The sequence below is a fragment of the Bufo bufo genome, chromosome 10 (assembly GCF_905171765.1).
Source record: "Bufo bufo chromosome 10, aBufBuf1.1, whole genome shotgun sequence".
NCBI lineage: Eukaryota > Metazoa > Chordata > Amphibia > Anura > Bufonidae > Bufo > Bufo bufo.
In genome coordinates, this window is record NC_053398.1 from 127,713,039 (window position 1) to 127,773,986 (window position 60,948).

The 60,948-nt window shown below is 48.9% G+C and overlaps 2 protein-coding genes across 2 annotated transcripts; one reads left to right on the forward strand and one right to left on the reverse strand.

The window, feature by feature from the left end:
- The first annotated feature begins 20,065 nt into the window (after positions 1 to 20,065).
- Positions 20,066 to 35,233, forward strand: LOC120980686 (CKLF-like MARVEL transmembrane domain-containing protein 3). The gene is made up of 5 exons (XM_040409927.1): positions 20,066 to 20,220; positions 24,098 to 24,253; positions 27,505 to 27,600; positions 28,174 to 28,297; positions 34,662 to 35,233. The coding sequence occupies exons 1-5, from the start codon at positions 20,104 to 20,106 to the stop codon at positions 34,688 to 34,690; spliced, it is 522 nt and encodes a 173-aa protein (XP_040265861.1). The 5' UTR covers positions 20,066 to 20,103; the 3' UTR covers positions 34,691 to 35,233.
- A 5,911-nt stretch (positions 35,234 to 41,144) lies between these two features.
- CMTM4 (CKLF like MARVEL transmembrane domain containing 4) lies at positions 41,145 to 59,084 on the reverse strand. The gene is made up of 4 exons (XM_040409278.1): positions 58,612 to 59,084; positions 48,546 to 48,722; positions 46,238 to 46,336; positions 41,145 to 42,499 (listed from the first exon to the last, which is right to left on the reverse strand). The coding sequence occupies exons 1-4, from the start codon at positions 58,795 to 58,797 to the stop codon at positions 42,326 to 42,328; spliced, it is 636 nt and encodes a 211-aa protein (XP_040265212.1). The 5' UTR covers positions 58,798 to 59,084; the 3' UTR covers positions 41,145 to 42,325.
- Between the last annotated feature and the right edge of the window lie 1,864 nt (positions 59,085 to 60,948).

Here is a 60,948-nt window from a genome sequence, read left to right on the forward strand (position 1 = left end):
TTGTAAAACTTCACTTGGTTTTTGTTATTCCCACAAGGCGGGGGCTACAGGGGGATCTTGGCCACATTGAGCGACCCAACCAAAGCTGAGCCGTGACACAATGGAAATCACAACTTGCCACGACCTTAGAATCTCCAAAACTCCAGTAATATTGGATATTTTTGACAATCAGGGGTAGGGCTGAAACGATTACTCGATTGAATCGAGTAATTTGACACAAACAAAAATCCTGGATGCAAATTTTTTTGGCATCGAGGATTCGTTAGTGTCATGTGACCACGGAGCGGGAGTGAAGCGCTTGCTATTATTTACCGCTCAGTGGTCGCCCGCCAGCCCGCACTTTCCTCCTGACACATCGTCAGGACATAGTGCACGTAAGCGGGGAAGAAGATGGACTTGCTGTGGAGCGGCAAGTATTTTATTTTGCTGGTGCGGGGGAGGGCTGATGGCACGGGGGGGGGCTGATGAGTTTTTATAAAGTTAAATGTTCTTTAAATTAGTTTTTTCTTATTAGAGCACTCGATTAATTGTTGGATTAATCGATAGAATACTTGATTACAAAAATAGTCGATAGCTGCAGCCCTAATCAGGGGTCACATTCACAGCAACTTGCGCTGCGACCCCATTCAGGCTGCTGCACAGCGTTCTCGGCATCGCCACCTGTCACACGAGCCCCAGCAGGAGATTTGCTGATTGCCCCCAGGCCGTCTATTCGGCACAGTAATACGCATACAGGCGTGGCAGGTCTGGGGGTCATCGTTGGGCCCCGGCTGCAATGACAACCCATCAGTTCCCAGCATTAATGTCCGTGTCAAGAGGGACCAGAAAGTACAGAGACTGGCAGCGGATCAGGGCAGCGATGGAACAAGGCCAGTCAGGGATCGGTAACTTGAGTATTGCTCATTATTTTATGGTATTCAGAGCACCTTTTAAGCAGTTGGACGACCCCTTTAAGACTTCTGTCCTTATAAAGCTCTAACTACGGATCTTTTACATCGTTTATCTTACAAGAGGGCAGTTCCAGGCCTGGTCCGAGTTACAGGTAATTCCCACAGCTGCAGCTCCCTTATTTTAGGAATAGGTGGTGGACCCACAGAGCCCCCCCCCCCCCCCATCAATATCTGACCATCAGATGTCACATGCCTTTGTCTTTGTCTGATTGTAATTCACACTTCCACCACTAGATGTCCTAATAACCAAAAGAATAGTCACAAGTTTTGAAGTTCAGGAAATGCTGAATTGCGTTGTGGATTCCGTTACCATGGACCATAATGCAATTCCATGATGGAATCATGCATTCCGTCATAATAGAAGTCTGTGTATAGCTAGCAGGACCGCAGGTTGGCGCAATGCCACCTTACCAGGACACTTGGATGGAGAATAAAGGATCTTCTTTATTGAGTTTTCTTTTATGCCAATTTTTAAAACAAAGCGTTTTTGGGGGTCTAGAGCCCCCTTCATCAGGTTAAAAAGCCATTTTGACTTTTTTTTTTCGTTTGCCGTGTGGGAAAAATATTTTTATATTTTTATAGTACCGGCATTTAACCACGTGGCGATACCCATGATGTACCTTTTTTTTTTTTATTATTATTATTGTTTGCAATTTTTTTTTAAATAATTTTTTTTTATTTTATTTTTTAAAAACTTTCTTTTACACTGTTTTATAGTTCACATAGGGAACTACAACAAGCAATCAGAGCTCTTCTCTTACACTCCAATGCATTAACATTGGAGTGTATGAGAGTTTCAATGTATTCCTATGGAGCCCAGCCACGGGAACTAATATGCGCCAGCTTCAGTTCATTCTGGAGGACTGAAGCTGCCGCACAATGCATCCTGCTCCCTCGACCTCCGCCGGGGGAAGCCGGAGCACAATCAGAAGTGCGCGCTTCTGGGTTTTAGTTCAGATGCTGTGGTCACGTCTGACCACGGCATCTTAAGGGTTAAAAGTAATGCCGATCGTGGACTTTAGCCACGGGTATCTGCTGTATGAAACAGCAGGCACCTGGCAGCTATGGCGCCCGCTGCACATGTGAGCGGGCTCCATGTTTAAAGTCCCAGCCAGCGCTGTACATGTACAACATTGGTCGGGTAGGGGTTAAGCTGATTTATGAAGGGATCATAAATTTGAGGCATCTTAAAGACAGGCGTTTCAAATACGCCAGTCTCTATAAAGAGGACCTTTCATGGTTTTGTATTAACTGAGATTAATTCCTTTTTACTTGTGGGGTACCCCCGCTGATGCCCCCCCTGTATTTTTCGCGCTCAGTATGTTCATACTGAGGATCGGTACAGGGAGGAGGAGACGCCAGGGTTTCTCAATGGGCGTCTCCTTATCCCTGGCTGTAGAGCCGTCCAATCACAGCGGAGAGCATCACAGCCAGGGAGAGAAAAAAAACTCCCCTTCTTCCTGGCTGTGACACGCTCCGCTGTGATTGGACCGCGCTACAGCCAGGGATAAGGAGACGCCCATTGAGAAACCCTGGTGTCTCCTCCTCCCTGTACCGATCCTCAGTATTAACATACTGAGCGCAAAAAATACAGGGGGGCGCAGGAGCGATATTTTTAAAAAAATCAGGCAGGATGGCAGCATCAGAGGGGGGTACCCCACAAGTAAGGTTACTTTCACATTAGCGTCGCCGGATTCCGCAGGCAGTTCCATCGCCGGATTATTCTATTCTATTCTGGATGCGGATCAGTCTCACAAATGTATTGCAATAACGGATCCGTCTCTCCGGTTGTCATCTGGAAAAACGGATCCGATATTTATCTTTTTCACATTTTTAAAGGTATGCGCATGCGACCGGAATACCGGATCCGTCAATGCGGCAATTTTAATGGCGGATCCGGCACTAATATATTCCTATGGAAAAAAATGCCGGATCCAGCATTCAGGCAAGTGTTCAGTTTTTTTTTTTGGCTGGAGATAAAACCGCAGCATGCTGCGGTATTATCTCCGTCCTGAAAAGTCAAAAAGACTGAACTGAAGACATCCTGATGCATCCTGAACGGCTTGCTCTCCATTCAGAATGCATGGGGATAAAACTGATCAGTTCTTTTCCGGTATTAAGCCCTTTTGACGGAACTCAGTGCCGGAAAAAGAAAAACGCAAGGGTGTGAAAGTGCCCTAAGGCTGGGCTCACACGGGCGAGATTTCTGCGCGGGTGCAATGCGTGAGGTAAACGCATTGCACCCGCACTGAATCCGGACCCATTCACTTCAATGGGGCTGTTCAGATGAGCAGTGATTTTCACGCATCACTTGTGCGTTGCGTGAAAATCTCAGCAAGCTCTATATTGTACGTTTTTCACGCAACGCAGGCCCCATAGAAGTGAATGGGGCTGCGTGAAAATCGCAAAAGCAAGTGCGGATGCGGTGCGATTTTCACGCATGGTTGCTAAGCTGACAGTCTAGTCACTGTATTGTTTATAAGGGAAAATAATAGCATTCTTTAATACAGAATGCATAGTAGAAGGTCAATTGAGGGTTAAAAAATAAAATAAAAATTAACCTCCAATTGATCGCGTAGCTGCCGGTCTCCTGTTCTTTCTTCAGGACCTGTCAAAGGACCTGTGGTGACATCACTGAGCTCATCACATGGTCCATCACTGTGGTGATAATATGCGCCCCACTCACCTGACAATATGCGCCCCCCCCTCACCTGACACAGAAAACTCCACTCCAACCCTTTCTCTGGGTCAGATGAGACGCCACATTACAGATCACTCAGCAGATCTCTCGGGCAGGATATAGATATTCTGGGCGCTTCCTCGCTCGCTCTGTAAGTTCCTCTTTTGGTGTCGGAGACAAGATGAAGCATTTACTCCGCATAGATAAGTGAACACCAAATTTTCCTCCAAGATAGAAGTGCAATACACAGATATTACCGAAATGTCCCTGTTATTCTGCTATACGTCTCCTTTGGAGCAGGGAGTTCATGTGGATAGTGTCCCTATAGGGCTTGCTGATGGTTTCCACCACCCTGCAAGCTTTAGCTTTACAAGAGTATGCAAACTATAATTTATGTATTTAGATTAAAGAGGTAACCCATCTTACAATTTACACATGATTGGTGGTGGGGCTGACATCAGGGACCCGCCAAGTGATCCGAAGAATGAAGGCGCCACATCCCTTCTAAGTTTTTCCTGCAGAGCAGCGCTCCCAGACACCTGTTTGTGCAGGGAACGGCAGCCCAACCCCATTCACTAAATCAGCGCTGCAGCCCCTTCATTCTTGGAATCTTTGGGGTCCCTGATGTCAGTTGATGATATCTCCTAGCATTATAGTGTATCTTTCCTGTAAAAGATAGGAATACCCCTTTATGTGCTATCCCATCAGAACTGTTCAGACTTCATACACACAACCGGGTCTGTATCTCTGCCCGCAGAAAATGGCTCCCAAAAATCCGCATCTGCAGTATTCCCACTCCCATCAATACAAAGGACTATTGTCTGCAATACGGACCAGAGTAGTGTGCATGTCCCCATAGAAATGAATGGGTCAGTGTGCTATCCACAAAAAAAGTGTGCCGGCTGGGCAAATTATGGTCCGCAATGCACGGGCACTGACCATATGCCCGCCGTCTACAGACACAGACCCATTCACTTGGGGTACCCGATCTGCATCTGACGGTCCACACCACAAAAAAGTAGGGCATGCACAACTTTTTTTTTTTTTGTGGTGCGGAGGCACTCCATACTGCTTCCGTGGGCTTCCGATCAGTGCCTCCGTTCCGCACCGTATCATCGGGATTGCAGACCCATTCAAGTGAATTAGTCCACATCCGTGATATGATGTGTACATGGCCGGTACCCTTATATTGTGGACCCGCTGTTTTCAGGCTGCAATACGGGCCTGGCTGGGCAACAGCCGTGTGCATGAGCCCTAAGGAAGAAAAAGAATGGTCGTGTGCATGAGGCCTTAGGGTGCAGGCTGTGGTACAGAAATTCTGCACTGATTTTTTTCACACCAAATCTGCACACACAAAAAAAAAACGCCTGTGTTAAGGGTTCACATCTCCGTTTCATTTTTACGTTCTTCAGATCCATCAGAAAAACTTCTTTAAAAAAACAGGATCCTGTGAAAAAAAAATAGTTGCACATTGGACGGATTATGTAGTATTGATTGGGTTAGCGATGTTTGGTATCACTGTATGTTATTTATATAATATTTTTAGTATTTGTTCTAGGTATATATGATTTTATAGCACTGGGAGCATATTACTACTTATTAATATCAATCTTTTTTTTCCTTAGATCATCAATCACTAATTACTACCTCAGTGTAATTAAAATATATATATATTTATACACTCTCCTAAAGAATTATTAGGAACACCATACTAATACGGTGTTGGACCCCCTTTTGCCTTCAGAACTGCCTTAATTCTACGTGGCATTGATTCCACAAGGTGCTGATAGCATTCTTTAGAAATGTTGGCCCATATTGATAGGATAGCATCTTGCAGTTGATGGAGATTTGAGGGATGCACATCCCGGGCACGAAGCTCCCGTTCCACCACATCCCAAAGATGCTCTATTGGGTTGAGATCTGGTGACTGTGGGGCCATTTTAGTACAGTGAACTCATTGTCATGTTCAAGAAACCAATTTGAAATGATTGGAGCTTTGTGACATGATGCATTATCCTGCTGGAAGTAGCCATCAAAGGATGGATACATGTTCTCATTCTGTTTACGCCAAATTCGGACTCTACCATTTGAATGTCTCAACAGAAATTGAGACTCATCAGACCAGGCAACATTTTTCCAGTCTTCAACAGTCCAATTTTGGTGAGCTCGTGCAAATTGTAGCCTCTTTTTCCTATTTGTAGTGGAGATGAGTGGTACCCGGTGGGGTCTTCTGCTGTTGTAGCCCATCCGCCTCAAGGTTGTGCGTGTTGTGGCTTCACAAATGCTTTGCTGCAGACCTCAGCTGTAACGAGTGGTTATTTCAGTCCACGTTGCTCTTCTATCAGCTTGAATCAGTCGGCCCATTCTCCTCTGACCTCTAGCATCCACAAGGCATTTTTTCCCACAGGACGGCCGCATACTGGATGTTTTTCCCTTTTCACACCATTCTTTGTAAACCCTAGAAATGGTTGTGCGTGAAAATCCCAGTAACTGAGCAGATTGTGAAATACTCAGACCGGCCCGTCTGGCACCAACAACCATGCCACGCTCAAAATTGCTTAAATCACCTTTCTTTCCCATTCTGACATTCAGTTTGGAGTTCAGGAGATTGTCTTGACCAGGACCACCCCCCTAAATGCATTGAAGCAACTGCCATGTGATTGGTTGACTAGATAATCGCATTAATGAGAAATAGAACAGGTGTTCCTAATAATTCTTTAGGTGTGTGTGTGTGTATGTGTGTGTATATATATATATATATATATATATATACACTGCTCAAAAAAATAAAGGGAACACAAAAATAACACATCCTAGATCTGAGGTAATTAAATATTATTCTGAAATACAACAAAATCACATAAATAAAAAAATGGAAATCAAATTTTTCAACCCATGGAGGTCTGGATTTGGAGTCACACTCAAAATTAAAGTGGAAAAACACACTACAGGCTGATCCAACTTTGATGTAATGTCCTTAAAACAAGTCAAAATGAGGCTCAGTAGTGTGTGTGGCCACCACCTGTCTGTATGACCTCCCTACAACGCCTGTGCATGCTCCTGATGAGGTGGCGGACGGTCTCCTGAGGGATCTCCTCCCAGACCTGGACTAAAGCATCTGCCAACTCCTGGACAGTCTGTGGTGCAATGTGACGTTGGTGGATAGAGCGAGACATGATGTCCCAGATGTGCTCAATTGGATTCAGGTCTGAAGAACGGGCGTGCCAGTCCATAGCATCAATGCCTTCGTCTTGCAGGAACTGCTGACACACTCCAGCCACATGAGGTCTAGCATTGTCTTGCATTAGGAGGAACCCAGGGCCAACCGCACCAGCATATGGTCTCACAAGGGATCTGAGGATCTCATCTCGGTACCTAATGGCAGTCAGGCTACCTCTGGCGAGCAGATGGAGGGTTGTGCGGCCCTCCAAAGAAATGCCACCCCACACCATTACTGACCCAATGCCAAACTGGTCATGCTGGAGGATGTTGCAGGCAGCAGAACGTTCTTTACGGCGTCTCCAGACTCTGTCACGTCTGTCACATGTGCTCAGTGTGAACCTGCTTTCATCTGTGAAGAGCACAGGGCGCCAGTGGCGAATTTGCCAATCTTGGTGTTCTCTGGCAAATGCCAAACGTCCTGCACGGTGTTGGGCTGTAAGCACAACCCCCACCTGTGGACGTCGGGCCCTCATATCACCCTTATGGAGTCTGTTTCTGACCGTTTGAGCAGACACATGCACATTCGTGGCCTGCTGGAGGTCATTTTGCAGGGCTCTGGCAATGCTCCTCCTGTTCCTCCTTGCACAAATGCGGAGGTAGCGGTCCTGCTGCTGGGTTGTTGCCCTCCTATGGCCTCCTCCACGTCTCCTGATGTACTGGCCTGTCTCCTGGTAGCGCCTCCATGCTCTGGACACTACGCTGATAGACACAGCAAACCTTCTTGCCACAGCTCGCATTGATGTGCCATCCTGGATAAGCTGCACTACCTGAGCCACTTGTGTGGGTTGTAGACTCCGTCTCATGCTACCACTAGAGTGAAAGCACCGCCAGCATTCAAAAGTGACCAAAACATCAGCCAGGAAGCATAGGAACTGAGAAGTGTTCTGTGGTCACCACCTGCAGAACCACTCCTTTATTGGGGGTGTCTTGCTAATTGCCTATAATTTCCACCTGTTGTCTATCCCATTTGCACAACAGCATGTGAAATTGATTGTCACTCAGTGTTGCTTCCTAAGTGGACAGTTTGATTTCACAGAAGTGTGATTGACTTGGAGTTACATTGTGTTGTTTAAGTGTTCCCTTTATTTTTTTGAGCAGTATGTATGTATATATATATATATATATATATATATATATACGTCTTTTTATATATTTATTATCTATACGTGATGAATTTATAAGAAAAAATTGTTCGAGCACTTGTCACTTTATTTCTGCATGTGTTTTCACTTTGCACTCTGTAACGGAACGCCTAGCACCCCGACTGGGTACCTCCGTTGAATGGATGCTCCTAGTGCTTTCCGAGGACTCCAAGCACTCCACTTGACACCGTACGCACTGCAGACCCCACGAACCGCCGAAGCTTGGTTGAGGTCTCACCGTCTCCTACCCACCCTGGACCTACGACAAGGCTCCAGTGGGTGAACCTCTCCTAAAACCAGAGAGTAGGAACAGCTCTTAAAAGAGCTAGTAGTTATAGCCAGGGGAGTATAGCAAATATCCCAGCGTATAGCAATCCCCAGCGTCGATCAGTTACCCAAACATCAGCCTCAACATGATGAAGGATAAAACAGGAACACTTTATTGAGGGCTACCCGCCCGTATTTATGCAGGTCCCCATCTGGTGGACACGCCCCTAGGGGACCAGAATGAAGACTGTGACACAGGACAGATATGCAGCAATTCAAGATACACAGACACAAGACATCCCCACAATGCATCATGGTTTCCTCCTCTCTGCCCTGGAGACACCCGAGGAGCAATTCAATTATCTCTCAGGACAAAGGGAAATCACCAATACACATGTGGGAACAACAGGAATCGCCATTTAAACATACAATGTCACAACCCTTACAGTAAACACAGACATTTAACATATCCACAGATAGCTCAAGTCTGAGTGCATATTATTAGGTTAATGGCACTCAGACAACATGAATACAATAAAATGAGCTATCTGGGTATCCTCACATAACAAAATACAATTGCAAAGACAGATTTAAGCTGTGTGGCCGGTCTGTCTGCTCCTTTAAAGTTAGTATGGGCCATAATCCTGAGGCAAGAGGCTGGTAGCCAGGCCCCTCCGAAACCCAGTGGCGAGGTTGGTTTCGCCACATATCTCCCCCTCCCAGGGAAGACTAACCAGATACCTGACCTCATGCCGGTCGGTATCGGAGTTAGTCTGGCAGTCCACCCACAACCCAATACTGGACCTGTTGAATTTTGGGGCCTGGCTCTGTTCTGTATGTCCCCAGCTGTTGAGGGGGCATCTGCTACTCCTTGCTTCCTTGTTGCTCCCTAGCTTGGTACTTGGTGGGCAGAGGCCGACTGCGCTCTGCCCCGATGCCAGCGCTTCCGCTGAGGTAGCCTGTGGGATGTCCGGCTCTGAATAAGAGGATAGAGGAGGGCAGAGGCCAACTGCGCTCTGCCCAGATGCCAGCTCTTCCGCTGGGGTAGCCTGTGGGATGTCCGGCTCTGGAGAAGAGGATAGGGGAGGGCAGAGGCTGACTGCGCTCTGCCCAGATGCCAGCTCTTCTGCTGGGGAAGCCTGTGGGGAGTCAGGCTCTGGATAAGAGGATAGGGGAGGGCAGAGGCCAACTGCGCTCTGCCCAGATGCCAGCTCTTCCGCTGGGGTAGCCTGTGGGATGTCCGGCTCTGGAGAAGAGGATAGGGGAGGACAGAGCTTGACTGCGCTCTGCTCAGATACCAGCTCTTCTACTGGGATGTGGTCAGGGAATCCTATCCCCAGGACCTTGTTGCAGATCGGCTGTGGAGAGGAGGAATCGCTTACCTCCTCCTCCTGGCATTCCTGCAGGGTTGGTGGGGGATCTGAACCGGCCGTCCAGCATCTCTGTAGGGCCGGTGGAGAGACCTCGGTCCCATCTCCACCTGCCATCGGGAGGTCTTCCCAGAACCAGTCGATGAAGTTCCCTACTTTGGGAGTTGGTAGGGAAGCAGGGGGTATCGCCGGCAAGTCTTCCCAGTTGCAGGAGGGCAGATCTGGCTCTGCTTGTCGAGTAGGTTGGGGATGAATGGAGCTGAGCAGGTGTTGGTAGGTCTGCTCCAGCTCCCACTCCCTTGTTACCAGGTGGGTCATGTCTTTGCTCACCTCCCTTCCGTCAGCATAAACATGCATGCCCATCTGGTAGTCGTAGATATCCCAAAACCTAGACTCCTCCGTGCTGCTAAGATCAATGTCCTCCTCCAAGGCATCCCATAGTAACCCCGGTCCATCAAACTCCTCACCCTCGGGTCTGTCGTGCTCAGCCATCCAGGGGGAATGTTGAATGACATGCCACCTTAGGGCCTGGTAAGCGTCCTCTAGCCAAAGCTCCTTACATACCAGGTTCTGGAGCTCTGTTACCCAGTCATGCAGGGGCTGCTCTCCCAAGAGACCCATCCGCATCGCCACACGCTTCTGTAGCCGCTGCTCATAACTGGGGAGACTCTCACCTCGCCGCTGGGCATTTTCCAGGGCATCATACCAGACTTCCTTTCTGTCTGCATCCCTGTAGTCTGTGGCTGCCTCCTCCTTCTCGTCATAGAACTCTGTCCGAAGACTAGCCGATTCCATCCTGCTGTAGCCAGGGGCGCTGTACGGATACTAGCGTTGCCCTCAATTTAGTAAATCCACGAACGGTGTCTCCGAGCTGCTTCTCCTCACACTAGGACGCCATCCCACTGCTTGCCACCAAATGTAACGGAACGCCTAGCACCCCGACCGGGTACCTCCATTGAATGGATGCTCCTAGTGCTTTCCGAGGACTCCAAGCACTCCACTTGACACCGTACGCACTGCAGACCCCACGAACCGCCGAAGCTTGGTTGAGGTCTCACCGTCTCCTACCCACCCTGGACCTACGACAAGGCTCCAGTGGGTGAACCTCTCCTAAAACCAGAGAGTAGGAACAGCTCTTAAAAGAGCTAGTAGTTATAGCCAGGGGAGTATAGCAAATATCCCAGCGTATAGCAATCCCCAGCGTCGATCAGTTACCCAAACATCAGCCTCAACATGATGAAGGATAAAACAGGAACACTTTATTGAGGGCTACCCGCCCGTATTTATGCAGGTCCCCATCTGGTGGACACGCCCCTAGGGGACCAGAATGAAGACTGTGACACAGGACAGATATGCAGCAATTCAAGATACACAGACACAAGACATCCCCACAATGCATCATGGTTTCCTCCTCTCTGCCCTGGAGACACCCGAGGAGCAATTCAATTATCTCTCAGGACAAAGGGAAATCACCAATACACATGTGGGAACAACAGGAATCGCCATTTAAACATACAATGTCACAACCCTTACAGTAAACACAGACATTTAACATATCCACAGATAGCTCAAGTCTGAGTGCATATTATTAGGTTAATGGCACTCAGACAACATGAATACAATAAAATGAGCTATCTGGGTATCCTCACATAACAAAATACAATTGCAAAGACAGATTTAAGCTGTGTGGCCGGTCTGTCTGCTCCTTTAAAGTTAGTATGGGCCATAATCCTGAGGCAAGAGGCTGGTAGCCAGGCCCCTCCGAAACCCAGTGGCGAGGTTGGTTTCGCCACATATCTCCCCCTCCCAGGGAAGACTAACCAGATACCTGACCTCATGCCGGTCGGTATCGGAGTTAGTCTGGCAGTCCACCCACAACCCAATACTGGACCTGTTGAATTTTGGGGCCTGGCTCTGTTCTGTATGTCCCCAGCTGTTGAGGGGGCATCTGCTACTCCTTGCTTCCTTGTTGCTCCCTAGCTTGGTACTTGGTGGGCAGAGGCCGACTGCGCTCTGCCCCGATGCCAGCGCTTCCGCTGAGGTAGCCTGTGGGATGTCCGGCTCTGAATAAGAGGATAGAGGAGGGCAGAGGCCAACTGCGCTCTGCCCAGATGCCAGCTCTTCCGCTGGGGTAGCCTGTGGGATGTCCGGCTCTGGAGAAGAGGATAGGGGAGGGCAGAGGCTGACTGCGCTCTGCCCAGATGCCAGCTCTTCTGCTGGGGAAGCCTGTGGGGAGTCAGGCTCTGGATAAGAGGATAGGGGAGGGCAGAGGCCAACTGCGCTCTGCCCAGATGCCAGCTCTTCCGCTGGGGTAGCCTGTGGGATGTCCGGCTCTGGAGAAGAGGATAGGGGAGGACAGAGCTTGACTGCGCTCTGCTCAGATACCAGCTCTTCTACTGGGATGTGGTCAGGGAATCCTATCCCCAGGACCTTGTTGCAGATCGGCTGTGGAGAGGAGGAATCGCTTACCTCCTCCTCCTGGCATTCCTGCAGGGTTGGTGGGGGATCTGAACCGGCCGTCCAGCATCTCTGTAGGGCCGGTGGAGAGACCTCGGTCCCATCTCCACCTGCCATCGGGAGGTCTTCCCAGAACCAGTCGATGAAGTTCCCTACTTTGGGAGTTGGTAGGGAAGCAGGGGGTATCGCCGGCAAGTCTTCCCAGTTGCAGGAGGGCAGATCTGGCTCTGCTTGTCGAGTAGGTTGGGGATGAATGGAGCTGAGCAGGTGTTGGTAGGTCTGCTCCAGCTCCCACTCCCTTGTTACCAGGTGGGTCATGTCTTTGCTCACCTCCCTTCCGTCAGCATAAACATGCATGCCCATCTGGTAGTCGTAGATATCCCAAAACCTAGACTCCTCCGTGCTGCTAAGATCAATGTCCTCCTCCAAGGCATCCCATAGTAACCCCGGTCCATCAAACTCCTCACCCTCGGGTCTGTCGTGCTCAGCCATCCAGGGGGAATGTTGAATGACATGCCACCTTAGGGCCTGGTAAGCGTCCTCTAGCCAAAGCTCCTTACATACCAGGTTCTGGAGCTCTGTTACCCAGTCATGCAGGGGCTGCTCTCCCAAGAGACCCATCCGCATCGCCACACGCTTCTGTAGCCGCTGCTCATAACTGGGGAGACTCTCACCTCGCCGCTGGGCATTTTCCAGGGCATCATACCAGACTTCCTTTCTGTCTGCATCCCTGTAGTCTGCGGCTGCCTCCTCCTTCTCGTCATAGAACTCTGTCCGAAGACTAGCCGATTCCATCCTGCTGTAGCCAGGGGCGCTGTACGGATACTAGCGTTGCCCTCAATTTAGTAAATCCACGAACGGTGTCTCCGAGCTGCTTCTCCTCACACTAGGACGCCATCCCACTGCTTGCCACCAAATGTAACGGAACGCCTAGCACCCCGACCGGGTACCTCCATTGAATGGATGCTCCTAGTGCTTTCCGAGGACTCCAAGCACTCCACTTGACACCGTACGCACTGCAGACCCCACGAACCGCCGAAGCTTGGTTGAGGTCTCACCGTCTCCTACCCACCCTGGACCTACGACAAGGCTCCAGGCTCCAGTGGGTGAACCTCTCCTAAACCCAGAGAGCAGGAACAGCTCTTAAAAGAGCTAGTAGTTATAGCCAGGGGAGTATAGCAAATCTCCCAGCGTATAGCAATCCCCAGCGTCGATCAGTTACCCAAACATCAGCCTCAACATGATGAAGGATAAAACAGGAACACTTTATTGAGCGCTACCCGCCCGTATTTATGCAGGTCCCCATCTGGTGGACACGCCCCTAGGGGACCAGAATGAAGACTGTGACACAGGACAGATATGCAGCAATTCAAGATACACAGACACAAGACATCCCCACAATGCATCATGGTTTCCTCCTCTCTGCCCTGGAGACACCCGAGGAGCAATTCAATTATCTCTCAGGACAAAGGGAAATCACCAATACACATGTGGGAACAACAGGACAGGAATCACCATTTAAACATACAATGTCACAACCCTTACAGTAAACACAGACATTTAACATATCCACAGATAGCTCAAGTCTGAGTGCATATTATTAGGTTAATGGCACTCAGACAACATGAATACAATAAAATGAGCTATCTGGGTATCCTCACATAACAAAATACAATTGCAAAGACAGATTTAAGCTGTGCGGCCGGTCTGTCTGCTCCTTTAAAGTTAGTATGGGCCATAATCCTGAGGCAAGAGGCAGGTAGCCAGGCCCCTCCGAAACCCAGTGGCGAGGTTGGTTTCGCCACACACTCCTTCACGGTTTTTGCACTCTGTGCACTTAGCCATGTATCTGATTATTTTGGTATGCAACGGTATAACACTGCACGTGTGTGTATGTGTCCGAGAGTAATCGGAATGTCTCGCGATTCATCCGGTCTATCCAGAGGGGTTCCCTCCACCTAGTACATCGTACCTTGTCCTCTTATTTTAAAATAGATGGAACGGTCATTTCCAGTTCCGCTCTACATTGCGCATACTGCCCAGATTTCAAATGGAGGAACGGTTATTACTTCCGCAAGTGAGATGCCGCATCCCTATGGGAGCGCCTGGAATACACCGGATATGATAGGGGAGTATGCGCGGTTTGGAACATGAACACAGGTGATCCATGTATAATCTATGTGAATGGAGGATGGGAGGGGTTTTGGTAATCTGTAAGGTACGCACATGTGCGACATGCCCCCTGGAAGGAGCTGAAGGGCGAAACGCGTGTCGGGGAAGCGGTGGTGGCTCTGTAGTCCTGCGGTCTGTATTCATTCGAACTTTCTCGGCCGACGCATGCGCACTGCGATGCCCATTCCTTGTACGGCATCACAGTAATTAATGTGCATTAACGGCGGCTAACGGCGCATGCGCATTAATTACTGTGATGCAGTGCACATGCGTCAGCCGACGGACTCAGTGCGCAGGCGCGGGATCTTGGCGAAACAAGAAGTAAGTAGATGGGCGGTCAGAGGGAAAGAATTGGCGGGGGGAAGCGACAATAAGGCTGAGCTAGCTGGGCACCTAGGAGGGTAACGCCGCCCCTGGGCACTTGCGAGCCCTCATTTGCATATGCTACTAAGTAGTTTTTTGCCGGTTTTATAAGTCCAGGATTGCTCATAAAGGTAACGTTTTTATTAACTGTAAGGCTGCTAGAAAGCTATGGGAAGGGTTAAAAAGGTGAAACTTTGACAGATTCCCTTTAATGCTTTTATATATTTGCCCAGGGCATGTGTGACTTCTATATAGAGGATTGGCTTTTGTCTACCTGAGGATTAAACGAGGCGGTGTGCGTTTACCTCAGCACCTCGCATAGTCACTACGGCGGCATATATATTGGAGACGTGAAGTAGCGAGGAGGGATTGGTACTTGATTATGTATCTGAACGGATATGGATTGTTTCCTTATCCTATTTCCTTTCTGATCATGTGATTTGTATGGCTACGGTTCCGCCGCCTACTGCCAGATTGGGATCCGTTTTTATTGAATAGTATTATTATCATGTAATGTTTTACAGAGGTTATTTGAATAAAGATGTAATTTCATATGTAATCGTGGTGTGGAGTCGTATTTGTTGTGTATTAGGTTTTACAGTGATGGGCAAACTGCGGCTCTCCAGATGTTGTAAAACTACAAATCCCATCATGCCCTGCTGTAGGCAGACTGGGCATACTGGGAGTTGTAGTTTGACAACCGCTGGAGAGCCGCAGTTTGCCCTAAGGGAAGGCGTCCAGATCTTCTAGAAACGGATTACAAAAAGCATTATAGACCATTGTAATGCCAGGCCGTCTGGTGAGGAGAGGAGAGTTCACTACGGGAATCCACGCTCCGACACGGACAGCATTTCACGCAATGAGCGCACTTGTCTCAAACGGGCCTTACGCTCATCTAAGGTTATTCTATGCGGTCATATTGTGGGTTATGATCTCACTATTGCATGACCGCAATGTGTGAACAGAGCCTAAAGCTGATGGGCTGCTATAGGCCACTCCTGTACGGAGCTCTGGGATTGGGCAGTCTCTCCTAGGAAGGTACGGGGGTCTAATCCTCACCCTGGATGCCCCTCACACATTTTTTCTTTTTTTTTTTTTTTCCCTATAGAGAAACCTATGGGAAAACACCTGAAAAAAGTCTTAAAACCCAACTACAAAAAATGCGCCGTCCGGAGGTTGAGGTCTAATGTGTTATTGGTCAGCAAGTAACATCTGGCTGTGGCCTTTACAGCCCCCAAAAAGTAAAAAAAAATAATTAAACTACGTGTTCAATCACCCTTAGGGCTCATGCCCACGAACGTAAGGGCTCTGTGCCCGTGCTGCGGTCCGCAATGCATGGGCACAGACCGTGGAGCAGCCGCATGCGGATCACGGACCCATTCACTTGAATGGGGTCCGCGATCCGCACCGCAAAAAAGTAGTGCATGCGCTACTTTTTTGCTGTGCAGAGGCACGGCCAGAAACACCACGGAAGCACTCCATGGGGTTCCAATCCGTGCCTCCGTTCCGCATCTCCCAGATTGCGGACCCATTGAAGTGAATTGGTCTGCGATCCATGGTGCACCCGGCCGATGCCCGTGTATTGCGGACCCGCCGTACGCGGGCCGCAATACGACTACGGGCAGCACACAGTCGTGTGCATGAGCCCTTAGGCCTGTTTCACATGAGTGATACAGATTGTGTCAAGATCTGTTCAGGAAAAAACGGATAGTTTTGCACACAAGCGAGTCAGAATGGTCTGCGATTGCATTTAGTGTCTGCGTTTTTTCTGCGCGGGTGCAATCCGTTTTTGATGCTTTTTTTCACGCACGTGAATAAAAACTGAAGAACAACCATCTACATCTCCTAGCAGCCATCAGTGAAAAACCCACTGCGACATCCGGACGCCTTCCGTTTTTCACTTCTATGGAGCCAGCGCTGCATGAAAAGCGCAGCTATATAGAAGATGCCTGGATTTTTTTCCGCAACGCAGAGATGATGCATGAAAACTGAATGGGTCAGGATTCAGTCCGGATGCAATGTGTTCACTATACACATCCTATCCGGAAGGAAAACTCGCTTGTGTGAAAGAGCCCTTCGGCTGCTCACAAACATAGATTTTTGGCGTCTTTTTCTTTTTTTGTGGTAAAAACTCCAGCTCCAGATATTAGCTGAAATGCGAAATCCAGGACTCATAAGGCCCCTTTCACACGAGCGGGTGCAATGCGTGACGTGAACACACGGCACCCACACTGAATACTGACCCATTCATTTCAATGGCTCTGTGTACATGAGCGTTTTTTTTCACGCATCAATTCTGCGTTGTGTGAAAATCGCTGCATGTTCTATATTCTGCGTTTTTCACGCAGCCCTGGCCCCATAGAAGTGAATGGGGCTTCAGTGAAAAACGCATTGCATCCGGAAGAAAGTGCGGATGCGATTTTCACTGATGGTTGCTAAGGCCCCTTTCACATGGGCGAGTATTCTGCGCGGGTGCGATGGGTGAGTTGAACGCATTGCACCGGCACTGAATCCGGACCCATTCATTTCTATGGGGCTGTGCACACGAGCAGTGATTTTCACGCATCACTTGTGCGTTGCGTGAAAATCGCAGCATGTTCTATATTGTGCGTTTTTCATGCAATGCAGGCCCCATAGAAGTGAATGGGGCTGCGTGAAAATCGCAAGCATCCGCAAGCAAGTGCGGATGCGGTGCGATTTTCACGCACGGTTGCTAGGAGACGATCAGGATGGAGACCCGATCATTATTATTTCCCCTTATAACATGGTTATAAGGGAAAATAATAGCATTCTGAATACAGAATGCATAGTACAATAGGGCTGGAGGGGTTAAAAAAATAATAATGTAACTCACCTTAATCCACTTGTTCGCGCAGCCCGGCATCTCTTCTGTCTTCATCTGTGAGGAAAAGGACCTTTGATGATGTCACTACGCTCATCACATGGTCCGTCACATGATCCATCACCATGGTAAAAGATCATGTGATGAGCGCAGTGACATCATCAAAGGTCCTATTCCTCACAAAAGGAGACAGAAGAGATGCTGGCTACGCGATCAAGTGGATTAAGGTGAGTTAAATTATTATTTTATTTTTTTAACCCCTCCAGCGCTATTGTACTATGCATTCTGTATTAAGAATGCTATTATTTTCCCTTATAACCATGTTATAAGGGGAAATAATACAATCTACAGAACACCGATCCCAAGCCCGAACTTCTGTGAAGAAGTTCGGGTCTGGGTACCACATTCAGTTTTTTATCACGCACGTGCAAAACGCATTGCACCCGCGCGGAAAAAACTGAACGCAATCGCAAACCAAACTGACTGAACTTGCTTGCAAAATGGTGCTAGTTTCCCTGAACGCATCCGGACCTAATCCGTATCATTCATGTGCAAGAGGCCTGAGGCTAGGTCTACACGACGACAATTTTTAGAATGATAGTCTATGGTGTCGCACTGTGACTGCGACGTGACAGTTCTAAAAAATCCATTTGGAAAAACCGCACATAATCCACAGCATGCGCATTTACCGTTAGGGTACTTTCACACTGGTGGCAGAGGATTCCGGCAGTCCGGACGCAAACGGATGCATTTGTGAGACTGATCTGGCTGCGGATCTGTCTTACAAATGCATTGCAATACCGGATCCGTCTTTCCGGTTGTCATCCGGAAAAACGGATCCGGTATTTATTTTATTCTCATTTTTAAAGGTCTGCGCATGCGCAGACTGCAAAACCGGATCCGTTTTGCTGATACACTTGGGGCCGGATCCGGCATTAATGCATTCAGGCAAGTGTTTGGGATCTTTGTCCGTAGAGAAAACCGCAGCGTGCTGCGGTTTTATCTCCGTCCTGAACAGTCAAAAAGACTGAACTGAAGACATCCTGATGCATCCTGAGCGGATCGCTCTCCATTCAGAATACATGGGGGATAAAACTGATCAGTTCTTTTCCAGTATTGAGCCCCTAGGACGGAACTCAGCGCCGGAAAAGAAAAACGCTGGTGTGAAAGTACCTTAGTGGACATGTACACGGAGACATGCACTACTGATGATGCGGCCAAACACAACCATTGAAGTCTGTGAAAATCACGGACACAACACGGATGGCATCTGCGTCGCGTCCGTTTTTCTCTAATCACTGATAGGAGATGCTCTGGAAAGGAATTTTCGGCTGAGCAGCAGATGACACACGGAGGGTAAAAAATGGACACGGACCAAACACGGATGCTTCACAGACATCTTCACGGACTGAATTTTTCACGGACGTCAAATGGACACAGAAAAGTGAATGAGGCCTTAGAGTTTATGGGTTCGTGAAAAACATGCACCCAACACAGACGCCATCTGTATTTCGTCCATGTTTCACGGACCATTTATAGGAGGTGCTCTGAAAATAAATTTTCAGCTGTGCTGTGAAACACGGACGACACACGGACACCTCACTGACCCTCATCACGGTTTTCATCACAGACGTGTGAACGAGGCCATAACATGGGGTGAAATCTGCACTAATTGGCATCCTGCAGATTTCAAAATCCATATCGCAGGTCAATTTCTTCACCGTGCAGTTTTCTGGACCGTCCATCAATGGCGCGGTTACCACGCAGACACCCCAGGACGCCTTGGTTTCTGCTTTGGTTGAGCAGGCTCCCACCGCAGCTTCCCAAGGTGTCCGCGCGGTGGATGTATGCATTCTTGGTCCGGAAAAACGGACAGGAAAAACCCTCTGCAGCACAGATTTGGCCCGGTTTTCGGCACCGAATCCGCGCCAAAAAAAATTACATCTGAATGTACCCTTAAGGGCTCATGCACACGAATGTATTTTGTTTCCGTGTCCGTTCCTTTTTTTTTTTTTTTGCGGATAGGATGCGGACCCATCAGCAAAATATGCGGGCAGCACCCCGGTCCGTGGCCCCGCAAAAAAGACAGAACGTGTCCTATTCTTGTCCGTTTTGCAGACAAGGACAGGCATTGTTACAATGGATTTGCGAAAAAAAAAAAAAAAAACACGGATGCTCACGAGGACGTCATCCGTATTTTTTTGGGGACCGCAAAATACATACAGTGGTAGGCATGAGCCCTAACTGTGGATTTCTTTGGCAGGAAAGACCAGGCGTGATGTGCCCCTAGGAGGCTTCACATGCGGTGGCTGAAGTGCCGCCATGCGGTAACCGCCAGGTGTGAACAGCTGTCTCCAGCTTCCCCATGTAGCTGAGCAGATGCTGCCATGCAGGCCTCCGGGAAAGCTGGGTGCTGAGGGCAGGATGCCAGGCTTGGCTGGCACAGTGTGCCCCCCGGGAGCGGAGCCCTGCCGCCTGCGGTTTGCCGGCAGGATGTGGCCTCCGGCGCTGCAGGGGTTAAGGATCACACATGCTGCACTTTTTTTTTTTTTTTCTTTTTGTTTGCACATTTCCGCGTTGTCACAGTTTCCGCTCCCCCTTCCCAAAATCACCAAAACTCCTGCCCCGCACACACAGCATGGATGACCCGGAGAGTGCGGAGGGGCCCCGGGCCCAGAGAGCCGGCCTGAGAGCCCTCATCCCGGGCAGGGGCTTCCTGGCATCGAGGAAAGGGCAGCTGCTGCTGGCAGAATGGGTGAGTGCAGCATCATCATCACCACCATCATCTCCTGTACTACTACCACCCCCGGCGTGATGTGAGGCGGCTGCACACCGTCTCCCAGGGCTACTTCTTAAAGGGCCACACCCCACCCCAGAGGTAGACGGCCTATATCCATATACAGCACTGATATGGATCCGTAATATGGAGAATGTGCGAGGAAAAAAACCGCGCTCAGTAGATATAAGCTGCTGCGGAACTGAGGGGGGAGAGCCGTGCACAGGTCAGTTACCCCCAGACGGACCGCTCCCCCCTTGTCACTATGAGGGTATGTTCAGACCTGATGCCAATTGCAGCAGAAAAAAAAAAAAACGACCTTTCCTATTGGCAGAGGCTGAAACGCGAAATTTGTCACAGGATTCGGCGGCAAATGCATTGTTTTCCATGGGAGACCGCGCCATAGTTCACACGGCCGAGGCTTTTCCAGACCGCGCCAAGCGAAAGCGCCGCTCAAAATGAATAATTGCAGTTTCTGCCGTGGCCTACGTGGCAGATTTTTATGTGCTTAAAAAAAAAAACGTAGCCTTATCTGCGCCGCACCTCAGTTTTCCCGCGTGGATTCTGCGCTGTGTAAAATTTCACCCGCTTTCCTGGTGCAGAAAACCCGCAGTGCATCTTCCAGGTGTGAACGTTCCCGTATTCAGAGGCGCGGGGGCGGTTAACATGTAGATAAAAAAAAATTAAATAACTGCAACCACGAAAACCGCGGCAAAACCTCCGGGCAGTCCTGCCGCAATGTCTGAATACATCAGTAGAAAAACCACTGCATGCTCGATGGAACGTGCGTTCCCCCTACGTACACGGAGAAGAAGCCGCGTCCACGCACCTCTGGTGCCAGCTTATCTCCCTTGCCAGTCTGTCATCGAGGGTCTTGCCCAGTGTGTGTGGCCACCTTAAAGGGGTATTCCGAAGTTCTAGCCTACCACGGTTTGCACTGCCTACGTTTTGGACAGGATTGGTAAACCTATTCTTTCCTCACGTGGCCGGCTTCGTGGTGCCCTGCATCTTGTACAGATCTCTTGAGAGGTAGACACCCACGCAAATTTTTGAAGCAGATTTATCAGAACTAGAGCAAGGAAAAAAAGTGCTCTAGTTTTGATAAATCTGCAGCAAAAAGTTGCCCAGCAGGAGTGGGGGCGTCTACCTCTGACCAGATCTGTACAAGACGCAGAATCGCAGTTGTCGATGGATCTGCCGATCGGACTCCAGATCTCATTTTTTAGAGACCCCTTTAGGTGACATACGGCTCGACCACAAATGGTCGCAGTCAGTAATAACCCCCCCTCCGTGGCATGTGCCGTCTTATCTCGGATCCATCTGCCGAAACCTCGTTATTATCCCTCAGCCACTTAATGCAGCCAACATGTGTCCCGAAGGGGGGGCCGCGGGGTTCACTCCTTCCAGATGGAGAAGGCATCTCGTCTTTCAGATCCTCGCTTGACTTCGGGGCATTAGGGGCCCGAGGGGATGAGATAATGGATGACCGCGCCCCAGCCCAGTGTGGAGGTGAGGGCCTGCCAAGTAAAAAAAAAAAAAAAAAAGTCTACATTTTTGGTGCTTTTCATTTACCAGTTCTATCGGTGCCTGGGAAAGCTGGGTGGAGATTTGGGAAGAGCAGCGATGCCCTCCGTGGTTGGGAGGGTCGGTCTGATCGCCTTCTCCCGCTGGAGCGCCGCCAGCTGTGATATCATTCAGTTCAGTTTGTCTCGTGCTGCGCAGATGATTTCACATCTAAGATATCCAGAACAGTCTTATTGTAATCTTCTAGCCTCGGTGCTCCGAGCGCAACCACCCGAATTCTGATGTAACCCTCAGAGGGGTCAGTGTTCTACCCCAATGATGTCCTTTGCATTGACTGGGTTCCTCGTTGCCTGATCTGGGTGATTCGTGGCATGATCTGTGCCAATGCAAAGTGGTGTCCAGAGCTGCCTAGTCACCCTCCGGAATAGTGCGCCCTCTGCTGGGGAAGTGTGTATATACTTGTTACCCCCAGATTTGTATTGTAAGGATATGGGGGGCATTTATTCCCCAATAAATACAATTTCAAAGGGCATCTGTCAGCAGATTTGCACCCATCAAACTGGCTGACCTGTTATATGTGCGCTTGGCAGCTGAAGGCGTCATGTTCTATGTGCCCGCATTGCTGGAAAAAAATGAAGTTTTAATGCAAATGAGCCTCTAGGAGCAACGGGGGCGTTGCCATTACACCTAGAGGCTCTGCTCTCTCTTTAACTGCCGCACCCTCTCCACTTTGATTGACATGAACAGGTATGATGAAGTTTATTTTATACTGCCTGGCACTGTCAATGCAAGTGCAGAGGGCGCGGCAGTTGCAGAGAGAGCAGAGCCTCTAGGTGTCATGGCGACGCCCCCGTTGCTCCTAGAGCCTCATTTGCATATATCAAAACCTCATTTTTCTCAGTAATGCGGACACATATGAACACGGGACCAACACAGATGCCTTCAGCTGCCAAGCACACATGCAACAGGTCAGCCGGTGTCATAGGTACAAAACTGCTGACAGATGCCCTTTAGACTGGGCTGCTGCCTTTTCACAAGAGGAGACCCGGCGGCTCGGCTTTCACGTGATCCTGGCTGCTAATGCAGGCAATAGCGCCCGCTGCATATAAGCGGTCCCATCGCCACCCCGCAAATGAAATTGCGGGATGCAGATGCCAATGAAGGCAGGTTGGGGCCTAGTGTAGGCCCCAAGCCTGCCTCCAGTATTTCCACTGACATTAAAGGGGTTCGGCAGTTTGTTTAAACTGATGATTTATCCTCTGGATAGATCATCAGCATCTGATCGGCGGGGGTCCGACACCCGGGACCCACACCGATCAGCTGTTTGAGAAGGCAGCGGCGCTCCAGGAGCGCCGCGGCCTTCTCACTGTTTAACGCAGGCCCAGTGATGTCACGAATAGTATCAGTGACCTGGGCGGGGCTAAGCTCCATTCAAGTGAACAGAGCTTAGCCCCGCCCAGGCCAGTTGATACTAGTCGTGACGTCACTGGGCCTGCGGTAAACAGTGAGAAGGCCGCGGCACTACTGCCAGCGCCGATGCCTTCTCAAACAGCTGATCGGCGGGGGTCCCGGGTGTCAGACCCCTGCCGGTCAGATGCTGATGATCTATCCAGAGGATACATCATCAGTTTAAACAAACTGCCGAACCCCTTTAAAATGCATTGCACTATAGGAATAGTGCAATGTATTTTAGAAACGATAAAAGATCGTCTACTATAGCCCCCTTGTGGGACTATTAAATGGTTAAAAAAAAAATTATATCGCTGCTTTTTGCTTAGTCACCACCAAAAAAACTGAATAAAAAGCTACCAAAAAGTGTTCTGTGCCCGAATGAGTTATTACCAATGAGATCTACAAATCGTTCTGCAAAAATCAAGCCCTCGCACCGCTCCGTTGGAAGAAAAATAAAAAAGTTACAGACGCAGTGATGCAAAAAAATATTCAATAATTATTATTTTTTTAAAGTGTTTTTATTGCACAACAGTAGTAAAATGTAATAAAAACCATGTATTTAGTGTCGCTGTGAAAGTATTGACCCAGAGAGTAAAGTGGTCGTGTTATTTGTGCCGAAAAACGAACATCGCAAAGTTTATAACGTAAAAACTCAGCGGCGGCATTGCTGTTTTTTTTCCTATCCCCCTCTCAGAAAGAGTTAATAAAATTAGCCATGTTTACCCCAAAATGGCACCGTTAAAAACTACAACTTTTCCCGCAGAAAACCTCCCCTGGTTCTGAATGGTGGAAAAAAAGTTAAATTTGAAAATGGGGTGGTCCTGAAGGGGTTAAACCGGCTGCGGTGTGTTTCACGTGTTTCTCTCTGTTTCGTTTGCAGGTGGTGTCGCTGATCACATTCATCTGTTACGTGGCGTCCACGGCCGCGGCCCTCATGACCGTCCCCCTGATAGAATTCCTCTGGGCCCTCTTTACATTCTTTGCTTACTCCATGAAACTGAACGAGCAGCTGAAGGGAATTTTCTGGCCGCTGCTGGTAAGTGCTACCCACAATGCAGTTCTGCTACACCCCCCCCCCAGTCTGGGGGACATTAGGGCTCGCGGACCAGAAGAATCTGCCTTCACTTTCACACTAGGACCGTGATGACGCAGGGCCCGGCTCCTCTAACGGGATATAACAGAAATAACGTAAAGTTCTCCAAAAGTAATAAAAAAAAATATACTTGAATGAAAAAATCTGCTGTCGTCCCAAGGGATGACGCCCACCGCTCTGCCTCGTGCAGGGACCCTGTACGGCAGCACACACAGTCCCTGTGGGTATGTATTACAGGTTCTCCATGTGCCAGGGTACCGCGAAGCCTCATACTCTCCCCCGTCAGTGAATGGAAAAAGTCCAGGCAGTGTGCCAACAATAAAGGGGGTTATCCCATGATTAACGGGCATCATATAGTACATGACAATACCTTTCTAACAAAGCTAGAACCAGCCCTGTACCTCACCTGGATCCAGAGATCTCCCCATTCATTGCTCTGCTAGATTTATATCAAGCTGACAGCTCAAGGGGCGTGTCCTTCCTGCTGCAGCTCTGGGGTGTCCTTCCTGCTGCAGCTCTGGGGGGTGTCCTTCCTGCTGCAGCTCGGGGGGGGGGGTCCTTCCTGCTGCAGCTCGGGGAGGGGGGGCGTGTCATTCCTGCTGCAGCTCGGGGGGGGCCGTGTCATTCCTGCTGCAGCTTGGGGAGGGGGGGCGTGTCATTCCTGCTGCAGCTTGGGGAGGGGGGGGCGTGTCATTCCTGCTGCAGCTCGGGTGGCGGGGGGGCGTCATTCCTGCTGCAGCTTGGGGGGCGTGTCATTCCTGCTGCAGCTCGGGTGGCGGGGGGGCGTCATTCCTGCTGCAGCTTGGGGGGCGTGTCATTCCTGCTGCAGCTCGGGGGGGGGGCGTCATTCCTGCTGCAGCTTGGGGGGCGTGTCATTCCTGCTGCAGCTCGGGGGGGGGGGCGTGTCATTCCTGTTGCAGCTGGGGGGGCGTGTCATTCCTGCTGCAGCTCGGGGGGGCGTTTCCTTCCTGCTGCAGCTCAGGGAGCGTGTCCATTCTGCAGTCGCTCTCTCCCTATCACGCTTAGGGGTTGTTCACCCGAACGTAAGGGCTCTGTGCTCCTTGCTGCGGGCCGCAAATTGTGGTCTGCAATGCACGGGCACCGACCGTGGAGCAGCCACATGCGGATCGCAGACCCATTCACTTGAATGGGGTCCGCCATCTGTCCGTTCCGCAAAAGGATAGCACAAGTTCTATCTTTTTAGCAGGACGGAACACCACAGAAGCACTCCATAGCGCTTCCATGGGGTTCTGTTCCGTGCTTCTATTCCGTTTCGCACTGCATCTCCGGATTTGTGGACTCATTTAAGTGAATGGGTCCGCATCCGTGATGCAGAACGCACGCGGCTGGTGACCCGTGTATTGCGGAACCACCGTATGCGGCCCGCAGCACGGGCACGGAGCCCTTACGTTCGTGTGAACAAGCCCTTAGGAGGCAGTTGAAAGATGGAACTGAGCATGTGCGTCCACCCTGGTGAGGTGGGCAGAGAAATGCAAAAAAGAACAAACAGCAGGTGGCGCTGTACTGATCCATTTTATTGAATAGCTCTGTGGCTATGGTAAATTACATGCCAATACAAAAGTGTTCAGATCCGGGGGCTGGCTTGAAAACTGTAGAATATTTTTCATGGGACGACCCCTTTATGGAGTATTGTAATGTTACTGTTGTCATTTACTTTCTGTGACAAAAATTCTGTAGTTTTCAGTTATTTGCTTCGTTATCATGGCGCCCCCTGGTGTTTCATCTGTAAAGTAATGTTCACGTCCACCTGCTGTGCTGGATTAGCACAGTCACAGGGAGAGTGCTGCAGAAAGGACATGCCCATGATAAAGTACAAGCTACCTGAGCTGTGATTAGGAACAAGATGCAAATTGAATATCCGGGGTCTGAAAATTGAATGTAGGAGTGAAGATTACAGTCCGAAACGCGGGGCAACTTATTTTAGTCAAGATGACGTGTAATCATATAACGACTAAAGATCATTATTTCAAGGTCAAAGTTGTCCATAGCCGTTAAAGGGTTATTCCAGCTTTAGGGAACTGTACCCGCTGTACCTCAGTCCGGGCACCTGCTCCCTGCCCCTTGGTTCCAGCGCAGAAGCTCCTCTCGGGGATGCTTCTGGTCCCAGGCATGTACACATCTGGACGGGGTCAGGTGTGACACTGTGGTCAGTTACTGGCGTGACCCCCCCCCCCCCCCCCAGTTACTGGCGTGACGTGTGACCCCCCCCCCCCCCCCCCAATCCATGTCTGGCTCTAGAAGCCTCGCCGAGAGGAGCCTCTACACTGCAGCCAAGTCATAGGGCAGGGATGGCCAACCTGCGGCACTACAAATCCCACCATGCCCTGCTGTAGGCTGATAGCCGTGGGCATGCTGGGAGTTGTAGTTTTTCAGCAGCTGGAGAGCCGCAGGCTGGCCAGCCCTGTCGTAGGGAGCAGGTACAGTACTGGCCATCTGTAAAAAGTTGGCTAAAGCTGGAATACGCCTTTAAAGAGAACCCGTCACCTACTCGCATCCCCCATGTAATAACCATTCTGGAGCATCTATTCTTATGACTCTATGTTGTGCCATTCCTTTATTATTCCTGCTAGACGTTATGAGTAAATGACATGCAGTTTGCAATGAAGGTCCAGATGGGCGTTACCAGTTGGTGGTGTGTCCCTGCACACTCTGACACTATACAATCGGTGCTGCCAGTGTCGGACTGTGCAGGGACACACCACCAACTGGTAACGCCCATCTGGACCTTCATTGCAAACTGCATGTCATTTACTCATAACTTCTAGCAGGAATAATAAAGGAATGGCACAACATAGAGTCGTGAGAATAGATGCTCCAGAATAAGGTGACAGGTCCTCTTTAAGGCTGCGGCTACATGTTACTTTCTGCACCTCCCCCCCCAAGAAATACCGGAGGTGGTCGTGGTGGACGTTGCCTTCAGTGGGAATATTTCAGTGTCCTGACAGGCAGATTGTATCCGAACCCGTGATCTGCGGCCTGGATTGTCTTGGCTGCTCCGTCTGTTTATATTGGGTGGGGGAGGGGGGGAACAGATCCTTCAGGACTAAATATTACTGTTACCTTGTGACAGATCTGGGGCTGGTGATTTATAGCTCCATTGTGTGTTTGGATTACAGTGCATTAGCCCACCCTGTGCCCCCTGTGTTAACCCTGCCCGCTCTGCTCCCTCCTAGGACTTCATCCGCTGTGTCTCCGCCGCCATCATTTATTTTGTGATCTCGCTTGTGGCTGTGTCCAAATATTCCTGTGGGGCCTCGAAAGCGGCTGCGGTGAGTTCTCGTTTCGTATGTATTTGCGGTCATGGTGTATTTTTCTTTCGGAGTACCCCTTTAAGAATCCCTTTTAAATAGTGTCACGTGGAGTAAAGAAATGATGGGCCCATAAAAGCAAAACGCGTCACTGCTCCCTCTAGTGGCCGCCTTGGATCAGTGACAGAGCCTAGAGAACTCTATTACACTATAGCCTTAAAGGGGTATTCCGGTTGTGAGAAGTTATCCCCTAACCACAGGATAGACTGCTGGGACCCCCACTGATCACGAGACCCCGTACCCAAAATGAACAGGTCGGGTATGCGCACAGCCGCTCCATTCACCTAGTTCCAGAACAGAGGAAGCAGTGCGCATGCTCAACCTGCCGCTCAGTTCATTTGGGTGGGGGGCCCTCAGGAGTACAGGGTCCCCACTGTCGTGATTGGTGGGAGTCCCAGTGGTAGAACCCCCACCAATCTGATAGGGGATAACTTACAACAGGAATACCCCTTTAAAGGAATTCTTGTAATCAGATGTAATGCACTTATGGGGGTCTTCTGGTCCTCGTGTGACATCTCGTTATATTGATCCCAGGTGCTCGGATTTATTGCCACCATCGTCTATGCCTTCGACTTCTACATCACCTTTAATGACCTGATCCAATTCCTGAAGAAGGGAGATCCTGCAGACGGCGAACCTCAGCGACGGAAGTCAGACGGTAGGTACCTTACAGTCTAAGAGCCACCGTTCAACCCCCGCTGCTCTGAGTCCCCATCTCTGCTTGCTGCACATGAATGGGGTAGGCTGAATCCACTGGCAGAAAATAATGCCAGGACTAGAAATAAGAGTTTGTCACATCTTTGGACCCTCTTACCAGTAAAATGCTTGTCTGAGATTGGAAAAAAAAAATGGCTGCTTTCCTCCAAAAAACAGCGCCACACCTGTCCGCAGGTTGTAAGTGGTATTGCAGCTCAGCCCTGTTCACTTCAGTGGAGCTGATCTGCAGTACCAGACACAACCCATGGACAGGGAGTGGCGCTGTTTCTGGAAGAAAGCAGCCACGTTTCGCTAATCCTGGACAACCCCTTTAAAGGGAGCCTGTCACCGGGATTTTGTGTATAGAGCTGAGGACATGGGCTGCTAGATGGCCGCTAGCACATCCGCAATACCCAGTCCCCATAGCTCTGTGTGCTTTTATTGTGTAAATATCCCGGACTCATCTCACTGCTTGAAAAAGTGAACTGAAACGTTGCATTTTTGGTGAATAAAGCACATGTCACTTTAATGGATGTGCCGCGGTATTCTTATTTTTATTGATGCATGGGTGGTAGGGTCAGCGCCCCAAAAGCTGGCACTCCGTTCGTACTTTGGTCTGGTGGTGCTGCCCAGAAGTTTTTATTTTAACCCATGTCCTCAGCTCTATACACAAAATCCCGGTGACAGGTTCCCTTTAAAGGGTCGTCTCACTTCAGTAAATGGCATTAATCATGTAGAGAAAGTTTTATTAGTGCATTGTACTCATTATGAGCTAAAAAAAACAACAACATTTTTTCAATTGGTCTTTATTAAAAATGTAGAGTCCTTTTCTGTGTACAGAGCTGAGATGCTCCACTATCAGGATCTGAATTTTCTCTCGCTTCCGTCAGGCAGGGAGCTGATGGGCTCCTTATGTCTGCTCCTAGACCTTATAAACACTCAGCAAAGCTCATTCCTTATCTTAATGATAAGGATGTGGCTTAAATAAGTGTTTATCACCTCTAAGTAAGCGTCCATTCACACGTCCGTAGGTGTTTTGCGGATCCGCAAAACACGGATGCCGGCAATGTGCGCTCCGCATTTTGCGGACCGCACATCGCCGGCACTATCGTAGAAAATGCCTTTTCTTGTCCGCAATTGCGGACAAGAATAGGACATGTTCTATTTTTTTGCGGATCCGGAAGTGCGGATGCGGACAGCACATTCCGGAACGGATTCGGACCCATTTTGCGGACGTGTGAATGGACCCTTATTTAGAGAGAACTGTTATTAGAAGACCTGTAAGTGAAAGTAGGGTTCACACAGCTAGACAAATGGTTAACCCTTTGTGACAGGACGGCTCAAAATTTTAATAAAAACAAATTGAATTTTTTTTTAGCCCCAAATGAGCAAAATGCAATCATAAAAAAACTTGTCTCCAAAGGTGTACATGGCCTGTAATACAAGGCACTTACTAATGTACTGGGATTGTCCATGTTGCCTCCTTTGTTGGCTTCATTCATTTTTCCATCACATTATACACTGCTTGTATCCATGGTTACGACCACCCTGCAATCCAGCCGCGATGGTCATTCTAGCACATTATAGGTGAAAGCGCCGGCCTCTCTGGTGGCCGGGACCCTGGGAGCCCACATAGGCACGCATCGTCCATCCCGTATCTGGATTGCAGGGTGGTCGTAACCCTTGAATACGAGCAGTGTATAATGTGATGGAAAAATGAATCCAGTCAGCAAAGGAGGCAACATGGAGAATCACAATACATTAGTAAGGGCCTTCTATTAACTTTCTCTACATAATAAATGCCATTTGCTGAAGTGAGACAACCCCTTTAATTCAGTCAGACCATTGTGGTGACCAGAGAGCCCCCTGTACATACTCAGAGCATCACACTCATCCATGCAGTGCTCTCTATGGACGTTATTATCTAGCCCTATCAAGAGAACAGAGCTGCCGCACTGTTATCCTAATTCTACACCTACTGTTATCAGAAGGATAACATCTTCCCCTCACAGCAGCAGTAAACGGACAGGGGATTACCAATCTGTCCTGACTGGTACGGAATGACAACATTTTGTATGTCTGTGCTACAGTACTGCCAAAATAAGAAATACGGACGCCTTTCTAAAAAATAAACGTTTTCTATGAATATTGAGTTTTAAAAAAAATTCCCATTTTCAGATGGAAATGTCCCTAAAAGATAAAATGGAACAGAAAAGAAACAGTAAAAGCACAATATTCCCCCAGTAATGGAATGTTATTCGCACAACACACACTGTGGCCACGGTTATGGCGGTCACTCCGCTTTCCTATGGTCCTGAAGGGTTAACCTGCCTCATTCCTTTTGAATCCACTTTTGGTACAAAACCTATCTGCGTGTTTCCAGCATGAAGCAGTTTGTCCCGGGGTTTAGTATTTGCCCTTTTATATGGTCAGAAGGGTCCGGGTGGGTCGTGTCTATGGCGACTAGAGATGAGCAAATTTCCTCTAATGAAATTCGTTTGCGATTCGTTTACCATAATGCAATTCTATGACGGACTGCCTTTTAGAGGCAATCCGTTATACATTCCGTCATAATAGAAGTCTATGGGCTGCAAAACGGATCCGTCCCGTTTCAGTTAGGCCTCATGCACACGACCGTTGTTGTGTTCCGTTCCGCAAAATGGGGTTCCGTTGTTCCGTGATCCGTTTCCGTGTGTCTTCCTTAATTTTTGGAGGATCACCAGACATGAAGGAAAGTAAAAAAAAAATCTAAGTCAAGTTTGCCATGCAAATGATAGGAAAAAAACGGACGCGGACGCAGATGACAATCTTGTGTGCCTTCGCGTTTTTTCACGGTCCCATTGACTTGGATGGGTCCGCGAACCGTTTTCCGTGAAAAAAATAGGACCAGTTACATTTTTTTGACGGACTGGAACCACGGATCACGGACGCGGATGGCAAACGGTGCATTAGCCGAGTTTTCAACGGACCCATTGAAGGTCAATGGGTCCGCAGAAAATCACGAAAAACGGAACAACGGACACGGAATAAAAAAACGGTCGTGTGCATGAGGCCTTATGCAGGGCAGGACTCTGGATCAGGAGCGGACTCCCCTGCATACCGGAAACGGGACGGATCCGTTTTGCAGCCAATAGACTTCTATTATAACGGAATGCCTCTAAAGGTATTCCGTCCTAGAATTGCGTTATGGTCCGTGGTAATGGAATCCATAACGCAATTCTGCTTTTGCCAGTAAACGAAGCTTGAACGAATTTCAAAATATGAAATTCACTCCTCTCTAATGGTGACATTAAAAATATTAGCGGAAAGCGCTGATATTCTGCACGTAACCCAAGAATGTGACACCCCCCCCCCCCCCCCCCCTTCCCCCAGCGATCGGCTCCGGAGATGTTTATTCTGCGGCCGCTCACCTATCATTAATTAGATGCAGGATGTGCACGGCCGACCGGGTGCCATCAGGAAATAGGGACAGATTATGCAGAGCAAAGCAGGAAGGAATCATTTACAGGTCCCTGTCAGCGGCCATGTCCGCTCCGTGGAGTCGCCGCGCGGTGTCGCAGATCCATCATCATGTCGGCCGCCACTGACTTCCAGGATTAGGCTGCATTCTTCTAGTTGAAAAGACACCAGATGTTAGCTGAACGATGCCCAACCTGTGGCCCTCCAGCCGACAGCAGAGCATGGTGGGAGTTGTAGTTTTACAACGGCTGGAGGGCCGCAGGTTGAGCATCCCAGGTCTACGGGAAATATGAAGAGCAGGACACACAAGGTTTGGTTGCTGCTGTTTTTTTTTCCGAAGTGCTGCGCGCCGGAGACACCGCCGTCTCCAGGTGTCACCCTCTCTATAGGAGAAGATCCTCATGAAGAAAACACTAGTGGTAAGGGACACTAGGGGGTCATTGACTAAAGAGCGGCGTTTCACACTCCGGTCTTAGTGACGCCTCACTGGCGGAAGATTTAAAAGGTGCACGCCTCCTTAATAAATACGTTTCATCTTCTGCTGTCCACGTGCTGTAATAGTGGCGAGGGTGCCAGGAAAATCTAAAAGTTGTGTAGTTTGTTTTTTTACTGAAAATACTGGCGTAGGACGTTAGTAAATGACCCCCAACATGTGCAAATAACAACAAAAAGGCCACGAAAAACCCAAGTGCCAATTCACAGGTGTAAGGGCCAGTTCACACTGAGTGTTTTTGCCTTAAAATCAGCTCCAAAACAGCCACCCATTCATTCCAGCGGGAAGCAGCGCCTGCTTGTTTGTTACACGGGTAAAAAAAAAAGAAGCGGCTCGCCGTATCTTGGGGCGGAATCAGCGCTGACTCTCCCTTTGAAATGAATAGGAAGTAGAACAAAAACAGCTCCATGAAACGCCATGCGGTTTTTGTGCGTTTTTCTCGTGTTTTCTGTGCAGATCTGCTTCAAAACCCTCAAGCTGAAAATTCAGCTTAGATTTGAAGTGAAAGCTTATTTTAACACTGAAAAAAAAAGACATGTATTCCACGCTGATTTTATTATTTTTTGCACTAAGGCCTTTTTCACACGAACAATACGGATTCGCTCCGGAAGCGTTCAGTGAAACTCGCACCATTTTGCAAGCAAGTTCAGTCAGTTTTGTCTGCGATTGCGTTAGTGTTTTCAGTTTTTTCCCCATGCGGGTGCAATGCGTTTTGATGCGTTTTTCACGCGTGTGATAAAAAACGGAAGGTTTACAAACAACATCTCTTAGCAGCCATCGGTGAAAAACGCATCGCATCCGCACCTGCTTCCGGATGCAATGCGTTTTTCACTGAAGTCCCATTCACTTCTATGGGGTCAGGGCTACGTGAAAAATGCAGAATATAGAACATGCTGCGTTTTTCACGCAACGCAGAACTGATGCGCGAAAAAAACCGCTCATGTACACAGACATTGAAATGAATGGGTCGGGATTCAGTGCGGGTGCTGTGCGTTCCATGTCACGCATTGCACTCGCGCAGAAAACTCGCTCGTGTGAAAGGGGCCTAAGGGTGGCTGCACACGGCGCAGGTTTGTGTGCACCAAAACTGCACGCAAATCCGCGCTACTTATCGTGGTCTGCACAAGAGAAACGTAACAACAGTTGACACGCTGCAGATTTTAAAATCCGCACAGCAGGTCAATTTCCGCACCTAAGAAGAAGAAAAAAAAAAGAAGCTGTGTACATGGGGGTCTCCCTCATCTCCTGCTGGTCCTGGATTACGCTGCGGTTTCTCTGCACGGAAAAACCATGAGTAATCCGCAATGTGTGCAGGTAGTCTTAGGCCGCTTTCACACAAGCAAGTTTTCTGCTCGGGTGCGATGTATGAAGTGAACACACAGCACCCGCACTGAATCCCGACCCATTCATTTCAATGGCTCTGTGCACATGAGCGGTGTTTTTCACGGATCAGTTCTGCGTTGCGTGAGAATGGCAGCATGTTCTATATTCTGCGTTTTTCACGCAGCCCTGGGGCTTCAGTGAAAAACATATTGCAGTCCAGGTACAATTTGTTTTTTAACTGATGGTTGCTAAGGCTACTTTCACACTAGCGTTCGGGTGTCCGCTCCGTTTGAAGGCTCTCACAAGCGGCCCCGAACGCATCCGTCCAGCCCTAATGCATTCTCAGTGGACGCGGATCCGCTCAGAATGCATCAGTCTGGCAGCGTTCAGCCTCCGCTCCGCTCAGCAGGCGGACCCCTGAACGCAGCTTGCAGTGTTCGGGTGTCCGCCTGGCCGTGCGGAGGCAAACGGATCCGTCCATACTTACAATGTAAGTCAATGGGGACGGATCCGTTTGAAGATGACACAATATGGCTCAATTTTCAAACGGATCTGTCCCCCATTGACTTTCAATGTAAAGTCAAAACGGATCCGTTTGCATTACCATGAACAATGCAAACGGATCCGTTCTGAACGGATCTAAGCGTTTGCATTATAGGTGCGGATCCGTCTGTGCAGATACCAGATGGATCCGCACCTAACGCAGGTGTGAAAGTAGCCTAAGAGATGTTGTTTGTAAACCTTCAGTTTTTTTTTTTTTTTTTTCATGCGCGTGAAAAACGCACCACGTGGAAAAACCGGAACACAATTGCAGACAAAACTGACTGAATGGTGCGAGTTTCAATGAATGTATCCTGAGCCAATCTGTATAGTTTGTGTGAAAGAGACCTTGGGGGTGTTTTCACGCATGTTTTTACCCCAAAAAAAAAATAATAATAAAATGACACCAGCCGTGCAGTAGCATCAACAGACAGGGCCAAAAAAAAAAATATATAATAAATTGATGACGGTGACTTCTAAACCACTGACCGCTGCTGTGCTCACTTTCCAGATGAAGGTACAGACTCGGACTCCGACTGATGGTCCCAGGAGAAGCGGAGACTTTCCTTCCCCTCCCGGTGGATACGCGCTCGACCCTGGAGCCCGCAGACCTCTCATTATGGGGGAAGAGTGAAGGACTTTTTTTAATAGAGAAATTTTATAGGATATAATGAGGACAATTGAGGAGATGATCCTCCGTGGACGTCGCCCACTACATGGTGGACACTGAGGAGATCACATCTCGATTAGGCCCAGTGTTACCGTGCACCTTCATATTCCCCCTTTTTTTTGTATTTTAAGGGGCTTTATTGACAATAATTATTACCGAGGAAAGATGTGATAGAACCAGCGCTGAAGTAGAAAACCAGATCCATTTTCAGTTAACCCTTCCGTACCCCATTATATTTCGGTGGCTGGCACCATTCACTCCCCCCCACGTGAAGACAGAGCAGGGTGGCATCAATATGTTGCCAGCTCTCTGCAGGGGGAAAAGATGGTTGCAGCGGCCCGACATTGGATTGTAAAGCGAGGAACCTTCAGACCTAAGGCTTTATCGTGCATTATACGAAAGTGACATTTTTTGGAATCCCATTCACTACAATGTGACCTGTAAACTACAAATAAAACCGGACGTGTGAATGTACCCATACGCTGCGTTACGGTTAGTCTTCAGCTCTGTGCCCAAGCCTCACGTCGGCGGTATGCTTTGGGAAGATTTTCCCTTGTATAACTCTGTGCCTGGTGTATCGCTGCATTTGTCCACCATAGGGGTCCCACCGTGAAAAATGTGTATGATATAAATTTATATAGCTGGAAAAAAAAAAGTATTGTGCCAAAGGCCTAGGCTGGGCGAGCCCTATGGAGACGGGCTGTGACGCAGGGTGCACACAGCCTTCATGGTACATTTTTGGGAGTAAGGGGAGGGGGGGGGGGTCATTTATTATGGGAAGTACACAACTTTGTGTTAAACTTTTTGTCGGATTTGCCACTTTTCTGTGGTGGAAGAAAAAGGCTGCGTGCCAGCCAGTAGGCACATCTGACTATTTGTGGTGTAGAAAATGACTAGATTTAAGCAAGCCTTAATTATGTAGAAGTTGGTGCATCAAGCGGCAGCAGACAGACTAAGAAGGGCGTCTAAATTTGGCGGTCTTATTATATGCAAATGAGCTTCTAGGAGCAACGGGGGCGTTACCATTACACCTAGAGGCTCCGCTCTCTCTGCACTTTGATTGATCGGAGCAGGCAGTGTAAACCTGATCATGTCTCTCCCTGACCTCCTAAAGTTAGCGTGCAGCATTTTTTCCCCCCAGAATATAACCTGGATGGTCGATTCCCTTCCCAGCAATGAGCTTTATCTGTAAGAAATTATCCTAAAAAGAGTAATCTCAAGGAAAATATCACCTTAGGGCTCTTTCACACCTGCGTTGTTGTGTTCCGGCATAGAGTTCCGTCGTCGGGACTCTATGCCGGAAGAATCCTGATCAGGATTATCCTAATGCATTCTGAATGGAGTGAAATCCGTTCAGGATGCATCAGGATGTCTTCAGTTCCGGTACGGAACGTTTTTTGGCCGGAGAAAATACCGCAGCATGCTGCGCTTTTTGCTCCGGCCAAAAATCCTGAAGACTTGCCGCAAGGCCGGATCCGGGATCAATGCCCATTGAAAGGCATTGATCCGGATCCGGCCTTAAGCTAAACGTCGTTTCGGCGCATTGCCGGACCCGACGTTTAGCTTTTTCTGAATAGTTACCATGGCTGCCGGGACGCTAAAGTCCTGACAGCCATGGTAAGTGTAGCGGGGAGCAGGGGAGCAGCATACTTACCGTCCGTGCGGCTCCCCGGGCGCTCCAGAGTGACGTCAGGGCGCCCCAAGCGCATGGATCACGTGATCACATGGATCACGTCATCCATGCGCATGGGGCGCTCTGACGTCATTCTGGAGCGCCCCGGGAGCCGCACGGACTGTAAGTATACCGCTCCCCCGCTCCTACTATGGCAACCAGGACTTTAATAGCGTCCTGGGTGCCATAGTAACACTGAAAGCATTTGGAAGACGGTTCCGTCTTCAAATGCTTTCAGTACACTTGCGTTGTTACGGATCCGGCAGGCACCTCCGGCAACGGAAGTGCATGCCGGATCCCAACAACGCAAGTGTGAAAGAGGCCTTAGCCATCCAGCGAAGACACAGACTTCGAATCTTCTGCGGCCAAGATGTGAAGCCCCCGACAATTATTATTATTATTTTTGCACTTGAGTAACTCTGTACAATAAAAACCACTGACCATAGAGACAATCAGCTGTGATCGATCCTGGCAAGCAAGTGTAGAATCTCCCTGCAGCGCCACCACAGGAGTAACGGGGCATTACACAATTCCCTGCAATGAGCAGCATTCTTTCCAGTATCCTAAATAGGGATTTTTTTTTTTTTAATTGACGGAAGGGGGAGACAGAAGCAGAGACAGAGACACCCAACTGTATATTTGATCTTTTATTACACGTTACAAAAAGAACTCCGGTCTCCATATTACACCAGCACACTAGAAGGAACACGCATCCAGTCTTTACACAAGAATACATAAGTATCGGATGATTGACAAGTGCAGATCGATACGAAAGGCACACGAGGTGAGACAATTCCAAAACTTGGAGAAATTAAAAAAAACACAAAGTGTAATGATCACATCCAAGAGACACGTACCATCATACAAAAACGTGGATTACAAAATCGTATATATATAAGCACCATGTAAAATGCTGTTATGCATCGGCTTTACATAAAGCGGCGTTATCGTACACGTGATGCTGGCTGATCGGGGGCACCGTTCCTTTCCTCGCTCCTGGATGGAGAGTTCGTTCTCAGTATTTGATATGAACGTTTCGACGAACTCACCGCGATGGGTTTTTACACCAATCTTGGGATCGAAACGTCACCATTCTGTACAAAGAGTTTCCCACGAAAACAAGAAAAAAAAATATATATATATTTCTTAATAATCCATTCTGATGTGTTTGACGAACGACCACTACTGGTGGCAGCTGTTGTGGCTTCTGTAAGGGGTTGTCACCTGGAAGCTTTTACAGAGACCCTGAAGGGCAGAGAACTCCATAACCATGCAGATTTATGCCATTCAGGGCACCCAGAAAAATGGGTGATGGGCACTGTAATTGGTGGCCATCAGTGGTTGGCACTATACCAAAATTTTGATTCGATTTCGATACCATAAAAAAGTATTGCGATACTCGATACCACGCAGAAAAAAACAACACCAAAAAAGCTGCGTGCATTCCATATTTTCTGGAACGTCCGGCCCCTACTGTCCTAACCTATGTTTTGGGAGAACAATGCGATTAAAAATAGCGAATCGCGCGGTTTTGATTTTTTTTCTGTTACGGCGTTCACCACATAGGAAATATTTTTTGATAGTTCACACTTTTTCAGGCGTGGCGATATGTAATGTTTATTTTTTCTTGTTTGAAAATTTTATATGTAAAATTAGGAAAGAGGACGATTTAAACTTAGTATTTTGGGGTTTTTTTTTTTTACTTTTTATTTAAAACTTTTTATTTACTAGCTATTAGCCCCCTTAGGGGCTAGATCCCTTGTCCTATTCACCCTGATAGAGCTCTATTATGGTGAATAGGACCTCACACTATCCCTGCTGCCCTGTGGCAGGGAGATTACCGAAGTCCTGGCTGCCATGGTAGTGTCCTGGCTGCCATGGTAACCGATCGGAGCCCCTGCCACCAATGAATATAACAATGGGGGGGGGGGATTTACCCACTGCCTATACTTGAATTAATGTGTTTTACATTCATTGGTGGCACAGTGCCCCCCCCCTGTTTTATAGCCATTGGTGGCGCAGTGCACCCTCCCTCCTCCTCCCTGCTATCTCCCTATCGGTGGCAGCCGCATCACAGTGGGGGTGAGGGACTCCCTCCTCCTCCACTGTGCTAGTGAAGAGAACATGGCGCGCACTGAGAGCGGCACGTGCCATGTTCTCTAACTGATACTAGGTTGCACAGCCTAGTATCGATAAATAGTAAGACCCGGTATCGTATTGATCCGGGTCTAAAAGTAACGATTGGGTATCAACACTTCGATACCCGATGCAACCCTACACACAACTGGATGAACATACCTGAAGGATCAAAGCTTTATCCCTGGGTTAGGGATGAGCGAACCCGAACTTAACAGGTTCAGCGTTCGGGCGGTGGAGGAATTCCGGTATAACGGAATTCTATGACGGAATGCAAAATGAAATCCTTTAAGAGGCATTCCGTTTTGATCCATCATAATACAAGTCTGTGGCCAAGCATAACGCATCCGCCTGGTTTCCGTTATGCGGGATTTTGTTTTTCGTCCTGTATAATGGAAACCAGACGGATCGGTTATGCTTGGCGGTAGACTTGTATTATAACGGCTCAAAATGGAATGTCTCTTAAAGGCTTCTGTTTTGCATTTCCTTATAACGGTATTCCTCCACTGTCCGAACGCCAAACCCGTAAAGTTCTTGTTCGCTCATCCGATCTATCCTGAGGCCCGTGCTCACTACCACAGGAAGCATAAATTCCTATTTTATTTTTTTTAAATACTTGGTCCTGTTGCATTCACTGAAAATCCTGAAATCACAAGCCAACAATTAGGGGATGTGCTCATCCTCCAGTCCAGGTGATCCCTTCTATTGAGCATTAGAGGGGATGTAACCCTGGACAACAGTTTTTTTTTTTTTTTCTTCCTCTAAATACATAGCTGCTTTTCTCCAAAAACAGCGCCACAACCATCTACAGGTGGTATGTAGTATTGCAGCTCAGCCCTATATACGTTAGTGGACCCAAGCTGCAATACCAGACACAACCCATAGAAAGGTGTGGCGCTTTTTCTGGGGGGGGGGAAGCTATTTTCTTCTGTGATTCTGGACAACCATTTCATAAGCTCTGTCTGGCACAGATTTCCAAAAACAAAAAGGTCCATTCTGCCCTGGTGCAGAGCCGTGCAGCCAGTTTGACACCAGCTCTGGGATTTGAACCCATGGACCCCTGATCTGATATGGGACAGGAGTCTATATCTTGTGTTGGAAGAGGATTTCCCCTTTAAAGTGCGTGGAAGACTGGAGTACGGGAAGCAGTACAGTCAGAGGGGAACGTGCAGATGAGGGAATGAATGGAAAGGTAAGGAAAAGTCTAAAACACTGCAATAGAGACGAACTGCCCTTAACCTGACTCTGGGCCTGTTTTCTGTCTTAAGAATACCCTTGGGTTTTGGTTTAGGGAGTCAACCACAGAGGTAAAGGTAAAAGGGAATCTGTTACCTTCAAAATCTGTTTTAAAGTAAGGCCTCGTTCACACTTCAGTAAATCATGAACACCACACCTACCCATTGATTTTAATGTGTTTGTTCACACGCCCTCTTAAAAAAAAAAAAAAAACACAAAATTGACATGCTGCAGATTTCTAAATTCGCACAGCAAATCAATTTCCACACAGAACAAAAAAGCAAAGTGTACATGAGATTTGTCTAGTCTCCTATACTTTACTGGGACTACATTACACGCTGCGGTTTTTCCCGCATAAGATTCCGCAACGTGTGCAAGTACCCCAAAGCAGATTTGGGAGCCGACACTCACTTAAGGGATATTATCATGGTGGCCCCATAGAAATAAATGCGCAGTGCACCCTCCTTTACTTTGCCAGAGGTGGTATCCGTCCCCATCAGACAATGGGGGCATTATTCTAGCGATATGCCCCCATTGTCTGGGATGGGAAAAACCTCAACTGACAATGCAAAGGAAGGTTAATGCCTCAGTCAAGAAAGTCACCGTCCTGCAGTTTTCACCCCATTGAAGTCAATGGAATACTACGGGGGGCCGGCCGTGCGTCAGTTTTGATCCTATGACAGGCATGCTCAACCTGCGGCCCTCCAGCTGTTGTAAAACTACAACTTCCATCATTCCCAGACAACCTACAGAAGCGCATGGTGGGAGTTGTAGTTTTACAACAGCTGGAGGGCCGCAGGTTGAGCATCCCTGGCCAATGAGAACTGAACAGGGAGTCTCACAAAGACGACCTCCTGAAATTAGAAGCCAGTCATCAGCTGTTGCGCGGGAAAAGCCGCATCGGGCAACATATCTCCCCCTACAGGGAAAAACGTAGTATTACATCCTGGGCATGCAAATTAATGGCTGCCCGTGTAACCCGCATACAGGACAGGTCTGCCAAATCTCTCTGCTTGGGCTCATTGGGGGTGGCAGGAAGGCATCCCCCCTCTATCAAATCCATATATCCCTACAGCGCATATGGAAGTTGGTCAGCTGGAGAGATACGGACTGAATATCAGAGCTACAAAAAAACAAAACAAAATATAATAAAATCTATACAATGAATATGTTTTTTCTAATACAAATTTGATTTTTGCACAATTACAGTATAATAAACAGTAAAAAATAAATTACATTTCCTACATAAAACCAAACCTTCAATTAGCAGTAAGTATATCGGGGGGGGGGGGGTCGTCAATTATCCTTCAGATTTAGAACAGATTATTTTAACCACAGATTCCCTTTAATGAGATAAGAGTTAAAATATTGCTTAACAATCAGCTGTAATTCTCAGCCCATAGTGTTACATATTGCATACGTATAGCGGCATCGTATGGCCATGAGAATTACCGATAGGAATGCGATAAATCAGGAGCGATGAGAAAAACGTCGTACTTAGAACCGCCAGAAAATCTATATCCTACCCCCATAGTGCCATTTCCAAAATCTAGAAACAAATGTCTTATTCCTGCGCCAAACTACCAGAGGTTCAAGCGAGAGTCGGCTTCGGGGAGCGCTATCCCCATGATAACACCTCGCACATTAGTGTTATCATAGGGACGGCATTTATAAATAAGTGACATACGCAGAACTGGATTCTGGTTGGGCTTTACAGCTGCTCTAAAGCCTAATCAGGAATTATAAAGGGGGTCCCTATGATAACACTTGCATCGCATGATGACTCGATGCGGGAATAAGATCATTTTTTGTAATTTCCTTCAATCAACGTACGATTTAACAGATTATTTAAATTAAGTTAAATATAAAAGCAAAAAGAAAAACTTTCTAATTTAGTTTTTTTACAATTTTTGGCCTCACTCGCCCTCCTTATTCTTTGCCACATCGTCCATGACGCCTGCAAGTCTAAGCGTTCTGCTCGGTCAGCAGAAAACCTATGCCGCGGAAGCCAATGGCCGCATGAATTTTCAGGTGAACGGAAGCGCTACCTTCAAAAGCAGCCCTTGGCAGCTGCGCAGGACCATGGCCACCTCATGGAAACAAAGCCTTAAAAGTGATCCGATTATAAGAGGAAGACAGTAAAAGCTAATCTTCTGTCAGAGGAAAGGTATAAGAACGTGCCCGAACCAGGGTCACCGGAGATCTGGCTGGTCCCTGGTTTTGGTCCATTTTCCGTAGAAGAAGCATTCCAGGGCAGGATCTAGAATAATCTCTTCTCAAAGGATCTCTGCTGAAAGTTAGCCACCCACCTGCCCATACATTAAGACGGGAATGTCATCTGGAATCTTCAGAAGTTTCTTTGTTCGCAAAACACTCCTTTAGAAAGTAGTCCTGCTGCCAGGGACACCCACATCGAGAGGAGAAACCATTCATGGAGACCCTCCAGTTAGACCCAGGCAGGTTACGCATCCAAACGCTGGATCTCAGGGCGGCAGTCTGCATCCCGCGACTCGCTGCGTGCCCTCATGTAGTCACTGGACTGACGCATGTTCTGGGATCTGCTGCCAAATTTCCATTTCCTAAACGCCAAGTAGGTGTTTACGGAGTAGGAGAGGGTGGCCAAGAAGCCAAAAACCTGCAAAGAAAAGATCCGAAATGAATGGTGGAGTAAGAAGTCAGTTAAAAGGACAGACCTCTAGCGATCAGTGGTGTAACAGCAAGGGTTCCATGTTCCTGCAGTGCCACCACAGGTGGAATCAAGCATTACACCATTTGTGTTGAAATCAATGGGCTGTCCATGTAAAGCAGTGACGTGCCCGGTCCTCCACAGTAAGAGGCGCTCTTTGTAGTTATTTCTTATTGTTTGCCTTTCACGAGTCTTAGAAATCTGGGGTTTATAACCAGACTTCTTTTAAGATCACCACAGCTGGAGTGCCGGAGGTTAGCCATCACTGGTATAGTGTATATAGGGGGAGGAGGGTATATAGTGTATATATAGAGGGAGGAGCGCAGGAGGGTATATAGAGGGAGGACTGGAGGAGGGTATATAGTGTATACAGAGGGAGGACTGGAGGAGGGTATATAGAGGGAGGAGTGCAGGAGGGTATATAGTGTATACAGAGGGAGGAGCGCAGGAGGGTATATAGTGTATACAGAGGGAGGAGCGCAGGAGGGTATATAGAGGGAGGAGCGCAGGAGGGTATATAAAGGGAGGACTGGAGGAGGGTATATAGTGTATACAGAGGGAGGACTGGAGGAGGGTATATAGAGGGAGGAGTGCAGGAGGGTATATAGTGTATACAGAGGGAGGACTGGAGGAGGGTATATAGTGTATACAGAGGGAGGACTGGAGGAGGGTATATAGAGGGAGGAGTGCAGGAGGGTATATAGTGTATACAGAGGGAGGAGCGCAGGAGGGTATATAGTGTATACAGAGGGAGGAGCGCAGGAGGGTATATAGTGTATATAGAGGGAGGAGCGCAGGAGGGTATATAAAGGGAGGACTGGAGGAGGGTATATAGTGTATACAGAGGGAGGACTGGAGGAGGGTATATAGAGGGAGGAGTGCAGGAGGGTATATAGTGTATACAGAGGGAGGACTGGAGGAGGGTATATAGTGTATACAGAGGGAGGAGCGCAGGAGGGTATATAGTGTATATAGAGGGAGGAGCGCAGGAGGGTATATAAAGGGAGGACTGGAGGAGGGTATATAGTGTATACAGAGGGAGGACTGGAGGAGGGTATATAGTGTATACAGAGGGAGGAGCGCAGGAGGGTATATAGAGGGAGGACTGGAGGAGGGTATATAGTGTATACAGAGGGAGGAGCGCAGGAGGGTATATAGTGTATATAGAGGGAGGAGTGCAGGAGGGTATATAGTGTATATAGAGGGAGGAGTGCAGGAGGGTATATAGTGTATACAGCGGGAGGAGTGCAGGAGGGTATATAGTGTATACAGAGGGAGGAGCAGAGGAGGGTATATAGTGTATACAGAGGGAGGAGTGCAGGAGGGTATATAGTGTATACAGAGGGAGGAGCAGAGGAGGGTATATAGTGTATACAGAGGGAGGAGTGCAGGAGGGTATATAGTGTATACAGAGGGAGGAGTGCAGGAGGGTATATAGTGTATACAGAGGGAGGAGCAGAGGAGGGTATATAGTGTATACAGAGGGAGGAGCAGAGGAGGGTATATAGTGTATACAGAGGGAGGACTGGAGGAGGGTATATAGTGTATACAGAGGGAGGAGTGCAGGAGGGTATATAGTGTATACAGAGGGAGGACTGGAGGAGGGTATATAGAGGGAGGAGTGCAGGAGGGTATATAGTGTATACAGAGGGAGGACTGGAGGAGGGTATATAGTGTATACAGAGGGAGGAGCGCAGGAGGGTATATAGTGTATATAGAGGGAGGAGCGCAGGAGGGTATATAAAGGGAGGACTGGAGGAGGGTATATAGTGTATACAGAGGGAGGACTGGAGGAGGGTATATAGTGTATACAGAGGGAGGAGCGCAGGAGGGTATATAGAGGGAGGACTGGAGGAGGGTATATAGTGTATACAGAGGGAGGACTGGAGGAGGGTATATAGTGTATACAGAGGGAGGAGCGCAGGAGGGTATATAGTGTATATAGAGGGAGGAGTGCAGGAGGGTATATAGTGTATATAGAGGGAGGAGTGCAGGAGGGTATATAGTGTATACAGCGGGAGGAGTGCAGGAGGGTATATAGTGTATACAGAGGGAGGAGCAGAGGAGGGTATATAGTGTATACAGAGGGAGGAGTGCAGGAGGGTATATAGTGTATACAGAGGGAGGAGCAGAGGAGGGTATATAGTGTATACAGAGGGAGGAGTGCAGGAGGGTATATAGTGTATACAGAGGGAGGAGCAGAGGAGGGTATATAGTGTATACAGAGGGAGGAGCAGAGGAGGGTATATAGTGTATACAGAGGGAGGAGTGCAGGAGGGTATATAGTGTATACAGAGGGAGGAGCGCAGGAGGGTATATAGTGTATACAGAGGGAGGAGCGCAGGAGGGTATATAGTGTGTGTACACACACACACATACTCTCATCCATTCATCACTCTATATATACACTCTCCCAGTCCTCCCTCTATATACACTAGATATATGTGACCCCTCTATATACAGATCCCCCCCTGACAGAAAAAAAAAAAAGTTATTGCAAGAATAAAATAATCAAGATTATTTTTTTTTGCCAAAATTGCGCAGCCCTAAGCTCAGCTACATCTGGATTTATGACATGTGGTCACTCACACCACCACTGGGTGGCAGCAGAGACCACTGAGCTGCACATCATCCGACATCTGTTGCACTGGATATGCACTCCGCGTCTATTGCCAAGTAACCGAATACTTCCAGAGCGCCATTAACTATTAATGTACCAGTGTCATCCGTGATAAATACCATTAGGTCTACTACGGGTCTATTGATGACATTTTTTTTTTTTTTACATTTCTGTACATTTTCTTATACGTTTTACAGACAAGAATAGGACACTTCTAATAGAGGCCAGGATGTTCCGTTCCGCAACATGAGGAACGCACAATTTGCGGACCATTAAACGGGCATGAACCCTAACTAGAAACAGCGCCCCCTGACTCACTACTGCTCCATATTCTCACAGGGGACTTAGGGACTCCCATTCTCATGGCCAATTGGAGTCTCACCAGTCGGACCCCTCGAAATCAGACACCCATTGTGTGGACAGGTGATAAAGGTTAATGGAAAACCTTGTTAAACTAAGGATAGGTTCACAACTCCATTGGTCGGACCCCACGGACTATAATGGGATCCAGATGCTTTCCGGCCGGATAAAAGCGCTTTCCTGCAATGGTTTTTATTCCTCTGAAACCCGGCATTTCGCAGGAAAGCAGCAGGATCCCCCCGGGCAGGCTCCAATAGATGGAGGTGTGAACCTACCCTTAAAGGGGTGGCAGTGGGTTAAGGGGGCTTGATAACATGAACAGAGAGCTCGCTGATTCCCTGAGGATGCCGTCATGGCTATGGTCTGCTCTGGTCCAATACGTCAGAAATGGCAGGAAAGGCCTGATCGGCCAATCACAAGCTGAGGCGGTTCACTGATCAGGCCAGCGATTGGCTGAGCAGGCCCTTTCGGCGCACTGAGCCAGGACAGGTAGCGGACAGCCGCGGGAACCGGGAGCGGCATGGGGAACAGCAGTGTCCGAAGACTGGCGAGGGCAAATATCCATTCTCTTTCTTATTCGCCACGGAAAGCCCCTCTAACAGAAAACCTCTGCAGTTATTTGGATCAGGCGACGCAGCGCAGGAAGGGTTAAGGCGCATTCCTTCTTGTCTTTTCACTGGAAAAACTTCAGAAAGTGATTTTCTTACCGCTGCAGAAATTTCCGCCCCAGATTTGTGGTTCAGCGATGCCAAAATTACAGAGGCAATGAAGAAAAACAGAGCGCTCAGCCCGGTGTTCACCAAGTCCTAGAGACAAAAAACACATAGGAGACAATGAGTGCCGCCATTGGGACCAGGACGCAGCGTCCAGCGCCGAACCCGCAACACGTGGCAGGACAGGGGGCGCCGGCGGGCGTTCGTTTCACGCCTCCAGTGGTCAATGCAAATACAGCAGATAGGAATTCATTGCAGATGCAGCAACCAGAGCATGGATGGTTGGGCGACTCCGTGTCCAATACAATGGAGGACTACAAAGTGTCCAACCCGCTGCCGACCAGACCCGCCACTGAGGAAGTAATATCCTAACTAAAGGAGGTTTTAAACCATTGAGGATTCATTCAGAATCCCGCCAGAGAAGCCTCTAAGCAGTGCCAAAGGGGTTTGGGCTTTACGCCGGGCCCTACTGTCCATGGATCGAGGGGGGATCCAAGATTAGACTTCACCAACGCGATCTTCTCACGTGCCTGCGCGGCCGCAGATCACACTGGCTGGGTCCGATCTTGTATCAGGCCATATTACTGGAATTAACCCCCTTTGACACTGCTCAGAGACTTCTCTTAAGCTGCAAATAAAACATGAACTTTTTAAATAGTTTTTTGGGTCAACTATTTAGAAGGTAAAACTCAATAAACATACAAAAAGGGACAAGACTAAAGCGGCATCAGATTGGTGGGGGTCCGACTCACAGCACCCCCGCTAATCTGCTGTTTGAGGAGGCTGCTGTGCTCCGGTGCGGCCTCCTCGCAACCCACCAAGCACAGCGCCGTACGTGGTATAGTGGCTGTGCTTGGTATTGCAGCTCAGCACCATTCACTTGAATAGGACCGAGCTGCGCATGTGACCGATATACAGTGACATCACGAAGAGGCCTAAGCGGTCACGGAGCGGCGGGGAGTAGGACCACCACCAATCTCATATCCATAACCTATCCCGAGGATAGGTCATCAATATCAAATTCCCAGACAACCCCTTTAACGCTACAAAATCAACGTTAGTTAAGTGGCGGTTCACGGTGGTCCACTGGGAGAACACGGCTATGACACGGCTTGTCTACACGCCATTAAACGCCCGCCACCTACTGCTACCACTTGCTGGGAGCTCCTGGGTTATCTACAGGAGGGGAAGCCGACACATGCCTCCCATTATATTCGTGAACAGGCTGGGGCAATAAATCCCGTCGCACAGCGCGCGGTTTACAAGGAGCACAGCCGAGTGCGGTGACATGTCTTAGCTCATCCTCGCGTTACTCCACGGAGATTGGGGCAGGAATCAAAGCCAAGTGCTGCATAAAGAGAACCTCTGCCCCCCAACAAGACGCCATGTCCTTCCACAGGCGACAGGAATATTTCACAGATGTCTCAGCGCAGGCGTGGGAACGCTCCCCACATCACAGGCACCGGCCGCCGCCTGCTCAGCTGACAGAATCAAAGACAAGTCAGCAGATTTCCTCAGACGGCCGGCCTCGCTCCTCAATCCTTACTGCGCAAAAAACAGAACCCAATGTCCTGCAGAGACCTCCTGCGCAACATCTGGGCCTGCAGCACAGAGGGATTCAGCTCGGAAGGGGGGGCGTGCAAACAAACATAGTTGATGTCAATGCTCCAGGAATGTGCAAAGATTACTGTGGAAAGCACAGGACCAATTTAGGTTTACGTTTCCAAAAGAAGCCTCATCCTACGGGGACGCCCCATCCCTATACATACACACCTTAAAGGGCTACTCCCATCTGGACATTTACGGCATACAGATAAGCCATAAATGTCTGAAAGGTGCAGGTCCCACCTCCGAGACCTGCTACTATCTCAAGGAGGTGCTCTGAAGTGAATGGGGAAGGGGGAACCTGCTGCGCACGCGTGGCCATCTTTACATTCACCTCTATGCAACTCCCAAACAGTGAGAGAACACAGCACATGCGCAGAGCTTTGGCGTACACAGCAGGGCTCCGTTTTTGAGACAGAAGCAGGTCCTACCCGTGCCTACTGGACTTTGCCTATCCCATCGATACAGGGGCTCTGCTAGGTGAACGGCGCAGTGGTGTACGGGTGTGACTGCCGCTGCGCTCACTTTGATGGAATGACAGCGCTCAGCGAACGTCTGCAGTCCCAAGTCAACGGAGCAAGCGCAGCAGCGCTCCATTCACACAGGACCCCGGTTTTCGTGAGCACTGAGGGCTCCAGCTTACCGCCAATCCTGCCACTATACACACACAGAGTCAGGAGTGCGACCAAGGACTTACCGTCAGGACCCAGTTGATGTGAGGGACACGCTCGTGAAGAGACAGGCTGAACATGAGCAGCAGCACGCCGGTCACCACAAAGGCGCTGCAGCTGACGAACTCGAAGAAATACAAGCCTTCACACGGCGAGCACTCCATGATCGTCTCGATGCAGATGAAGGCGAGGAGCGCCAAAACCTGGGGGCGGCAAAAAACAGACATAAATGTACAGTCGTGGCCAAAAGTTTTGAGAATTACATAAATATTGGAAATTGGAAAAGTTGCTGCTTAAGTTTTTATAATAGCAATTTGTATATACCCCAGAATGTTATGAAGAGTGATCAGATGAATTGCATAGTCCTTCTTTGCCATGAAAATTAACTTAATCCCAAAAAAACCTTTCCACTGCATTGCTGTCATTAAAGGACCTGCTGAGATCATTTCAGTAATCGTCTTGTTAACTCAGGTGAGAATGTTGACGAGCACAAGGCTGGAGATCATTATGTCAGGCTGATTGGGTTAAAATGGCAGACTTGACATGTTAAAAGGAGGGTGATGCTTGAAATCATTGTTCTTCCATTGTTAACCATGGTGACCTGCAAAGAAACGCGTGCAGCCATCATTGCGTTGCATAAAAATGGCTTCACAGGCAAGGATATTGTGGCTACTAAGATTGCACCTCAATCAACAATTTATAGGATCATCAAGAACTTCAAGGAAAGAGGTTCAATTCTTGTTAAGAAGGCTTCAGGGCGTCCAAGAAAGTCCAGCAAACGCCAGGATCGTCTCCTAAAGTGGATTCAGCTGCGGGATCGGAGTGCCACCAGTGCAGAGCTTGCTCAGGAATGGCAGCAGGCAGGTGTGAGCGCATCTGCACACACAGTGAGGCGAAGACTTTTGGAAGATGGCCTGGTGTCAAGAAGGGCAGCAAAGAAGCCACTTCTCTCCAAAAAAAACATCAGGGACAGATTGATCTTCTGCAGAAAGTATGGTGAATGGACTGCTGAGGACTGGGGCAAAGTCATATTCTCAGATGAAGCCTCTTTCCGATTGTTTGGGGCATCTGGAAAAAGGCTTGTCCGGAGAAGAAAAGGTGAGCGCTACCATCAGTCCTGTGTCATGCCAACAGTAAAGCATCCTGAGACCATTCATGTGTGGGGTCGCTTCTCATCCAAGAGAGTGGGCTCACTCACAATTTTGCCCAAAAACACAGCCATGAATAAAGAATGGTACCAAAACACCCTCCAACAGCAACTTATTCCAACAATCCAACAACAGTTTGGTGAATAACAATGCATTTTCCAGCACGATGGAGCACCGTGCCATAAGGCAAAAGTGATAACTAAGTGGCTCGGGGACCAAAACGTTGACATTTTGGGTCCATGGTCTGGAAACTCCCCAGATCTTAATCCCATTGAGAACTTGTGGTCAATCCTCAAGAGGCGGGTGGACAAACAAAAACCCACTAATTCTGACAAACTCCAAGAAGTGATTATGAAAGAATGGGTTGCTATCAGTCAGGAATTGGCCCAGAAGTTGATTGAGAGCATGCCCAGTCGAATTGCAGCGGTCCTGAAAAAGAAGGGCCAACACTGCAAATACTGACTCTTTGCATAAATGTCATGTAATTGTCGATAAAAGCCTTTGAAAAGTATGAAGTGCGTGTAATTATATTTCACTACATCACAGAAACAACTGAAACAAAGATCTAAAAGCAGTTTAGCAGCAAACTTTGTGAAAACTAATATTTGTGTCATTCTCAAAACTTTTGGCCACGACTGTATATACTGTGCACGGCACTGACTATAAAGACCAGACATGAGTGAACCCCCCCCCCCCCGCCTCAAAACATAACCCCCAAATCAGCTGAAATCCCACCAGACAAGAAAATGGTGTAGTATGACTGACCCGTTACGTGTGCAAAACGGACACGGACGTGTGCATGAGGCCTTACAAAGGGCATTAGGAAATTCTGAAGATTTTCAGTCAGCGTCCGCCATCACAAACTCCTTTGAAATAATATATGGTCAGCCGTTCAGAAAGTGACCTCCCGGCGGAGCCTCCATCACTAAGAATTAAGGTTCCCCCGATGAAGGAAGCGAGAGGTTAATATTTCCCTGTCAGAATGGATGCATCGGCGCGCAGCGACCAGACTCCCATCCGCCATCTACAAGAACGTCAAATATACGGGGGCGTCACTCATCCAGGAGGAGGTGAACGTCCAGCCGCTTCCTCAGGTTAAAGGTGAAGCGTCTTCTCCCCGACAGACCCGTCTCCATGAAATGCCAAGTGGAGCATGCTGGGAAATAAGGGCGACATTTACCTCAGGGGCCGGGGCCTCCAGTCACAGGCGCTCTAGGTCTTTTCCAGGAGAGGAAAAAAAAACACTCCTCGCGCCAGTTTTGAGGAATATTTTTAGGTGAAGAGGACGTGGAGAGCTGCAGTGACAGAAATAACCACTACGTAGGCCTGGACAATGTTTAGCGCTTGTTCACATCTGCGTCGGCTTCTATGGCCGATTCTGACCGGACACAGAAGCCTCACAGGCAGGACTACACTAAAGAGACAGGCTCCATCATAGTCCAGAGACTGCTCGGCCCCGATCCTGTCAGTTGTGGGCCCGATCCAGCACTTCATCTGATGGAGCAGCCCCCTCCAATATACAGTCCCATGTACACATCTTCAGCCGCTCCCTCCAACATACAGTCCCATGTAAATAACATAAGACCCTGCCTATTGCCTCCTCCAACATACAGTCCCATGTAAATATCACTCACCTCCCTCCAGCCCCCTCCAACATACAGTCCCATGTAAAATAAATCACCCTCTCCCTCCAATATACAGTCCCATGTAAATAAAATCTGCCACTCCCTCCAAAATAAAGTCCCATGTAAACGTCATCAGCCCCTCCCTTCAACATACAGTCCCATGTAAATAACATCAGACCCTGCCTATTGCCCCTCCAACATAGTCTCATGTAAATATCACTCACCTCCCTCCAGCCCCCTCCAACATACAGTCCCATGTAAATGACATCACAGTCTCCCTGCAGTGGATGCATATCAGGAAGATCCACCATATTGGACTGTACGTGGCTATAATATCCTGCTGCACTCACTGCAGACCCCCCGAGGCTGCTCACCCCGCCAGGCCGCCCCTCTGCTATAAGCATTGCTGAAGATCCGACGGAGCGGCGAATGGTCCGGCAGCTGGCCAAACTGATGAATAGGCCGCCCCCTCCTTACTGTACGGAGCTTTCTCATTGGATATTTCAGGCACCGGTAGTATCACTGCGCCGTTCATAGCGCACAGCGCTCATGCAACTACAAATGGGCCACGTGACCAATGAACGCCGCTCTCACCGGAGTGCCTTGGTGTCTTCAAGCTTCTGATCAGTGGAAAACCAGAGACGTGCACTACTTTGGTCCACGATGCAGACCATTGAAGTCTATGGGTCTGCGTTCTGTCAGCGATTTTCACGGACCATTGCTAGGAGATACTTTGCAAACTAGCAGCGTCCACGGAATACGGAGGGCAGAAAGCGACCAAACACGGACGGATTTTTCAGACATCAGACACAGAAATGTGGACGAGGCCTTACTGGAGAGGAACTGGAAAAGCACTGCACTGATGAGGCCCCTGGGGCCACATCCTGCCCGTTCTCTACTTCGGAGACTCCCAACTGCAGTAATGAGATGTAAGCACGTGGCGGCGCAGAGCCGTCCCACCGCGAGCAATATCGATCATGCTAAGCAGCGCTTACAGAGGAGCGGTCACCTCTCCTGACACTGTCCTCCTGGTTTTCCCATGAAACAATCCCAGAACATTCTTTTCTTATAACCGCATGTTGTGCTGTTCCTCTGTTATTCCTCCAAGCAATTTCTAAACTAGGCGTTACCATTCCCCTTGTCAAAGGGGTGTGTCCGCAGTGAGTAGATCATGAGAAACAGTTAAGGACATGCCCTCAACACCCAGCTGTCAGTATATTCATATTTCTAGGAGGAACAACAGAGGAACAACACAATGTACAATCCTTTTAAAAAATAAAAGTTCTTTCATGGGGTATACAATTACTTTCTAAAACAGACGTCCAGAAAGCCTTAGGCTAGGTCTATACGACGACATTTGTCGCGCGACAATTTTTATAATGATCGTCTATGGTGTCGCAAAAAATACATCTGTTGCGTCACAGTATGTCACATGTCGCGGTGCGACACCATAGACTATCATTATAAAAATTGTCGCGAGACATTGGTGCGACAAATGTTGCCGTATTGTCGCGTGACACACACGTCATCGTGTAGACCTAGCAGAAAGGCCCCCATACACATTCCACCCCACCAGGCAGACAATGGTTGTGTCGCCACTGGCCAGGAGGACGCTTTTTGCCCATCTACTTTTGCGATTTGGGTTAGACCAGTCGAGAAATCTCAACCTTGTTGTGAAACTACAACTCTCAACATGTCGTGACTGTCTCAGGCCCCCTGCAAGCAGCTGAGGTGACCAAGGGCCTGACCACCGCTGGTCCGATATATTGATGGTGTAATCTTAAGAATAGGTCATAAATTTTTTAAAACCCGACTAGCGCCTTTAAGAGATCTTCCCTTGCAGGGCGGTCTGTGTATTCCGCTATAGCTGTCCGTCACAGAGTAGGACCTCCCACTGGACTCCTAAGCCCAGATCACGGAATACGCGGTCACACCATGTTCTCCAGCTTCTGCTCCGTCATGGGGTTGGGATGGTCAACTGACCTAAAAAAAGGAGGTCTTCATGGGATAAACTGGGTAAAGGGACCGCCCGCTGGTGTGGGCAATGCCCCCTGGGAAAAAGATATGCAAATGAGCTCTCCTCCAGCAGGAAGGAGACGGTCTCTCTAGTTCCACCTGTAGGTGGCTACCTGTCAATGTCCGACCCATGAACACAGTGGACAAGCCAAACCAGAGACTCCTCCTACATTAAAGGGGTTATCCGAAAGTATAAAAAGCTCCCCCAATATGACGGGCCCCCCCCACTGAATATACTTACCCCGCACCACTCCTGGTCCCCGCTTCGCAGCTGCTGCTTCTCCCCAAGCGCTGATGAAAACATGCGATGCCCGGGGGAGGGGCAGCCAATGGCAGGCGGTGGCAAACCTCCCTAGCGTCACCCGCGATGCTAGGGAGGCTCGTCCAACGACCCGCCTGCCACTGGCTGCTCTACCAACCGCACACACACAGGGAGCGGGGTAAGTATATTCAGTGTGAGGGGCCCGGCCTATTGGGGGGCTTTAGTTTTTATACTCTCAGATAAGCCCTTTAAGACACCCCACCTGCCTCCAATAGGTGGCACTAGAGAGACCGCTGACTTCTGGAGGAGAGCTCATTTGCATAAACCCATTAAAGCATGTTGCACCTGTTGAAGAGCTCACCTGTCGCTCCCTTACGGACAGACCAGGCTCACTGGTGACGCGTCCCTATAATGGATGACCCTGTTGGGTCATATGGCACTTGGGGACAGGTCACCGCTGATGCCACTGCACAAGACCCCATCTGTCCAGAAGTTTACAGAGCGGGGATCGGCAGACCACAGCGACGGGGGAGTATGAGTTTTTCAACAGGTGCGACACACTTCAGGGGTCTGGTAAAAAAGTCCCCAAAGCTGGACAACCCCTTTAAGGAAGCAGACGGTACACAGGGCATGACAGAGACGGTGTATCAGCTTATCAGAGATGTGAGATGGAGACGTAGCTCTGAACTCTTCCAGGGGCTGCATGAGAATAGAAACAGCGCCACTCTAGTCCACAGGCTGTGTTTGATATTGCAGCTCAGACACATTTAAAGGGGTTCTCCAGGAATTTAGAAAATGAAAATACTTAAATATTACTTTACTGTAAATATATTCCCATATACCTTTCATTATTTATAATGGCTCATTTTGTTTAGGGAGCAATCACTAGGAGAAACAAAATGGCTGCCGTCCTATTAATACACACAAAACCTGTCCTAATCATACAGGAGGACATGTTACTTCTGAGCACTGAGGTAAAGAGCTGCCTCATCCTCCTGTTGTGGAAATTGTCAGGGATGATGATCCTGAATACAGATTATAAAAACTTTAACTGAATCTCTGTGGGAATGGAGTTCATGAGGAGACATGAAGGACAGAGAAGACGGACAGGACAGACTGTGGTAATGGAGACTGCATACAAGTGCTGCTGCTCATTAGTCACATCCCTCTCACCCTCCTCTCTGTACTTCATGTCTCCTCTGGACCTCCATTTCTACAGAGATTAAGCTGAAGATCATATTAAATTGTATTCAGGATCATAGAAGATGAGGCAGCTCTTTAGCTCAGTGCTCTAAAGTAGCATGTCCTCCTTTGTGATTAGGACAGGTTTTGTGGGCACTAATAGGACGGCGGCCATTTTATTTCTCCTAATGATTGCTCCACAGACAAAACGAGCCATTATAGCTAATGAAATATATTTGGGAATATATTTATAATAAAGTAATATTTAAGCATTCTCATTTTCCTAATTCCCGGAGAACCCCTTTAAGCCACTGTGTCCTAAGCCCCTGTAGCAGGAAAGCGCAAGGAGTCGGGGAAGTCAATCTGCATCAATCCTTTGTATGTCTTGGAGATGGAGTGAAACCCCTCAGCGTTATAAATCTTCTGTATTTCGGCGCCGCGGACGGGTTTACGTTGGCACCGGGTCAGGCTCCTTAGTTAACCTTTCACATCTAATAAGACAACAGACAAGGTAGGAAACGCAGTGCGGATGACGTTACCGGAGCAAGAGAGGCAAAGGGCGCGACCGATACAACGAGGATCGTAAATGGCTGCACCGGGCCTGAACCCCGGGTACGTTGTCACCCTCTGGTGGTTAGAGTCCCCCTTCGGGTGTATCTGCGGATGGCGGGGCTTTCATCTGTTGAGGGTGGCACGCTACATACCGGATGTAAGGAGGGTATGTGGACATTTAGCAAGATACTTAAAGGGGGGTTTCATCAGTATCTGATCAGTGGGGTTTCGACACCCGAGACCCCACTGATCAGCTGTTTGAGAAGGCACCTGCACTTACAGCCGCGCCGCGGCCTTCTCTCTGCTCACCAAGCACAGCGCCATCCATTGGATAATGGCTGTACTTGGTACTGCACTACTGACCACAGCATCTGAGGGGTCAAACGTCTGATCAGCGTCATCACCAATCATAGACTTTGCCTCCAGGTGAGCGGGCACCATCTTTAAAGTCCTGGCTTCTGCTGTACATGTCAGGCAGTCACAATAACAATGAAATGCAATATTCCGGCTGCACGCTATCTTTCCGGGCTTAGGAGTCCAGTGGGCGGTCCTATCAGTGATTGACAGCTATAGCTGTATACACTGCACACAGACACGACCACTATGGTCATGTCAGCCGATCACCAGCAGGGGGCACCGACAAGCCACAGAGCCAGGGCAGTGAACCGCATCCTCGCCCAGGAGGTCACCGGCTGCCCACACCCGTCCAGCGCCCGAGGATGCCGACAGGCTGCAGCTCTTGCCCGGACACATGTAGACAGAATCTTGGAATTTGGCAGGAGAAGAACATGTGTCTAAGGAGACAGGGCCCGGTGGACGGATCCAAGAGCACATTCCTCAGTCTGGGCCGCTCTTCTCCTCGGCTCAACCACAAGCCGTTAACTTCTGGAATGGAGAGCGGCCTCCTCCAGCTGCTGGAGAAGCTGGGACGACGTGTGGTCACCATCAGCGCAGACAGCGACTTCCGGTCACAGACGGTCAATAAGAACAACCTACAGCAGCTAAAACTCAGCATCTGCAATACTAGAGCGGCTGCTCCGACAGCATCCATGTAACGTATGCCGGGCTAGGTATCGGCTCCTGGCAGGTTCACCTGCAGACACCTGTCACATCGTCCTAACTACAACTCCCAGCATGTCCTAACACTGAGCACAATGAGGGGACCATAGTGCAGGAACACACATTTTGACTGATGACCTGTCCTCTGTATAAGTTGTCAGTATCTGATCAGTGGGGGTCCGACACCCACTGGCGGAGGTCCCGGCCTTTTGGATACTGACCACCTATCCAGAGTATAGGTCATCAGTTAAAAAAAATCCTGGCAAACCGATCCCCCAGCCTTCTCGTTTTGGTGCTGACCAAGTCCCGACTCGCCACTCTGCTCGTTCGGCGAATCGCTGCCAAGCACGCACGACCAGGACGCAGACAGCAGCGGGGTGGCGGCAAGCATCAGCACGGATCCAGGGGATCGGACCCATTCTTCCCCTTAGAGACAGAATTGTACCCCTTTTAGTTGCGACTGCTCCGGGGCTGACCCTTTCCTGACCCCAGACTCACACCGACCGGTCGGAATGCTCTCTGTGAAGAGACCCCCTTGAACGCGGCTTTTCCCACGCACAATCCCTGATACGAGGAGGAATTTGCTTCCCACATAAGCTGTAATGGAGACATTCCCGTAGCCAGGGAACGAGTTAATCTCCGGCATCGCCATCAGCGGCAGGAATGCCGCCATGTGGTCGCACCTCGACCTTTAAAGGGACGATCCCGCGACTTTAGAACAGCATCTTATTTGCATACCTGGAGGACATTCTTCCCTTGCTGCGGGTGGGCAGCAGCTCTTAAACCATCTGCATCGCGCAGGATGAATTGCAATTAGCTCTTGTTAACCTCTTCCTCCCCTGCATAGAAAATAGTCCCGGAGACACCTATGGGATGCAGGACCCCCAGGATTTCCTCCTCCGCTGTCCAGAGGGAGACATAGCTATAAGCCTGTATGAATTATTGGTGCCTGGTCTGCTTCACCATGAGGAGAAGTAGCTACTGAGCATGTGCGTCCACCACTGGATGCAGAAGGTGGACCAGAAGGTTAGACAGCAGGGGGCGCGGACGAGCATGCGCGTGTCCTGAATGGGGAGAGCCACTGGCAGCTGTTTAGGCAGGTGAATTCCAACAGTCGGATCCTTGACGCCTCGGAGCTGGAGGAACGCGCTGAGCGCTGCCTCCCTCCCCCCTCTCGCAGCACAAGTCGCACACAGCCCTGCAGCAGCATCCCCCTCCTTTTTCAATAACAATCTGACTTATGCTACCGTGGAAAAAAGAGGCGCACGCGTCCGCAGAGCCTCCGTTATTTTATGTTATAATGGTACCTGGGAAAGCTGAGTGACATCCAACATGGCTGCCAGAGTCGCTGTCACCCAAGACTCCATAATCATAGTCCTCTCTCTCCCACTTTAGAAAATACATATATTCCCCAGATCACCTTTTCTTTTTACAACTCATCCCTCAGTTATTCCTCTTAGAAATGTAGGACTAAACTGACAGCCGGTTATTACCATCCCCCTTTTTAAAGGGCCGTGTCCCTACGTGATGACAACGAGCAGCATCAACAAGTGACGGGTCACACCGCTATCTGGTAACTGCCAATTATTCATCGGGTTCTAGGAGGAATAACAGAGGAACAGCACAGAGTTAAAAGAGACGATCCTGTGGCGCTGGAAAGCGAATAGTTACTAAGATAGATCAGGAGAGGCGGGCGACATGGCGGCAGGACTCGTCAAACCTGCCACTTCTGGGAGTAGTCACCCAGCTTTCCCCCCAGGCAGAACCCTGAATCTGTAGACTTCTTAAAGGGGAAACCTTCCTTGGCGCAGCAGTAGAGCAGATCTAATCCCAGTTACACCAGTACACGAGGCCTGTGAGGGGTGACACCTGGTCACCTCTACGAGGGGCAACGACCTCAGTGTCAAATAAAAGGGGCCCCGGCGGGGGAGCGGTCACAGGCGGCGACAGGTGCAGAAGACGCCAGGTTGACCTCCATCGAGGACACGGGTGAGGTTATAATGTACGCCGCCCAATGTCAGGAGGCAAGCGTCAAGTTCTGACAAGTCCGAATAAATGGGAGTCGCTGACAACCCCTATAGAAGCCATAGTGGAGGCCATACTGGTTGTCAGGGGGGTAATGTTATGGGGCCACACGTGCACTGTGCAGCCATCAAGGTGATTAACCTGTTGCATGCCATGCACCCCTCCTCCAGCCCCGCCCCCCGGACACCTCCTTCTCTCCCAGCCCCGCCCCCCGGACACTCACCACTTGGCTGCACTTCAGGACCCCGCAGAGTGACCGGATGTAGTCCACATCGCAGTGGATGCCCCCCCAGCCGCGGTGCTGCCGCACGGGCTCGGTGGTCGGCTGGTAAGGGCTGCTGGCCCCCGACACCATGGAGGCTGTAGACGCCTCCGCCTCGAAGCCGTCCATGTCCTCCGCCGCTCTCATGCCTGGGGGCTCCGGGATCAGCGCTAGGGGCCACACTTCCCACAATGCATAGCGACGGGCAGTTTACGGTAGAGCCAGGATGAGCAGCCCGTCACCGAGGATCCTCCACATGTCAATCATGCACGCAGCAGGGCGCAGTCCCGAAGCACAACACCCCCCCTACCCTTATCGTCGGGCTCTGGATGAGTTTGGGGCTCCCACCCCCCCCCAGCTCACGTGCCGCCCTGGGGCCCCCCGGGTTCTCTCTCCGCGGTGACGCGCAAGTCGCCGCGCGATCCCGACACCGACGCGCTCTGCAGGTAAACTGCGCCCCGACCAATCGCAGGCGAGCTTCTTTGTGACGTCACGAGGGAAGGCTCATCACCATAACTCCGCCCCCTGCGCGACTCTTTTTCTTCCTCGCCTGTAGCCCCGGTGGTTGGCACGGGCTGCCAGGCTGTGTGGCCCCTCAGAATTACAATGGGGGAGGGGGGCCTCCAGTAATAATGGCTGCTAGGGGTAGGGTGTAAGTTCTATCCCCTAAAGTCTCCCTAGGTGTCTATTCGGTGGAAATGTCGCCTAGGGGCAGGATAAAGTCGCATTTGGGGTACACATAGCCACGCCCACAATTCGGCGGTTGCAGAGAGAGCAGAGCCTCTAGGTGCAACGGCAAATACATTACGTGGAATTTATAGGGTTTGTTCTATTATGGCTAAAGCAGCCTCTATTATCATGTAATCAGGGGTGTAGCTCCTGCCACCAATAGTAGATAACCACTACCCCCACTATTCCGTTCATGACCTGCATACTCCAATAAAGAGATTAAAGCGGTCGTCCCACGAAAAGTATCCTACGTTTTTCACAGCAGCCCCTGGATCTAATTACTTTTGTAATTGCAATGAATTAAAAATTATGTATAGCCGGTGAGTTATTCAATAAAATGTATCTTTATAGCGCCACCTGCTGTTTGCTCTTTTTCTAATTTCTCTGTTCAGCACACAGAGGACGCACATGCTCAGTTCTATCCTTTAACTGCCAGCGGCTGCAGCAGAAAGTGCACGCCCCCTGAGCTGCAGCGGAAAGTGCACGCCCCCAAAGATAGTGTACGCCCCCTGAGCTGCAGCAGAAAGTGCACGCGAATGTAGCCTAACTGTTAAATGAGGGAGGAAACTGTGGAGTATTGTGGATAAGCCATCATAAAGCAATGACTGCTACAGGGCTGAGCATACGTCACAGCTACCGGGGATGCAGTGTATCTGTGCAGGTCTTTGCAGTGACAGTGGCCACACATTAGAAGAGAGCAAACCGCTCTAGCCAGATTCATCTCTCTCATAAGCCATTGTTTGTTTTTTGCACAATGTCCTCTATACAATGCCAATGAAACCTAAAACTATCTTCATCTTTACACAGGTTGCCCTTTATTTTCTGTAATATTCAACAATGCATAGTTCAGACACAGGGGGGCGCCACATTACACAGAATATACTGTGATCCCTAGACCATCCGCATAGAAAATTAATGAAGATGCATATGGAAGTTCTGAATTAGCATTTCTAACATGACAAATAGGCCGGTTTATGGCTTTCAGCATTAGGTCGACGTACTGTACAGTCCTGGCCAAAAGTTGAGAATTACATAAATATTGGAAAAGTTGCTGCTTAAGTTTTTATAATAGCAGTTTGCATATACTCCAGAATGTTATGAAGAGTGATCAGATGAATTGCATAGTCCTTCTTTGCCATGAAAATTAACTTAATCCCAAAAACACATTTCCACTGCATTTCATTGCTGTCATTAAAGGACCTGCTGAGATCATTTCAGTAATCGTCTTGTTAACTCAGGTGAGAATGTTGACGAGCACAAGGCTGGAGATCATTATGTCAGGCTGATTGGGTTAAAATGGCAGACTTGACATGTTAAATGGAGGGTGATGCTTGAAATCATTGTTCTTCCATTGTTAACCATGGTGACCTGCAAAGAAACGCGTGCAGCCATCATTGCGTTACATAAAAATGGCTTCACAGACAAGGATATTGTGGCTACTAAGATTGCACCTCAATCAACAATTTATAGGATCATCAAGAACTTCAAGGAAAGAGGTTCAATTCTTGTTAAGAAGGCTTCAGGGCGTCCAAGAAAGTCCAGAAAGCGCCAGGATCGTCTCCTAAAGAG

Coding starts and splice junctions, on each gene's coding strand:
- LOC120980686 (XM_040409927.1), top strand. CDS start 20,104: ATGGATGACCCGGAGAGTGCGGAGGGGCCCCGGGCCCAGAGAGCCGGC. Junction 20,221..24,097: donor AGCTGCTGCTGGCAGAATGG/GTGAGTGCAGCA, acceptor TTTCGTTTGCAG/GTGGTGTCGCTGATCACATT. Junction 24,254..27,504: donor GAATTTTCTGGCCGCTGCTG/GTAAGTGCTACC, acceptor GCTCCCTCCTAG/GACTTCATCCGCTGTGTCTC.
- CMTM4 (XM_040409278.1), bottom strand. CDS start 58,797: ATGAGAGCGGCGGAGGACATGGACGGCTTCGAGGCGGAGGCGTCTACA. Junction 46,337..48,545: donor ACATCAACTGGGTCCTGACG/GTAAGTCCTTGG, acceptor TTTTGTCTCTAG/GACTTGGTGAACACCGGGCT. Junction 42,500..46,237: donor GGGCGGAAATTTCTGCAGCG/GTAAGAAAATCA, acceptor TTTTCTTTGCAG/GTTTTTGGCTTCTTGGCCAC.